The sequence below is a fragment of the Geotrypetes seraphini genome, chromosome 2, assembly GCF_902459505.1.
Source record: "Geotrypetes seraphini chromosome 2, aGeoSer1.1, whole genome shotgun sequence".
Taxonomy (NCBI): domain Eukaryota; kingdom Metazoa; phylum Chordata; class Amphibia; order Gymnophiona; family Dermophiidae; genus Geotrypetes; species Geotrypetes seraphini.
Window position 1 is genome coordinate 323,021,202 of NC_047085.1, and position 72,089 is coordinate 323,093,290.

Here is a 72,089-nt window from a genome sequence, read left to right on the forward strand (position 1 = left end):
TCTCCTTTTCTCCAGGGAGAACAGCCCCAGCATTTTTAACCTGTCAGCGTATGAAAAATTTTCCATACCTTTTATCAGTTTAGTCGCCCTCCTCTGCACTCCCTCTAGTACCGCCATGTCCTTCTTGAGGTACGGCTTCAGTGCTGGGACCTCTACTGTTCAATATATTTATTAACGATCTGGAGACGGGGACAAAATGTGAGGTTATCAAATTTGCTGATGACACCAAACTCTGCAGCAGGGTTAGAAACACGGAAGACTGTGAAGACCTGCAAAGGGACCTAATGAGACTGGAAGACTGGACAAAAAAGTGGCAAATGAGTTTTAACGTAGAGAAATGCAAGGTCATGCATGTAGGGAAAAAGAACCCGATGTTCAGCTACAAAATGGGGGGAACACTGCTAGGGGTGAGTAACCTTGAGAGGGACCTGGGGGTGATGGTTGACACATCACTGAAACCATCGGCGCAGTGTGCAACAGCCTCAAAGAAAGCAAACAGAATGCTGGGCATCATCAAAAAAGGTATCACAACCAGGACGAAAGAAGTCATCATGCCGCTGTATCGCGCAATGGTGCGCCCGCACCTGGAGTACTGTGTTCAATACTGTCAGTCAATGCAGTATACTGGAAAGCTTCGCTGGCCTTCTGCTGCCTCCATTTTTCCTTCCTTGTGATTTAAAGTTGTGAGCTGGAGTGTGCCCGACGTGCAGCTAGGTGGAGAAGTAGAGAGAGAAGAAATAATGAGTATAGAAGAAAGGATAGATTTTAATTATTTTTTTTTTTTAGAATTTAATTAGGAAGATTGAAGGTTGAAAATTGAAGTTGCTGCTGCGCAGCCGGGACTCCTGGCTCCTTCTCTCGGCTCCTTCGCAAAGGCGCCCTCGCTAAGGCAAGCGCCTTTGCCGCTCGCCTTCGCCGCACGCCAAACGGCCGCGCGCCATTGGCTCGCCCCCTTTTAAGGGGGAGCCTGGGCACTGAAGCGACCTCTGACGCGGTGGGGGTGGGCGGAGCTTACTCTCGCCGCTACCTCGATCAGTCTTCCACCCCTCCTGTCCTCTGCCTGCTGCCCTAGTGTCTCTCCTCTCAGCCCTGGCTTCCTGCCTGCCTCCCGATCCTGCTTGCTATCCTGAAAAGAAAGAAACAAGATAAAGAGAAGTCGATTTGAACACCGCCGCGGTCTGCCTCGTGCTCAGGCTTCCTGCCTTTTAAGGGGGAGCCTGGGCACTGAAGCGACCTCTGACGCGGTGGGGGTGGGCGGAGCTTACTCTCGCCACTACCCCGATCAGTCTTCCACCCCTCCTGTCCTCTGCCTGCTGCCCTAGTGTCTCTCCTCTCAGCCCTGGCTTCCTGCCTGCCTCCCGATCCTGCTTGCTATCCTGAAAAGAAAGAAACAAGATAAAGAGAAGCCGATTTGAACGCCGCCGCGGTCTGCCTCGTGCTCAGGCTTCCTGCCTTTTAAGGGGGAGCCTGGGCACTGAAGCGACCTTTTGTAGGACTACACTAACTTTTAATGGGCCTTAGCTTTCTTTGTTACCTCAGCTATATGCTGTGATGGTTTTCATTTCATTTATTTTAATTTCAATAAGTTGTGCTGAGTTTTTCTTATATAATTAGGTTTATCAGATGTCCAGGAAATCCCAGACATGTTTTCTTTTTAGAGGACTATCCAGGTGTCCAGACAAATTTCCAAAACGCAGCAGTTTGGATTTTGGAAGGCCCCAAACATGTGATGTCATCACTTTGCATCCATGCATGCTCAGAAGCTTTCCAGATGTAGCCCCATGCTCAGAGAAGAAGAAATGAGGCTTGGGGGGGGGGGGGGATGGGGCAGGGCTGGGGGTAGAACAGAATGGGGTCACATGTTCTGGGTTTTTTTCATTATGAAATCTGGTAACTCTATAAATAACAGAACATTGAACAAATACATAATCAGCTATAATGAACAGTCACAGTTACATCTTAAGAACAGGATCATGTATGACATATTCCGACACAAAAGTACAGTAAAACCTTGGTTTGCGACTATAATTCGTTCCAGAAGCATGTTTGTAATATAGTAACATAGCAGATGACGGCAGATAAAGACTCGAATGGTCCATCCAGTCTGCCCAACCTGATTCAATTTAAATTTTTTTAAAATTTTTACTTCTTAGCTATTTCTGGGCAATAATCCAAAGCTCTACCCGGTACTGTGCTTGGGTTCCAACTGCCGAAATCTCTGTTAAACTGTCACCGACAGGCTCGGGGCAATGGGTCCAGGACTGCCGGGACAAGGAAATACTCTTGTGGGCCGCGGAGGGCGACACAAGGAAAAAGGAAAGTCAGGTTTAGTGGAAGAAAACACAGACAAACTAGGAAGTTGAAAATCAAAAATCAGGACTGGATTTATTCTTCAAAACAAAATAAACCAGTTGCTTCACTCTTTTGTTCTTAACCCAGTCCTCAAATAAGTCAAACATAAACTTCGTCAGGATACAGCAGCAAACAATAAAGTTCCAAAACATAAGGTTTGGTAAAGCTTAATGGTCCTAAAGCTGCACAAAAAGCTTCAAAGTGGTTTTAAACCCCGGTAGAGTTGGTGAAGACAAGGACTGTGTCTTAATTCAAGAAAGCATGATTCAGGCACATTGGGTCTCTTACGGGAGAGGAAGAGAGAGTAGATACTGCATATGGGCAGACAGGATGGGTGATTTGGCCTTTATCTGCCATCATGTTTCTATGCATAGAAGTAAGTTTAGAATTCTCTGCCTTCCTGAGGGAAGAGACAAATGCGATATACCTAAATTCTTGGAAAATTAATACCTACACTGCTTGATCTTAATTTCAGCAAGGAATTTGAAATTGAGAGGGCACATAGGGTTCCCTAGGCCAATTGTTGTTAAACTTCTTCTATATACATAGGTTGTTGAGATCATGAACAGAGCAATATTTAGGGCTCCAATTAAGTTCGAAGGAAATATGCTTCTCTTTCTGCCAGACCTCAGCACAGATTAGAAAACAACTATTGGCCTACAGACCCCAATAAAAACCTATGAATCCATGCTTTGGGCAATTCTACCTGGCCAGAGTAAGGATTAATCACAACAATCAAACCAAAGATTTCACAGATCCTGAAGCACTGGCAGCATTCATAGAAGATAAAAATCTTAGTCCAATAAATTTGGTATGATTTTTTTTTCACATTGATCATAACATCAGAGGCAATTAATACTTCAATCTCATTGTATTTATTCTTTTATTTATATTTCGCATATCCTACAATTCTATGCGGATTACATATTATTCAGGTACTCAAGCATTTTTCCCTATCTGTCCTAAATCACTTCTAACTTGTTAAACATTAATTATTGTTCTTTGTTTTGAAAATGCTTTCACATTGTGAATTCTGCTTAATATTTGCTATAGTGTTTTAATATCTTTATTAAGCATATCTACAATAACTTATCTCAGGATTGAATTACTATTCGTATACTTATATTGTGTGGGTTGTTGGCCTCCTACTGCTCTTTTATGAGCTCACTCACAATGTTCTCTCATGCGTTATATTGTTCACATGATCTTTTATCATTCGCAGTTACATCTTTAATATATGGCAAACATCACAAAATAAGGAATCTTATTACACTGTTTGCTATTACTTGTATGCTCCAATTGATATGTATGAAGCACATTCATTCAATAATCACAATTATCAATTCCGCTTTGCCTTTAAATATTATATCCCTTAGTGTTAAGGGTTTACATAAACCTATAATAGAAAAAAAATAAATAAATAAAAATCTTCTCCTACCTAGATTCTGCTTCCTCTGACATAATTCTATTACAAGAAACTCAGTTAAATGGCCCTGAATCTTCTAAATTACGAACATTATGGTCACACCCTGAATATTATTCACCTGCAGACAGGAGGAAAAATGGTGTGGCCAATCTTGTAAGAAATAGACAAGACATATGGTAAATAGTAGATGGGTAAAAATTAACATTATCTTCAATCAAAAATCAATAACAATTATTAATATCTATGGACCTAATCAAGACTGCCATGAATTTCATAAAGACTTTATAAAAGACTTGGCTAACATAATTGTTTCTGATAACAACACAGATGACCTTATTATTGGTGGCAATTACAATTTTATCTTGGAACCATCCATAAATAGACAATCTAAGATTACATACAAATCTTGGTACGCTGCACATGTTGTCATTGATCAATTAAAACTAGTAGATATCTGGAGGATACAACATCCTAATAATAAGGAATTCACATACTTCTCTCCTCCTCACCTTTCTTACATAGGGCATGATTTATTTTTCACTAGTAGATCAATTTCTCTTCATGTAACCCATTGAGAAATTAAAGAAATACAGACAATCTCCGGGTTAAGAATGAGTTCCATTTTTTTAAACTGTACCTAAGTTGAATTTGTATGTAACTCGGATCCTGTGCAGTATACAGTCTATAAAAACATTAAAGAACAGTAAACATTAAAGAAACAGTCCTCAAAACAAAGTACTGTAGTTTAAAGAGAAGATAGATTTATATTTACTTTTGTTCTTCATCATATCTACCATCAAACTAATACTTTAGATGGATACAACTAATGCATTGTTCAAAAACAGCTTTTCTTAATATTGGTTGATTCCCCAGACCTACCAACATTAAGTCATAGGCTTGCTAATGGCAAAAGCAATATATCCAAGTCGTATAAATGTATAAAAAAAAAAAAAAAATCTTTGTAAATTTGAATCTCCTAAACTAACTGAATCTAAATGGAACTCTGTAATGGACACTAATGATGATCCTGACATACGGTTGAGTTTTTGGTTACATGTATTCAAATCAATCAGATCAACATCAACCATACAATCCATGTATTTTTACTCCACAGAGCTATATGGACTCCTCAACTATCTGTAAAAATTAACTCTAAAGAATCTAATCAATGCTGGTCATGTAAGCTCAAACAAGATTCAATAGAACACATGATCTTTAATTGTGTTCACCTTGGTAGAAAATTTAGAAGATCATAGGAGATCATGAACATTGCTGAAAATTTACAATTCATAATAATTACAGCTACCAAGTATGGCTTGAACATACCCAAGGATGAGCATAAAGGTAAACTCCTTCAAATACTCATATTCCTAGCAATATAAAACATACTCTGCTTCTGAATTCTCTACTTTCTTAAGTGGATTACAATTTATAAAATCCTATTTCAAAATATGATCACTACTTAAAGACTACTGTGATTCAAACCCTTGACATGAGACCGTTTCTTATAACCCAATATAACATTAGTGTGATTGATGATATTGCTTATACAGTAAAACCTTGGATTGCAAGTAACTTGGTTTGCAAGTGTTTTGCAAGACAAGCAAAACATTTGATTAAATTTTAACTTGATATACAAGCAATGTCTTGCAATACAAATACTTACAGTATACACACATCACAACTGAGCCGATGGTTCTCTTTCTGACACTGCAATAGTGACTGTTCTAAACCAGCGAAGTCTTGCAACACAAGTACATATAGTATTTTGTATTAAAGTTTTTGGGTTGTGGAATGAATCGTTTTGAGTTTCCATTATTTCCTATGAGGAAATACGCTTTGATATACGAGTGCTTTGGATTTGTATAAAGAGAGGTGTAGCTAGTAGAAGGAAGAAGGTGTTGATGCCCCTGTACAGGTCATTGGTAAGGTCCCACTTGGAGTATTGTGTTCAGTTTTGGAGACCGTATCTGGCGAAGGACGTCAGAAGACTTGAAGCGGTCCAGAGGAGGGCGACAAAAATGATAGGCTTGTGCCAGAAGACGTATGAGGAGAGACTGGAAGCCTTGAATATGTATACCCTAGAGGAAAGGAGGGAAAGGGGAGATATGATTCAGACGTTCAGATTCTTGAAGGGTATTAACATAGAACAAAATCTTTTCCAGAGACAGGAAAATGGTATAACCAGAGGACATAATTTGAGGTTGAGGGTGGTAGATTCAAGAGCAATGTTAGGAAATTCTACTTTACGGAGAGGGTGGTGAATGCCTAGAATGCGCTCCCGAGAGAGGTGGTGGAGAGGAAAACGGTGACCAAGTTCAAAGAAGCATGGGTTGAACACAGATGATCTAGAATCAGAAAATAATATTAAATATTGAACTAAGGCCAGTACTTGCCAGAACTAAGGCAAGCTTCTACCTCCCTTTCTGTAAAAAAGCATTTCCTTAGATTACTCCTGATCATATTACCTCTTAACTTCATCCTAATCCCTCTCATTCTGGAGCTTCCTTTCAAATGAAAGACTCGGCCTCATGCACATTTATGCCACATAGGTATTTAAATGTCTCTGTCATATCTTCCCTCTCCCATTTTTACTCCAAAGTATACATATTGAGATCATATGCCTTAAGATGAAGACCACCGACCATTTTAGTTGTGATTGGTTATTGGCCTCCTCAATTTCCTTTTTTAATTGTGCCACACCTCTCATTTGGCAGTTAAAGCCAGTAATATTTTCATCTGCCTTTTAGTTTCGAGATTACATATGCATATTTTAAATTGTGATACTTCATTGGTCAAGGTGGTAAATTCTTTTTTTTATTTCCGCTGTCTTCTTTAATGTCTGACCTGAGCTCTTTGAGGGCCTTAAGTTAGTTATTCCATAATTTCCTGTGATGCTAGGTCTTTGGGCTTGCTTGAGTGAGCTTTGGATGGAGAATTTGGCTCAAGTTAGTGCTGTTTGCCTGATTTGTTTATCCCACTGATGTTCTATTTTTAAGGTGGGTTATAGCATTGTACAACAGGATCGAGTTGATTTCAGCGTGTTGTAGGAGCTTGGTCTCTATGCTGCCATTTCAAGAGCTCAACAGCGCCCCCCGCCCCCTTCCCCACCTCGTATTCATTTATTTTTCTAGCAGGTCATATGTCGCTGCCAACAGGGAAGCTTTCAGAACCACACTGTCTACTCTGGTACATTCTCATGCTATGCCCACTATACAATGTTTGACTTCCCATGTCTACTATGCTAGGTTCTACCTTGTAACACTAGCTTAGCCATACTTGTATACTGTATCTACCATGCTATGTTTCACATGCCATGTTTTGTATATATGTTAACCACGCTTATATGTTTTGTCATACAATGCTCATCATGCTATGTCTCACCATATCATGTTATGTTATATTATGTTGTGTTTTTGCCATGCTTTGTTGACTGTTTTGCCATCCCTGTCAAATAATGTCCTGCCATGCCATATTTGCCAATACCGTGTATAAAAATACTTTAATATGTATGTAAACTTGTAACCCATTCTGAGCTCCCCCTGGGAGTACGACATATAATAACCAAATAAATAAATAACAGCAGCAAATCTCTTTTCTGCATCGTAGCCAGAGTGGAAGGAGAATGACATGGTTGGCTATTACCCAGTAACTTTTTTCCTTTTAAGAAAATCAGCACTCACTAGAAACTGCCTTATCCTTACCAGTTGCACTCCAGTTGTTCCTCCTCCTGCTTTCCCTCCAGCTTGAGCTTTCTAAAATGACCCGATTCTGCACATGGCTGCGACTGGCATTTCAACTGAACACAAAACTCACCAGCAGTAGGAACAGCAGAATGGCCTAGAGCAGACATGGGCAACTCTAATCCTCAAGGGCCAGAATCCAATCGTGGTTTTCATGATTTCCCCAATAAATATGCATTGAAAGCAGTGAAAATAGATCTCATGCATATTGTGACAGGGAAGCTCCTGTCACTGATTTAAAACCTGCTTTAAAACCCTGCCCCCAAACCAAATGTGCCTATTCCTAAACCAAGGAAGCTGCCCATTAAGTCTGTTCCCAGTGCTAGGATCAGGCAGGCAGGCAGGACAGAATGGAGAAGAGGTGGCAGAAAAGAACAGAATACCTGTTCCAAGTCACTATAATCCCTTTTATAAATCATCTGGTAATTCTCTAGCTCAGGGGTGCCCAACACGTCGATCACGATCGACCAGTAGCTCAGGAAGGCAAAGCGAGTCGATCGCGGAGCCCATCCCGGGCTCCGTGATAGACTCGTGTTGCCGTCCTGATCTACCGGGCCGATCAGCCTTCCTCTCCAGTGTTCTCTCTAGGGCCTTTTAGCTGGGCGGTCCACCCAGCTGTCATCTGCTGCTGCCGCCGCTGCTGAACATTAAAAAAAAACCAAAGAAAACCAGCTTGGAGATTTCAGCCCGTAGCGAACTTATGCTCCGTGGCTCTAACGTGTGCGTGCCGGCTTCCCTTCTCTTCTCTCCGAAACCGGAAGTTATGTCCGGGGGGGGGGGGGAGAAGGGAAGCCGGCACGCACATGTTGAGAGCCCTGAAACAAGCGTTCGCTATGGGCTAAAGCGGGAGACAGGTTAGTGAAGCATTTGCTCTTCTTGCTGCTGGGTCCTGCCTACTTTCTGTTTCCGTGAAGGCAGGACCCGGCAGCATTTCCCCCAATAGGTCGATCGCGATCTTGGGCCAATCAGCCTTCCTCTCCCCGATGGCAGAATTGACGTCAGGGGGAGGAATGCTGGTCGGCCGAAGCAGGGAGAGCTTGAGGCGGCGTCGGCTTTTGGGCCTGTTATTGGTGGCGGTTTGGGTCCTGGTCCCCGATGGCAGTGGCTTGGGGGAGGGCAGGGAGAAAGAAAGAAAAAGGGCAGGCAGGGAGACAAGGAAAGAAGAGAAACAGAAAAAAAAGAAAGGGAGGCAGAGAGATAGAAAGGGCAAGGAGAGAGGAAGGAAAAGTTGGGCGAGGGAACGAGGTCTGGAGGAGAGGAAGCATACAGGCTAAAAGAAGGGAAGAAAGATTGGATGCACAGTCAGAAGAAGAAAGTGCAACCAGAGACTCATGAAATCACCAGACAAGGTAGGAAAAATGATTTTATTTTAAATTTAGTGATCAAAATGTGTCTGAATTTATATCTGCTGTCTATATTTTACACTAAGGTCCCCTTTTACTAAACCGCAATAGAGTTTTTTAGCGCAGGGAGCCTATGAGCGTCGAGAGCAGCGCTGGGCATTCAGCGCAGCTCCCTGCGCTCTAAAAACTGCTATCGTGGTTTAGTAAAAAGGGAGGGGGGTATATTTGTCTATTTTTGTATGGTTGTTACTGAGGTGATAGTGCATAGAGTCATCTGCTTTGACCTCTTTGAAAAACCCTGGAATAGGAATGATAATTAACATTTTCTATGCGTGTGTGCGTTGTGTTTTTTTTAAATTTTATTGTTGGTAGATCATTTTGACTTGGTCATTTTAAAAGTAGCTCGCAAGCCCAAAAAGTGTGGGCACCCCTGCTCTAGCTAAACCTCTGGTCAGGAAATCTGATCCAGTAAGGGTTAAGGAAAGGGTTGGAGCTGACAGGCAGAATGTGGCTAGAGCTGGAGTGAAGGTTACCCAGCAGAATAAGTCACAGGAGGCTGGGAACACCTACAAGTAATCGGGAACTTGGAGGGAAGGAGATGACTCACAGAGCAGGGAAGGGAAGGCTAGGAGCTCTGTCTTATTGCCCTCGGCTAAGAAACTCCCTGACCCAAAGCACTTGCAGACTAATAAAACACAGCTTACCAAGCAAAGGCTAAGTGAAAGGGAAAGGCTCCAGGTGCGGAGCTTGCCAAATGCATCTTCAGAGGATAGCCTGTATCCAGCCTCAGAGAGTGAGGAATCTCTTATGGAGGTAGATGGAGATATCTCTAAGAGAACTGGCATGGACTACAGCCCTAGACTATATGTCTGAATGCAGCATGAGTCTGTAAGGTACTGTGTGGGGGAGGGGAATGGAAGTTTGTGCTGTAACAATGGTCTAACATGTTGAAAAGAAACAGTTCTGTCCTTAGGAAGGACTGTATAATGAATGAGAGTTGGAGGTGTGAATGTGAGGATTGGGGTAGTAGCAGAAATTAAACCAGAATCCCTGTATGCAAGCCAAGCATAGTGAGTGGGGGAAGGGTAATGCTAACTAACCTTGAAGGGAGAAGTAAAGCCTGGAGTGGATTCAGTGATCTGACATTGCACAGCCCTGATAGTGGGAACTCTGGGAGGGGAGTCTTAGACCATTAAAACAAAGGGTGGATGGTTCCCAGCCCTTGCCCCGAAATAAAGAGGGTAGTGAGGGCATTTATAATTCAGGAGGTCAGGTGGGGAGAACTGAAACAACCGAAGGCACAAAACAGTAATGGTTCCAAGCCTAAAGAGAGTGCAGCTAAACGCTGATATTTGGGGTCCAGGAAACCCGAAGGCTGCCCAGAACTGTTAGAGCCTGGCAGCATAACCAGGAGAAAGAGAAAGCCTGCTTAAAAATAAATAATTTTGTGGGGTTTTTTTACTTTCTTGAATGAAGCATGGACTTGCTATAAAGGAGAACTTTTGTTTAGGATAAACCTTTTCCAAGCCTTGTCCGCCGGTGTGGCTGCTTTAGAACCAGTGCCTTTGAACTGGGGAATAAAACTTGGAACTGGCAATTATTTGTGGAGTTTTTTTTCTGCTGTGTTTATCCCAGAGTGGCCCTCCAAAGAACGCTAATACTTTCGCCTGGGACGGGTTGCCCGCGCTAAGCTTACCCCTGGCCCGTCACAATATTCATTGTGGAAATCCTGAAAACCCAATTGGATTCCGGCCCTCGAGGGCTGAAGTTGCCAATGTCTGGCCTGGAGTATGCTAACTGGTGAGAGAGGCAGAAAATAAATTGAGAAGGAAGACCAGGGAAGAAAAGGAAGGCTGAGAAAGGGGGAAGGGGAGGAGACAGATACCGGATCTGGGAGGAGGAAAGAAGAAAGGAGACAGATACCAGATCTGAGGGAAGGAAAGAAAAATAGGGAGATGATAAAATCTGCTGAGGGGAGGAAAAAAGGGAGAGATGGAAAGGAAGAAGACAGATGTTACACCATGGTAGGAGGGAGAGATGGAAGGGAGAGGCAGACAGTTTCTGGAAGAGGCATAGAAAGAGAGCAGATGCCATATGGAAGAGGCAGAGAGAGGGCAGATAGTGGATGGAAGAACATGATGAGAAGATGAGGAAAGCAGAAAACAGATATCAAAGGTAGAAAAAAATATATATATATTTTTGCTTCAGGATAAAGTAGTATTGGAGCTGTTCTGATAAATGTTTATAAATAGAAAATGGAAGTAAGGTGATCCTTTTTATTGGACTAATTTTAATATGTTTTTGACTATTTCAGAGACCAAAACCCCCTTCCTCAGGTCAGGACAGGGATACTGTAACAGCAGTATAATTTACTGGCCTGAAGAAAAAGGTTTTGACCTCTGAAAACTAACTTAGAAATGTATTTCCTAAACCCCCCCTTAGATCACTCCAATCCACTACACATCTTCTCAATATCCCGTCTTAAAAAAATATTAACACCATGCGCGTAAATATCTTTTTGGTTACTGCACCTTTCCTCTGGAACTCTATACCTAATTACATAAGAGAGGAAATAAACTTAAATCAGTTCAAATCTAAATTAAAAACTTTTTTGTTTAAAGACGCCTTCGAATAGTAGCCACTCTTTTAAAGACGCTGTTAAATAGCACCTGTCTTTCTAAGGACAATTCCACATCCTTTCTCTTGGATTTCCCCCCACCTCTTGTTATTTCCCTCAGTGTCTCCTTCCTCTATAATTTTGTAGTTTGACCCTCTTTTTCCCTTTTGTTCAAGTTTGTCAGTTTGGTTAATTATTCCCCTATTATGTCTATTTTATTAACTTGATTGTTTTTTTATTGACTTATGTACACCACCTAGAAGCCTGATTAGGCAGTATAATTTTTAAATAAACTTGAAACTTAAGGCTCCTTTTACTAAGGTGTGCTAGCGTTTTTAGCGCACACATAAGATTAGCGCGCTAGCTGAAAAATTACCACCTGCTTAAAAGGAGGCGGTAGCGGCTAACACACCTTTGTAAAAGGAGCCCTTAAACTTGAAATAAACTATTAGTCCAATAAAATGGTGGACACTAAATTTTCTTCCCACCATGCCCCATGCCTCCTATCCAAATGCAAAATATAAATACCTAAGTTGGTGGCCTTCCCAAAGCCCTACTAACTGAAGAACTTTTCCTCTAGTTTGGCGACCAGAACTCTTCAAGCTCTGCAGCTGGTGGCAGCTCAGAGACACTGCTACTAGCTGCTGAGCTTGGAGATTACTGGCTGCCAGACTGGAAGAGGTGGTCTTCAACTGGCAGGGTTTTGGGATCCCCACCAGCCACAGCAAGGAAAATGGCTAATTTGTGGTGGGCCTAGGTCTGGGATCCCTGTGTGTTCAGTACAGAAAGAAGTACATATCTGTTTTTTATTTCTCCAGTGTTATAATACTTGCTGAATTTACTTTCTTGGGGTTCCCAGTTCCATTTGTGATTCTTTGGTAAAGGTCTTTCTGTGTTTTGTGTATAAACAAGTAAATTAAAGTTGTTTTATATGTGGTAGTAATGGGAGGTGGGGATATTGAGGGGGAGTACAGAGAGGAGAGGGGATCAGGGGCCCCCTCTTTAATTTCTGTCATGGCCCCCAGCATGTCTAAAACTGGCCCTGGGTAGCCCTACTGTAGAATGTAAATTTGTACCTGAGGCAATGGAGTTATGTGAATTGTTTAAGATTACAAAGAACTGCAGTAGAATTGAACAGGGCTACCCAATGATCAGTTTGCTTCTCCAATTATTAATCCTACTCCTTTATTAAGAACTAAGGTTGTGCCATTCAAGAAATTATTTCACCATGGAAGAGCTACACTAGCCTATCTAATAAAGGTAACAAATGGATCTACTCCAGTGGTTCTTAAACCTGTCCTAGGGGGACCCTCAGCCAGTTGAGTTTTTAAGATATCCCTAATAAATATGCATGAGTCTAATTTGCATATAACAGGTGGCAAATATGCAAATCTGCCTCATGCATATTTATTAGGGATTTCTTGAAAACCCAACTGGCTAGGGGTTCCCCGGTTCAGGTTTAAGAACCACTGATCTAATCCATAGCAACATTTCTCAACCATACTTCAAAAGAGATTAGAATAAGATGAATTTTGAAAGGATATTTTATTTATATAGTTATATATTTATTTAAAAGACAGTATCAAAATAGTGAATAATTCTTCAAATACAGATTAAAGGATAATTGACTTAAATAATCCACAAGAGGTAAGGACAATTCATTCAGGATAACAAAGGGTGCAATTTGAAGTCCAGTGTCACCAAGCATTTTGTCTTAACTGAATGACTCCATAAATAATGTTTTTAATGTTTGCAAAACTTACTTGTATTGCTTTCATTCTTAATTTGAAATGGGCTTTCAGACTTAGAAGTGCAAGAGAAACACTTTTTATCAAAGTTTAGGTTAAAAAAAAATCAGTTTCAGGCTTTTCTCCAGTCAGGCTAAAATCACTGCATAATCCAAAATAAAGAATTTCCTGTACCAGGGTAGGAAAAAATATATAACCCGCTTATCTTTTCAAAATATTGTTTGTCAAGTGGAAAATTAGATCCAAACAGCATAAAGCTTTCCCCTCACCCCAAGGAGCACTTCTATAGTATAGAGCTCTTTTCTGCTCAATGATACATATTATTTTGTATTCCACACTGGGCAAAACAACTATGATCACTTCTTTATAATCCCTTAAAATTAGTTCCAGAAAAGCCCCCAAATCCTGTGCTCACTTTACAACAGACTTCCTTTTTAAACCTCTTCAACATAGCCTTCCATCAGTACTGCAGCAAGGGTTTAAAAGTTCCCCTCCCTTCTCTGTACTAAGCAGTCTTTCCACCGATATAGACATTTGCTTAACTTCTACCAATGTAACAAGGCCACAACTCTCAAAACTTGTGTCTGCAGCCCACCTGTCTCTAAATCAGACTTTTTCAGTAATCGGTGATGAGAGTGAAACCTTTTCTGGACTGATAATATTGAAAGGTCACAATAGCCCATTTAATAGCCAAACTCTTTATTCACTGATTTGTTGGTTTGTGGTTTATTTGTTGTTGTTGAGGGTTTACAGTTTCCTGTTACAATAGAGGACAGGATGTTCTTTCCCTTGAATGTTTCTGGGAAAGGGACTGTCCTCAGACCCTTACTTGATGTGTCAGTCTGTAATATGAAGGATGTATCAAAACCAGACCCTTTAATACTGGCTCCCTATATAGGCTATTCATAAACCTCCTTCTTCCCCCTTTTCCTGCTTAGGTCACTGCAACCATTAAGCCTATTTTTCCTTAACATATCTGTTAGAACTCTAGACACTTCTGGAAATCTAGGAATAAAACTTCTATAACATCTGGCTAACCCTAAGAAATTACTATGAGTAAGTTGTTTCCTCTAACCACTCTAGGTGACTTGGTATACTACAAACCACTCCTTTCCCGAGGACATGCCAGATTTTCCGTGTTTCCTGGGGTTCTAATACTATCCTGAGACAAGCTGAGGCTCTGATCAGGGACAGCTTTTTATCGGGGAACATATATCTCTGGTTATTACAAATGACGGAACAGAACATTGCATAATATTGGAGCTATACACAAGAGAGCATATTGTTTCATGATATCATATAAAAACCTGTTTGCACATAGTATCATCAAAAGTGTGTCTTAATTGGATCTCAGAGCCCTTGTAGGTACACGGAGGGAGAGAAGGAAGGGGACAGAGAGTAAGGAAAGCAACTAAAAGTGATGAATGTGATGGGGTGAAAGCTGACGAAAACATGCTTGGGTGGCTATACATGGAAGAAGGTAGAGGAAGGAGGACCGATTGCCATTTTCAATAAACAAATATTAAAAAAAAAAAAAATCAGCACCAATATTTTCTTTCTTTCTTCTTTCACTCCTTAGGCACTGAGGACAGAAACTCTTGGCTCCTGAGAACTTGAGGCTGGCACCCTTCCTAGCTGGAAATCAGGGGTACACACTGCCAGACAGGCAACATAGTTGAGGAAAAAAAATATACCATCAGGAGTACTGGCAAGGTAGAGACTAAATCCAAGAGTACACTGTCAAGACCAGGGGTGGGCAACTCTTATCCTTGAGGGCCGGAATCCAGTCGGCTTTTCAGGATTTCCCTAATGAATATGCATGAGATCTATTTGCATGCACTGCTTTCAATGCATATTCATTGGGGAAATCCTGAAAACTCAACTGGATTCTGGCCCTCAAAGACCGGAGTTGCCCATCCCTGGTCAAGACTGAATATTTAACAGTAGGTTTAAGTAGCAGAGCTGCCTGGAGGGACTAACCCAGTGGTCTCAAACTCGCGGCCCGGGGGCCAAATGCGGCCCGCCAGGTACCATTTTGAGGCCCTCAGTATGTTTATAATAATCACAAAAGTAAAATAAAACAGTTTCTTGATCATATGTCTCTTTAGCTATAAATGACAATATGATTATTAAGACTTAGCCAAAAGGAAAGATTTATAAACTATAAAGAATTTTACCTCATGCAAAATTGTCATTTCTTTAATAAGACATTAACTATTTTTTTTCTGAGACTCTCCAAGTATGTACAAATCCAAAATGTGGCCCCGCAAAGGGTTTGGATTTGAGACCACTGGACTAACCTATCTCGATATTCTGAGAAGCTTTTGTTGCCATAGGAAGATAATAGCACCTAGAAATTGGAAAAATTTCTACACGTTCCAAATGCAACACCTTCTCAAAATACTTCCTAAGTAATATTTCTGGGGAAATCAAATATGTCATAGGAAAATTTAAAAATCTTAAATTATTTACTCGTAATCGATTTCAAGCAATTCAGTTCTATGATGCAGACTCATGTTACCCTTGACTGAAGAGGCATTAACTGAGCGATTGAGTCGGGGAGTTTGCATGCAAATGATTTGCACGCAAAAAAGATAGTGAATCAATTGCTGTTTCAAAATCAGCCATAGAATCGGCCAACAGCGATTGAATCACTATCTTTAGTGAATCTGGGCCTTTGTTGAGAGCCTTCATTGAAGATTGACCAAGTGCTAATCTGCAGAGTATTTCTTTCTTGCTAGTTGCTTTTTTGTTTACAAAAGAGCCCAGGAGATTGAAATCCTTTACAACTTCTATTCTATCCCCTTCAAGCCCAAAATCTTCATCATTTTCTATGTTTATGATCTTTGTCTCGTTTATGTTCGGTTCTAATCCCATGTTATGACTTTCGGCTTTGACTTTTCTGAAAAGGTACAGCATATTTTATATGCTGCTGGTGATGATCATTGTATCATCTGCACAGGTTGTTTATATTTCAGCTCTCATCTTCCAAATTTGCTTCGCTGTAAAGGTTGAACATGTAAGGTGGCAAGATGCATCCCTGCTTAACACCACTTTTTATTGGAAACCAATCAGGGTTGCAGTATTCAGTTCTCACTGCAGTTTCATGATTTTAGTAGAGGCTCTTTATCGACTGAGTTATATGTTTGGGTATTCCCTTTTATGTTAGTGTTCTCACTAGTTTATCATGATCCAAACAGTCAAAAACTTTGCTGTAGTTGATGAAGCAAAACTATAAGGGCTTTTAGTATTCTTTGCTCTTCTCCAATATCCATCTAACATTGGCAATAATGTCTCTTGTTCCTCTGAAACCATCCTGAATTTCATGTCCAGTTAAGTGCTGCTAAATAGCAGATAGGCAGGCATAAGCAACTTAACTGTGTAAGAGGCTCTTCTCAACTTTTTCGCAAATCTTTAAAAACTAATTTATTTGGCAAACCCTTTGGAAATCAGTCACATTAATATTTTCTGACCATTACTTTTTTGTATTTCTTTTAGTTACTGTTAACTGAGTCGAGCTCCATTTTGGTTGAAGACCCGGTATACAAGGCTAAGTTTTAGTTTAGTTTAGAGAGGAGCTCAAATCCCAGTAAAACTGGCAATATTATTTTGTTTGAATGCTATTATTTCTTCATATTTCTTGAAGTCACAAAGGTGAAGCCACCATTCATGAAAATTAAGCTTAGAGTTATCCTTCCAGTTACAGATAATATGGTGAATAGCTAGCACAATCATAAAATAACCCATCTTTACAGTAGCCTATGTTGCTAACTTCTCCCCTAGCTTCTAAGTCCTGGGTACAAAAAAATATATCTGAATTTTGATTGCCTTGAGCTGCACCTGCAAAATATATGACCTAAATCTAAAACCCCTTCCCTTACCACCACAAAAATGGTAGGTATGCCTGCATAAAAGAGAGTTAATCGTACATCAGAAAAGTAAACCTCCCCACCCCCAATCCCAAAACATAATTCCTGTATAAGGGACTTTCACAAGTACTACTATGGATTCTAGGACATTTCACAATGATTATCAATGCATTCTAGCAAACATAAGTTTCTAAACTTTGGTGTCTGAAGCTTAATTTTCTGACTCAACATGTGGAGATGCAACATGCAAGGGGAGAAGAGGGAAGGGAAGGGAGGCAATATTTGTTGCACAAGTTAGAGGACAGTGCAATGGAAGTCTTGGAGAGTTATTGCCTTTGTAGCAATGACTCCCAGCAAGTTTTTAACACATTTAGCTGAAATAGATCTATCTTTTTTTATAATCTGTCCTAAAAGGGGCATATTTGAGATAGACCAATAATCTGCTTGCTTGGCAGATGGAGACAGTTATTTTCTCCATTTACACTGCAGCCTGCATAATTTCTGTTTTGCTTATTTCAAGTCTAATGAAAATAAAGAGCTGAAGTAGCTCTCATGGCAAAGACTTGGTCAAGTCAAGTGTACTGATTACTGAGAGCAAAAGGTATATGGAAATTGAGTCTACAGTCACCACTCCCACCACCATCACTTGCAATATGATTGCCAGACTGGGCTTTGCTCAGATTTAGATGATAAACTCTGTGATTTATTTTATATTAGTTCTATATGTATACTAATTATTTTCATTAGTTCAAGATAAAACAGTGTACTGCGGTGCCCATTTAGTTTTGAATAACCAGGAAATTGCTACGTTATGCTTTAATAATAGCACTTTTGTCCCTCTCAGTTTGCTGTAAGTGCTGTTTCACCCTTGTTTTCAGTCTAAGCTAAGTGGCGGAGCTATAGCCAAGAATGAAAACCTATCTCAGGCTTCTCAGCCACTTGACTTCATCATGTTCCCTGCATGCATCAGATTCTGCCTGATTCATCAGTGAGATATACAACAGACTGACTTCTACTCCCTCGCATGTGTTAAAGCATTCTGGATATTCTCCAATGTGTGCTTCCAGGAATAACATACTCTAAGTAAGAGGTACACTAAAACACAGATGGAAACAGCTTTCTGTGCTCCAAGCTGTTGTCAGGATTGAGGGCAGGAGTAACCAGACAGGAAGTGACATCAGCTTGTGCTCATCTCCTGGAAGATGACCTGTCTGTGAACTGAGAATGCTCTACTCTAGGCAGACTGCAGCAGCTGAAACTTTCTTTAGAAAATGTTTGTGCCATAGCATTGTAAAACACTGGGACATCAGGCTAGCTCCTTTTTTATCCTTTTCAAAGCAAATAATTGCTACATTTCTGTCAATGTGCAAACATATTGTATTGATATTAGAGCTAGATAGCTTTGTAGGTAAAAAGTGAACTTGCATACAAATATTACACATTGAACAATAAATTCCTTGGAGGTGAATACTGATCAAGATTCTTCTGGATCAGTTGTGCGGTGGGAAAACTTATGAATGTCTACAAACGTGTAAATTGAAGGTTCTTCATTGTAATATACAAAGCTAACCCCCTCTTCGATTAAACTGCGCTAGCAGTTTTTAGCACAGAGAGCCACGTAGAATGGTCCGCACTGCTCCCGACACTCATAGGAACTCTATGAGCATCGGGAGCAACGCTGGCTATTCAGCGCGACTCCCTGTGCTAGCGCAGTTTAATAGAAGAGGCCCTAAATTTGATACCTTGTACTAAAAATGATGTTATTTCTACAAACACCCATCAAGACAAAATCGCAAGACAAAGCAAGAGTTATAGCTGATTTTTAAATTGTAAAATTTAAAAATTTTTATATGTGCAATCATTTAAAATAGGTGAGTGGGAGAATGCTTCATCTCATTGAAAATGAAAGCAGACTTGAAGACACTACCACATGTTCTCATTGAGAAATATGATTTTTGTTGCAATTAAAAATATTGTAACTATGTCTGATCTCAAACCTCGGAACATGTGGTTCTTTTCTCAAAACTTTAAAAGTGATATATTTTCAGAACATGTGATTTTGCTTTTTGGAATAGAACATCAAACACATATACAGGAACCTAGAGGGTCATGAAACATCATGTAACATCTGTGTATACTTTTCTGGTTGATCAAATAAAGGGTATCACAACCTATACAGAATTTTCAAGATTAGAAGGCCACAACTGCCAGTGAAGAAAAGAATCTTAGAAATATATGTATATAAGATGGATTCTAGTGCTGTCCGATTATTCGCCAGTTCAAATCAATTTATCTAAAGTAGCAGCGGTGAACGCTTTCTTCAATTCAGACAGAGTCTTTGTCTTTATCACCTCTACCAGGAGCCTATTCCATGCATCTACCACCTTTTCTGTAAAAAAGTATTTCCTTAGATTACTCCTGAGCCTATCACCTCTTAATAGAGAATGACACGGTGACAAAATTCATCACCGTCCCCGTGGATAACCGTGGGAAACCATCTTCATGTCATTCTTTAAGGAGAGAGGGAAGAATCAGAGTATGAATGGCCACAACCACTGACCCGCAAGCTTTGCTTTGAAGAATGCTGGTGTAGAAGGACTGAGGTTGAAATAGACACTAAAAAATGACATGGGATTATTTCCCGCGGTTATCCGCGGGGACGGGAACGGTGATAAATTTTGTCACCGTGTCATTCTCTACCTCTTAACTTCATTCCAGAGTTTCAGACTCGCCTCGTGCATTTAGCGCTAATATTTATCACGCGCTAAAAAGCATAGCGCACCTTGGTAAAAGAGGGGGTATGTTTCACTAAGGCGAGGGGCTCCTAAGCTACATTGAATAAGTTGGAAGAAGGGAGCATCCCTGCTTGGTATCTCACCAAAATGGATATTTTTGATTTGCAGTTATTGGTCATTATAAAAGCATGTGGAGAAAAAATCTAATCCCAAAGACAAACTATTTCAGAATTTGGAATACCACTAATAACATCACTAAAAAGGAGTGACAAATAGGCGAAGGATAATACATATATTCCAAATTAGACAATTCTCTAAAGGTGAAGCCATTTTGATCACAATTTATTAAAGAAGATAGAATTTGTAGCTGTTAAGACCTGTCGTTTCTATCTCATCAATATCACCAAAATTCCTCTCTGAGTACACTACTCGGACCCTTGTCCAAGCTCTCGTAACCTCACGCTTAGATTACTGCAGTCTACTTCTAACTGGTATCCCGCAGTATCGCCTCTCTCCCTTGCAATCTGTGCAAAACTCTGCTGCATGCTGCGTGTCTCATCTTCTACCAACCTTGTTACAATCATGTCACCCCTGTCCTTAAGTCACTTCACTGGCTCCCTATCTGCCATCACATACAGCACAAGATATTCTTTCTGCTGCCCCTCATTATCTCTCCTCACTTCTCTCTCCTTATACACCTCCCAGAGAACTCCGTTCCTCAGATAACGTAGTCCTAGGTTGTTAAGAATGTATAAAAGATCAGATTACCAATGTATGGGCAGAACAGACACCAGGTATACAGAAGCCGGCATTCTGTATATGTTCTGTTAACTCAATTGGCTGAAACTTGTCCTGTAAGCTAACTCTTATTGATTCCTAATAAATATATTAATTAAACAGCAAATTGTGTTGTTGTGTGAGGTCATTAATGAAGTCTTAGGCAGCCATCTTCAGTGTGCACTAAATTCTAAGGCATCCATTATATCCTATGAGCATCTTAGCATTTAGCGTGCGCTAAATCAGTTAGCGCACCTTAATAAAGGGAGCCCTTAGAGACTAAAAAAAATTACCCTCACTGCAGTATTCTGCATTTTTTTATCTTTTCAACAGTCCTTTAGCATATCCTAAATAAACAATATTACATAGTCTATCTGGGAAAGAATAAGCAATTTAATCACAAGTGCAAAAACTGACTTATCGAAATATTTTCAAACTACCCATAATTTCCTTTAAAAAAATGATTTTTTTTACTAACTAGATTAACTTGATGCTCCAAGCTCAATAAATTATCTAATTGAATGCCCAAAACTCTAATTTGCATATCAAAAGTGTAATTACTTTGGCCAAAGAGTGATAAGAGATCCAATCTAGCCTGATCCTGTAGGCCTAGCCAAAGAAATGGAGTTTTGTCTCTATTTATCTTCAACGTATGGGTTGTAACCCATGTCTCTACAATATCAATCACTAACTTTAATGCAGACCAATCAGAATCCTTATTATTAAAAGGCAAGAGAATACTGATGTCATTTGCATATACATTAAGGGGCTCATAATCAAAAGAGAAATACGTCCAAAAACCGTCCTAAGTCGGCACTTGGACGAACATTTCTCAAAAATGTCCAAGTGCCGATACTAAAAACGGATTTTGGACGTATTTCCAAATGACCTAGGCCTTCATAATGCCGCTAAACGGGGCATTTTGGGAGGAGTGTCGAGGGCGGGAGTTGGGCAGGACGTGGGCCAGCTTACACTTAGTCGTACAGCATGTATAACCGAAAGTTATATAGCCCACGATCGACGGAACTTGGACGTTGAGACTTAGGGCTCCTTTTATCAATGTGCGCTATGGGGGTTAGCACGTTGGACATTTCATCACGCGCTAACCCCTGCGGCAAGCCAAAATATTAATGCCTCATCAATGGAGGCGTTAGCGACTAGCGCAGCAGGCAGTTTAACGTGTGGTATTCCGCGCATTAAACCCCTACCATGCCTTGATAAAAGGACCCCTTAGATCATATAAAACATGGTCTAAGTCACAAAAACCCACCTAAAGTCACCAGATAAGCACTGCAAACACATAATACAGACCCCCACACACTACCCCAGTGATCACCGACCCCCACCACCCGCATAAAAATATTAATCACACCTTTAAAATTCAGCCAATCACCTGGCCGACTGGCATAGAAAAGCCTAGTCGTCCAGCACAGAGGCAGCTTAAGTCGTCTTGGGAGTGGGTTAGGGACTCAAAGAGAGGAGGACCCATGTCCATAAGCCCCTGTAATCACTGCATTGATACTTAAACATGTGCAATCCCCTATACACCCCCAAAACCCTTTTTTACTGGCATATAAGTGGCTCCTGCAGCCATAAGGGCTATTGGGGTGGTAGATAAGTGGGTCTAGGGGATTCTGGAGGTGGTTTGGGGGGCTCACCATGACCTATAAGGGAGCTGTAGGGAGGAGAAGACATGGCACCCTTTTTGTGAAGGTGCGGCTTCCAGAATTGTACACAATATTCTAAATGAGGTATTATACAGGGGCATCAGTACCTCTGTTTTTCTACTGGCCATAACTCTTTCTATATACCTTAGCATCCTTCTAGCTTTGGCCTTCACCTTTTCAACCTGTTTGGCCACCTTAAGATCATCACATACAATCACACCCAAGCCTTACTCTTCTGTCGTGCACATAAGTTCTTCACCTCCTAAACTGTACCGTTACTTCGGGTTTTTGCAGCCCAAATGTATGACCTTGCATTTCTTAACATTAAATTTTAGCTGCCAAATTTCAGACCATTCTTCACACTATTTACACCATCCTGGGTGTCTACTCTATTGCAAATTTTGGTGTCATCTTCAAAGAGGCAAATCTTACCCAACAACCCTTTAGCAATATCATTTATAAAAATGTTAAAAAGAACAGGCCCAAGAACAGAACCTTGAGGCACACCACTGGTAACATCACTTTCCTCAGAGCGATCTAAATTGATCACTACCCTCTGTCGCCTTCCACTAAACCACTTCCTGACCCAGCCTGTCACTTTGGGACCCATCCTGAGGGCACTCAGTTTATTTATTAGACGTCTGTGTGGAGCACTGTTAAAAGCTTTGCTAAAATCTAAATACACCACATCTATTGCGCATCCTCTATCCAATTCTCTGGTCACCCAGTCAAAGAAATTGATCAGATTTGTCTGACCTACCTCTAGTGCAGGGGTATCAAATCCCTCCTTGAGGGCTGCAATCTAGTCGGGTTTTCAGGATTTCCCCAATGAATATGCATGAGATCTATTAGCATACAATGAAACAGTACATGCAAATATATCTCATGCATATTCAATGGGAAAATCCTGAAAACCCGACTGGATTGCAGCCGTCGAGGAGGGACTTTGACACCTGTGCTCTAGTGCAGTGGTTCCCAACCCTGTCCTGGAGGACCACCAGGCCAATCAGGTTTTCAGGCTAGCCCTAACGAATATGCATGAGAGAGATTTGCATATAATGGACATGACAGGTATGCAAATCTTCTCCATGCATATTCATTAGGGCTTGCCTGAAAACCCGATTGGCCTGGTGGTCCTCCAGGACAGGGTTGGGAACCACTGCTCTAGTGAATCCATGTTGCCTCCGGTCCTGTAATCCACAGGATTCCAGAAACTTCACCATTCTCTGTTTTAAAAGTGTTCCTATTAATTTGCTTACCACAGAAGCCAGACTTAATGGTCTGTAATTCCCTATTTCTTTCTTACTTCCACTTTTGTGGAGAGAGACCACATCCGCCCTTCGCCAGTCCTCTGGTACCACTCCCCAGCCAGTTGGGTTTTCAAAATATTCCTAATGAATATGCATGAGAGAGATTTGTATATAGTGGAAGTGACAGGTATGCAAATCTCTCTCATGCATATTCATTAGGGATATCTTGAAAACCCGACTGGCTGGGGTCCCCCAGGACTAGGTTGGGAACCACTGCTGTAAAGTGCCTTACAGAGACAGCAGCTCCTCCATCATGCTCAGCAACATTATTTCAGATTCTTTGCCAGCAGCCATCTTTGTTACAGATATAATTTATTGTTCTTGTCTCTTTGCAGGGTATAGCCAGTTTCTGATTTAACATTCTTACTAATACTTTTCATATCTGCCTAAAAGTACAGCACCTAGCATTGACTATAATTTGCAGAAAAAGACATTGGGACCACCAGGCTTCTTGTGAGCTTATCAGGAACAGAGCAATCAGGCAGCCATTTTTGCCAGTGCTCTCCAGCAACCCCCATCTACTTTTTGGTTTCTTATTAATACGTTTTGACTATTTTTATAATTTGCCCTTCAAGATAAAAGCATGTGGATAAATTAAACAAATTCCTACTTTAATACATTTGAATTGTATTGTTTAAACAGCAGAATGTGACAAATGACAAAAGGGTGAAGATTTTTTACAAGGCACTATATTAAGTCTTACCATTTCTTCTTAAACTATTTAATTGTGTATTGAAAGCTGGTAAAGTACAAAAACTGCAAATGCCTACAAATTTCTCACCATGCCTAAAGCTTTTTGCCACAGGGGAATACATAGAATTTTTTTTTAAAAAAAAAAAAGCAATTCTGAATTTTTCTAAAATTTAGCAATTATCCATTTAGTACTATTTGTGGTGTATTTGAGTACTGACTACACTTCCCTGCTCACAAAAGCAGAAAAGGCTTCTTGTTCCCATTTAAGACATGTCATAGAATAATACAGACTTTCATTAGCAGTAAGTGTACCTGAAACAGTCAAACTCCTTCCAAAAGAAACATGTGTTATACATTAGTAGGTAATTATTTCTCTTATTGGATGTCTCCAGTGAGCATCACTAAAATAATTTTATGTTGCAGTGTTGCATGAAGGGAAAGACATTCAGAAGCTTCCAGAGAAAAGATACAAATAAAAATGGAAAATAATAGATCATAAATGCTCTCTAAGAGGAGGTTATTGCAGAATCCACCATTCCGGGATTTAAAAGCAAACTAGATGCACATCTCCTTACAAGAGGCATAGAGGGATAGAGGTGACTAAAATTATGCCAGGTGTACACCTGGCTGGGCCTCCGCGTGTGTGGATCGCTGGACTTGATGGATTGGAGGTCTAATCCGGAGATGGCAGTTGTTATGTTTTTATAAGAACATAAGAGTTGCTATACTAGGACAAACCAAAGGTCTATCAATCCCGGTATCCTATTTCCAACAGTGGCCAACTCGGGAAACAATTACTTGTCAAGATCCCAAGAAGAAAAACCATTTTTAATGCTGCTTTTCCTAGGAATAAGCAGTGTATTTCCCCAAACCATCTTAATAATGCCTTTTAGGAAATTATCCAAACCTTTCTTAAACCCTGCTATGATAACTGCTTTTACTGCATTCTCTTGCAATGAATTCCAGAGTTTAATTACTCGTTGAGTGAAGAAATATTTTCTCCTGTTTGTTTTAAATCTACTAAGTAGTTTCATTGCATACTTCCTAGTCCTAGTATTTTTGGAAAGAGTAAACAAACGATTCACATCTACTCGATCTGATCTAAACTAAACTAAACCTTAAATTTATATACCGCATCCTCTCCATAAAGATAGAGCTCGGCATGATTTACAGGAGCTTTAAAATACAGTAAGGAAGGAAAAACACAATAAGAATTAGAGATTATAAAGAGGGTAGCGAGATTTACATTTTTGAGAATAGCTAAGTTTTCAGACACTTTCAGAATAATTGGAAGGAGCCCAGATTCTGCAGCAGGGCAAGAAGGTTATTCCAAAGCTCAGTGATTATGAAGAAAAGAGATTTTCTAATTTTCCAGCATAGATCTACTCAACTCAGTATTTTATAGACTTTTATCATATCTACCCTGAGCTGTCTCTTCTCCAAGCTGAAGAGCCCTAGCCGCTTTAGCCTTTCCTCTTAGGGAAATCGTCTCATCCCTTTTATCATTTTCATTGCCTTTCCCTGTACCTTTATAAGATCACTATGTAGTGCTGATCATATTCTCTTGATTTGTGTTTTCCTATTCTAGCATGTTTTATAATATTGTATACTCCTGTTTAAAAGTCATTATTAAAAGGAAATTTTTCAAAACCATTCTCCAAGGTAAATTGGCCTGTTATGAAAATAGCTCTTGCTTAATCTGTCTAAAACAGGGATTATCGGACCATGTTTGTGCCCATTTGCAGCATAAAGGGTTATGAGACACCCATTTGGACACAATTCAAGGGCATCTGTCAAACGTTCAGAAGAGATAAGAGTGCTAATTGTATCTAGCATCTTAGCAACCACAGTTTAGGGTTAATCAATGAAGTGAGAGGGAGTTGAGGGTCCATTGACACTTTGGTTTTGTGGCCCAAGATAGGGTTACTTTCTGCACAGGAGGATGTAGATCAGTGCTTCTCAATTTGGTCTTGAAGTACCCCTTTGCCAGTCATGTTTTCAGGATATCCACAATGAATATGTATAAACTTGATTTGCATACACTGCCTCCATTAGATGCAAATTTCTTTCATGTATATTCATTGTAGATATCCTGAAAACTTGACCGGCGAGGGGGTACTCCAGGATTGAGTTGAGAAACACTGAAGTAGCTGAGGCTTGGACAATCCCATGTGCTGTGGATATGGTGACTCATTGAGACCTCCATTGGAAACAGCACACAATCAGACAAAGATGAACTACAATAAGGAGTACAGCAGATTCAATAGCCACTCTTTTGACCCATACATCAGGAAAGGAAGAATGAAGCTTTTACTGTGTTAACTGCTAAAAAAAAGGTGTTTTGTTACTGCAGACAGCTGTGGGGTTTTGTCATATGACCTTGGGAGCTAGAGTCAGGAATATAAAGAAATATATATTTTTTTAAAATTCTTTATTCATTTTCAAACTTACAATAAGTGTGATAAAATGTCCAAACAAATTAACAATATCTATGTCACTTAATAATCATCAATGGTAACAGTGATAAATACTTAACTCCCCCCCTTACCTATCAAATAATCAATACTTATACAATACATAACTATAAAATTCCCCCCCCTCCCTCACAATTGAACTTGTAAATTTTGTAAATAATGTTTTATTGTGTTATTTTAATGTGTTTTGTGTTGTTGTTTTTTTGACTTGATATAATCCTCTTATGGTTGTGATTTTGTGGTTTTGAAAAAGTATGTTGTGGTCAATGACAGAAGAAAAAATGTAGCTGCTGTTTGTATCATTTAAGTGGCAAGAGTTTGGGGACAGTATGGCTTGGAGGTGGAATGAGGAAGGAGTAGACCTGGGTTGCCCATATGCTTTTGTTGTGTAGCTATAGTAAGAGTTTTATACTATGTGTAAATTGTGCTACTATGGGCTCCTTTTACAAAGGTGCGCTAGCAGTTTTAGTGCGCACTTAGCGCGTTCTGAAATGCCCTGCGCGCTGGCCGCTACCGCCTCCTTTTAAGCAGGCGGTAGTTTTTTGGCTAGCGCACTAAAACGCTAGCGCACCTCCGTAAAAGGAGCCCTATGTTTTGAAAGTAAGGAAAACAAAGAGCAGAGTGCTGAAGAGGGTCCTTTTTAACCATGCACAACAAAGAAGGAAATTTAATACAGCCTAGGTATTACATTGATTCCCTATTGAAGCTAGGGTTTTATTTAAATTCACATGTTTTTTAGTTAAGGTGTTAGATGGTGCTTGTGCAGAATATTTGTTGTTCCATTAATATTTCTCTTTTTCATTTCTCTTCTGTTAAAGGATGGAAGAGATTTAAGCAGTCTGAAATGGTGTTTGCTTATCAGTCCCTTAAAATCTAGTCATATATTTCTGTGTGCTTTGACTCTCTTTATTCTTACCAGCTTTTTATAAGAAATCTTAAAACTTTGTTCAAGAAATATATTGTAGGTTAGAATTTGATATTTTATGTTGTATTTTTGTTAGTCTCCTTTTGTTATTCCTGGGAGTATGTTCTGGCTCTCTTGGATCTGTGAACTGCTTAGAACAGGGGTGTCCAACCTGCGGCCCTGTGAAGGATTTTGTGTGGCCCCGGTCAAGGGCGATGCAGTGTTTTCCTCTGCTGCCCCTGGGTGTTTACCGTCTTGCCGGCTACCTCCTCTGTCTTGCTGCAGCGTTTGTGCATTTGTGCGGCCCCAGAAACAATTTTTTTGGCCAATGCGACCCAGGGAAGCCAAAAGGTTGGACACCCCTGGCTTAGAACTTTAAGGCTGTAGCAGTATACAAGTACCATTGTAACGTTATGAAATCAAATTTTATAAAGCAGCAATGGTTGCCAAATCTGCCATTTCATGTTCACATAAATGGGGTGTATCTAAATGGCAGCATCAAAATGTATGGTATGCATGTATTCTATAAAAAGCGAGTAGGTGGGCTTTCCCCTTAACAGAATAGGTACATAGGGGCTGACTCTATAAAGAGCACTTAAAGTTATGCACTACTTATGCGCCTCACTTACGCTGGGTTTTACTAAACTGTGGAAGAGCTTCTTACCGTGGGCCAGCAAGATAAATGCTCCGACGCTCATAGGAATAGAATGAGCATCGGAGCATAAACCTTGTTGACCCGCGATAAGAAGCTTTTCTGTGGTTTAGTACAAGGAGCCCTTAATTGGCAAAATGCCCTTAATAGCTTCATAGTTTCATAGTTTATTTAAAATTTGATTGCACGCCTATCAAAATTCTAGGCGAAAGTACAATATTGATAAAAATAGGGGTACAATAGTTTAAAACACAAATATCTTCAAACTAAAGACAAACCATACAGATTGTACATGGAAAGGAGGTAGAAACTAAATAAAGTTAAAAAAAGAAACATAAGGAACAAACAAAAGAGAGGGGAAGACATATTTTGTGCTGCTAAGATTCTGTTAAAAGAAAGAAAAGAAACAGGATATGGCGAGTAGGAGATATGTAAAGGGTACGTGGCATTACTAGATATCTTTAAACAGAAAGAATATCTAGAGTTCAAAGGCATCTTTGAATAAAAAACATTTTAAGGCGCCTTTGGTAATAATGATAACTGGGCGATAGGTGTCTATCTGATTCTATAAAAGATAGTCACCTATCGCATGGCGCTTAATGCCTATGTAGGTGTTTCTTTGGGTGGAGCATGACTAAGCGTGATTATCTAAAAATTTTGGTGCCTGAAATGTAGGCCTTTAAATTCCAGCACATTCTCAGAGCTGAATAAAGTAGGGCACATCCCATTTTACCCAGCCAAACACAAGTCTCCACGTACAGTAACTGTATATATATGATACAGTCTAACAGCACATATAGACCTGTGAAAAGGGAGAACATGGATCCAGGAAGCACTACTCATGTCTGCCACTATGTCCAAGTATCCCTTCAAATAAACAATAAGAAATGCACTACAAGTCCCATATAGAATATTATACAAAATTGTCATCTTACCTCCTCTTTTACAAAGGTGCGCTAAGCATTTTAGTGCGCGCTAAATATTAGCTCATGGTAAACGCTAACATGTGCATGTTATCCTGTGGACGCATTAGCAGCTTGTGTTGATTTTAGCGTGCGCTAAATCCACGCTAAAATGCTTAGCGTGCCTTTATAAAAGAAGGCCTTAGTGTTCAAAACCCATAAAACCCAGGAACTGGTCTATATAGATAAACTTCTCATACCGCATGACCCGCCATGAGCATTAAGATCTGCCACTCAACATCTATTCTTTGTGCCCTCATTAAAGATCATAAGTACCCGTTGTGCTACTGCTTTTTCAGTAACCGCCCCCATGATCTGGAACTCACTGCCAATTAGAGAAGAGCAAAATCTAGATAAATTTAAAGGAGCGTTAAAATGTTTTCTTTGTAAAGTTACCTTCGAACACTGACTTTTCCTTTTCTGCTTTTTTAAGGTATCCTGAGGCAAAGAAGGCTTTCCCACCCGTTCCTGTCGTTTTTCCCTTGAATGTCTCTTTCCTTTGCTTTATTGTAGTTATCATCTTTTCCCTTTTGTTTAACTATGTTGAGTCTGCGTATTTTGTTTGTTCATGTCTGTTATTTAAAATTTGTATCCCACTTTTATCATTGTAAATCGCCTAGAATTTATGATAGGCGTTGAATCAATTTTTAAATAAACTTGTAGTCCAGCACATACAGGAGTGGCAGAGAGGCTAACAAAGTAGGAGTGGGAGAAAGGTCAATAACTTACAGGAAGTATCCTTGAGATAAAGAGGAACATAAGTGAAGGAGAAGCACTTGTAGTCATAGGGACAAAAAAGGGCTAGATTTACTAAGGGCATGGATCGGATTGGATCCGTGAGCGATCTGATCCGTTTCCAGGGGGCTGATTCACAAATCACCCTCATGCAAATGAGGGCAATTGAAATCACGCTCCCAACTGAGCGCCCGGATTGCTCTATAGCGATCCTGACGCATGTGCAGACCATCTGTAGATGGTCTGCGCATGCTTAAAGCAGTATCGACTTTAAAAAAAAAATTTTTTTTTTTACTCTTAACTTTTCTAACTTTTGTGAGCCCATGGTTTTAACCCGCTTTAAATCCGCGGGTTAATACCACAGGCGCACACTGCGGGGAAGGCGATCGGGGCAGAGTGTAGGAGAGTTGAGGTAGACAGAGCTGGAAAGTCAGGGGCTGAGAGCAGGAGATTGGGGTAGAGAAGCTGGGCAGAGAGCAGGGCGGCAGAAGGCAGGGCAGTTGGAAAGGACCTGAGCGACTGGTCCTCAGCAGTCGCTTATTTTTGGATCGGTCAGCCCAGTCGGTGTCCCTCGGTGTCGCTGCCTGCCTATATTTGAATGCCATTCCCCTTCATTTGCATGCATGGATTGGAGGATATTCGGGACAGAGGTTAGTGAATCGGGTCGGAGGGAAATCGGGTCGCAAACCGATCGGTACATGATCGGTTTGCTTAGTGAATCTAGCACAGAGAAAGCTGGGCAGCATCTATTCCATGTAGGGCATGGATGCAACACCTGTCCGCCCTCCCCCCCCCAATCCCCACCTTTAATCTCACAACAACCATCTGGTCCCCTTCTAATATCTGCACTTGGCCCCTCGGCTATAGGATAAGCTGTATTGTAGAAAAGGATTTGCAACATATTGTCTCATTTTAATGCTCTGATCTTTGCTTTATAGGTGTTTCATACGTATTATGCTGACATGGTATTATATTTCTCTTATTTGAATTTCAGTGCTATTAATAAGTTTATTTTTGAAACTGTTTCATGGTAGTCCTATTATTATTTCAATTTGCTGATTTTGAGTTTACCTCATTTATTGTATTTATATTTGGTTTTTTTTACTGCTGTTATACTGTTAACAAAATTTCAAGTTCTGTGTTGAATTATACCTGCTGTGCACTGCCTTGAGGTGAATCTGTTCATAGAGATGGCTAATAAATCTCAATAAATAAGCAAATAAGGGGCATTTTCAAAACATTCTTCTAAGTCCAAATTGGACGTATGGCGCTAGACATCTAAATTCGGCAGTAAGAAAATGTCTATTTTCAAAAGGCAAACCACCATACGTCTAGACATATACCATATTTTCACGCAAATAACGCGCACCCGTATAAAACGCGCACACGGGTATAGCGCGCAGAAATCACGATGATATGTACAAAAACTTTGGTATACCGCGCTCACGGGTATACCGCGCATGCTGCCCGATGCTCCTTTCGCCCGCCCTGACTTTCCGTGCGCTGTCCCGACTCTCCGTTCACCCCCCCTGACTTCCGTGCACTGTCCCCCCTTGAAGGTCTGTCCCCATCCTGAAAGCCTGATGCCCCCCCCACCGACGTCCGATACATCCCTCCCCCCGAAGGACCGCCGACTCCCCAACAATATCGGGCCAGGAGGGAGCCCAAATCCTCCTGGCCACGGCGACCCCCTAACCCCACCCCGCACTACATTACGGGCAGGAGGGATCCCAGGCCCTCCTGCCCTCGGCGCAAACCCCCCTCCCCCCAACGACCGCCCCCCCCCCAAGAACCTCCGACCGCCCCCCCAGCCGACCCGCGACCCCCCTGGCGACCCCCACGACCCCCCCCACCCCCCTTCCCCGTACCTTTGGTAGTTGGGCCAGAAGGGAGCCAAACCCTCCTGGCCACGGCGACCCCCTAACCCCACCCCGCACTACATTACCGGCAGGAGGGATCCCAGGCCCCCCTGCCCTCGACGCAAACCCCCCTCCCCCCCAACGACCGCCCCCCCCAAGAACCTCCGACCGCCCCCCCAGCCGACCCGCGACCCCCCTGGCGACCCCCACGACCCCCCCACCCCCCTTCCCCGTACCTTTGGTAGTTGGCCGGACAGACGGGAGCCAAACCCGCCTGTCCGGCAGGCAGCCAACGAAGGAATGAGGCCGGATTGGCCCATCCATCCTAAAGCTCCGCCTACTGGTGGGGCCTAAGGCGCGTGGGCCAATCAGAATAGGCCCTGGAGCCTTAGGTCCCACCTGGGGGCGCGGCCTGAGGCACATGGGCCCAAACCGACCATGTGCCTCAGGCCGCGCCCCCAGGTGGGACCTAAGGCTCCAGGGCCTATTCTGATTGGCCCACGCACCTTAGGCCCCACCAGTAGGCGGAGCTTTAGGATGGATGGGCCAATCCGGCCTCATTCCTTCGTTGGCTGCCTGCCGGACAGGCGGGTTTGGCTCCCGTCTGTCCGGCCAACTACCAAAGGTACGGGGAAGGGGGGTGGGGGGGTCGTGGGGGTCGCCAGGGGGATCGCGGGTCGGCTGGGGGGCGGTCGGAGGTTCTTGGGGGGGGGCGGTCGTTGGGGGGGAGGGGGGTTTGCGTCGAGGGCAGGAGGGCCTGGGATCCCTCCTGCCCGTAATGTAGTGCGGGGTGGGGTTAGGGGGTCGCCGTGGCCAGGAGGGTTTGGGCTCCCTTCTGGCCCGATATTGTCGGGAAGTCGGCGGTCCTGCCGGGGGGGGGGGGATGTATCGGACGTCGGGGAGTCGACCGGGCAAGAGGGCTTGGGCTCCCTCTTGCTCCGATCGTGGATGCGGGTGCGGGTGGGATCGCGTGCGAGCGGTCGTTCGGGGTGGGGGTGCGAGCGGTCCTGCTGGGGGGGGTGAATCGGGCGTCGGGCGGGGTGGGAACTATGTTTTAAAACTTTTGTATACCGCGCTCACGCATATAACGCGCGAGGGGTATGCGCGGTAGGTAAAAACGCGTATAACGCGCGCGTTATATGCGTGAAAATACGGTATACTCGAATATAAGTTGATCCGAATATGCCGAGACCCCCATTTCCCCCCAAAACAGGAAGAAAAATGGTTGACTCGAATATAAGTTGGGCGACTTAATATTCAAGTGCCCTGCCCTTCCATGCTCTGCACCCAGCCCCATTCCTGCCAGGCTCTGCACCCAGCCCCCTTCCTTCCCTTCCTGTCAGGCTCTGCACCCAGCCTTCTTCCCTCCTTAAGCTCCATCCCTGTCAGGCTCTGCACCCATCCCCCTTACCTCCCTCCCTCCCTGTCAGGCTCTGAACCCAGCCTTCTTCCTTCCCTCCCTCCCTGTCAGGCTCTGCCCCAGTCCTCTTCCCTCCCACCCTGTCAGGCTCTGCATCCAGCCCCCCTCCCTGCCCTGTCCTCGTACCTCCTCTGCCAATCCCTGGTGATCCAGAGGTGCAGCAGGCAGGAGCGAGCTTTCCGTGCTCCTGCCCTGCTGCTAATCCAGTCGGTGGTGGCTGCTGCGAGATCGTGTTTCTTCAGTCGCTGAGCAGCACCAAGCAGGAGCATGCATTGGCGCTGCTGCTTGGCGCTGAGCAGCTCTTTGACTGGCTTCTGCGAATGCTCACAAGAATTCATGGGAGCTAGTCAAGAAGCCACTCAGCTCCTGTTTGGTGCCACTCAGAGGCTGAAGAAGCACGATTTCACAGCAGCCACCACCAATCTGGTTAACAGCGGGACAAGAGCACAGAAAGCTCACTCATGCCCGCTGTACCTCTGGACCACCAGGGATCGGCAAAGGAGGTACGAGGACAGGACAGGGAGGCGCTGAACTAAATATAAACTGGGACTCCCATTTTTGGGCCAATTCCCCAAATCCCGGTTTATATTCTAGTATATACAGTATATATTTTTTTGAAAATCCTCTATCTGGACGTCTAGGCCATTGGGACACTCAGACTACCAGGACGTCTATCTTTATACCACATTTTCAACAAAAATTTCATCCAAGTCCCAAACACCCAGAACAAGACCATATGGACATGGGAAGGGCGGATGTGGTCCCTCTACACAAAAGTATAAGGAAGAAGTAGGGAATTACAGGTCAGTAATTCTGACTTCTGTGGTAAGCAAATTAATGGAAACACTTTTAAAACCGAGAATGGTGAAGTTTCTGGGATCCAGTGGATTACAGGACCAGAGGCAACATGAATTCACAAGAGGTAGGTCTTCTCAGACAAATCTGATCATATCTTTGACTAGTTCAGGGGTAAGCAATTCCGGTCCTCGAGAGCCGGAGCCAGGTCAGGTTTTCAGGATATCCACAATGAATATGTACGAGATGGATTTGCATACACTGCCTCCTTGAGATGCAAATCTATCTCATGCATATTTATTGTGGATATCCTGAAAACCTGAGCTGGCTCCGGCTCTCGAGGACCGGAATTGCCTACCCCTGGACTATGTGATCAAAGAATTGGGTAGAGGGAGTTTCACTAGATGTGGTGTATTTAGATTTTAGAAGCCACGCAAACATCTATAAATAAACTGAGTGCTCTTGGGATGGGCACCAAAGTGATGGGCTGGGTCAGGATCTGGTTACGTGGAAGATGACAGAGGGTAGTGGTAAAATTGAAGTGAAAATTTAATAAAGAGGGTAGTGGTCAATAGAGATCGCTCTGAGGAAAGGGATGTTACCTGTGGTATGCCTCAAGGTTCTGTTCTGTTGGGCTTTTTCTTTTTAACATTTTTATATGCGATTTTGCTGAAGAGCTGTCAGGTAAGATTTGCCTTTTTGCAGATGATATCAAAATCTGCAATAAAGTAGACACCCTGTATGGTGTGACTAACACGAAGAAAGACCTAGTGAAGCTTGAAGAATGATCTGAAATTTAGCAGCTTAAATTTAACGTTAAGAAATGCAAGGGTCATGCATTTGACTGCAAAATCCCAAAGGAACAAAACAGTTTAGGGGGTGAAGAACTTATGTGCATGACAGAAGAGCAGAATTTGGGTTTGATTATATGTGATGATTTTAAGGTGGCCAAACAGGTTGAAAAGGTGATGGTGAAAGCCAGAAGGATGCTAGGGTGCATAGGAAGAGGTATATATGTAGGCGAAAGGATGCATAAGACTCTGGTGAGACCTCATTTAAGCCCCGATACACTAAAGTCAGCGATTGTCGCTAAACCTGACGATTGCTGCTATCCGACTTGATTCACAAAATGGCCCACCACGTGTTTTCCCCCTCGATCGCCCATTTTCTGATCTGGCTATGCAAATTAGTAAAACCCTATGAAAAATAGTCAAGTGATTGATTCATTTACATTGTTTGGCTATTTTCCATTGGGTTTTACGATTCTAAAAACCTGACTGCTGTAGACCTGCTGTAGACCTGTAGATTTTTTTCATTTTTTTTTTATTGGGCAGATATTTTGCGTGTGTAATACACGTAAAATATCAGTACCATTTTATTAAAAAAACTAAAATGGCAGAAGACCTGATAGCTGTGACAGGAGGTTGCTTCTCCTGTCACTACTGTCAGGGCTCTGCGCATGTCTCAATCTCTCACAGAGCAATTGAGTCAATGAGTTTGCATGCAAATGATTTGCACCTCCATGCATGCAAGCTTGATTGTGAATCAATCGCTGTTTGAAAATCGGCCAGAGAATCAGCCATCAGCGATTGAGTTGCTATCTTTAGTGAATCTGGGCCTTAGAATATTGTATACAATTCTGGAGACTACACCTTCAAAAAGATATAAAAAGGATTGATTCGGTCCAAAGGAAGGTTACAAAAATGGTGCATGGTCTTCATCATAAGGCGTATGAGGACAGACTTAAAGAACTCAGTTTGTATACTTTAGAGAAAAGGCGGGAGAGGGAAGATTGACGGAGATGTTTAAATACCTACGTGGTGTAAATGCGTATGAGTCGAGTCTCTTTTAATTGAAAAGAAGCTCTGGAATGAGAAGGCATAGGAAGTAAAGAGGTGATAGGCTCCAGAGTAATCTGAGGAAATATTTTTTTTCAGAAAGGGTGGTACATGCGTGGAACAGTCTCCCGGAGGAGGTGGTGGAGATAGAGACTTTGAATTCAGGAAAGCCAGGGCTAGGCACGTGGGATCTCTCAGAGAGAGGAAGAGATAATGGTTACTGCGGATGGGCAGACTGGATGGGCCATTCGGCCTTTATCCGCTATCATATTTCTATGTTTCTATGTAACATTGGCATCCAATTAGCTGTATGATCTGTTATAAGATCTTACTGCTTGCTCATATGCTTATGATGTCTCCTTGTTTAGCTTCCCTTTTGATTCCTTACCATCCAACCTCATGGTCCCTTCTACCACTAACTGCCAGTTATACTCCTGTCGCTCGAATTCAGTCACCTCTTGTGAGACAGCTTTTTGTTGTCACGCTCCTTCACCCAGGAATAATCTCTCTCTAGATTTTAGATTCATCTCCTCTCAGCTTAATTTTAAAAGAGCACTCAAGACTTGGCTTTTCCGGCAGGCATTTGAATCATTTATTTATTTATTTTTATATTTTGTTTTTATTGTCTTTTTATCCTGTTTACTTTTTTTTTTGCTTTCCTCCATCCTTATGTGTTCAATTATCTATCAACAGCTATGTCATAGGTTTCATTTGTTGTGCTATTCACATCTTTTCTTTATTATATCCGTTTTTGTTGTTGTTTTATAGTTATTGGTTGTATCTGTAGGATGTACCGTATTTTCTCGCATATAACGCGCGCGTTATACATGGTTTTTACATACCGCGCATACCCTTGCGCGTTATATGCGTGAGCGCGTCGTACAAAATTTTTTTTACATAGTTCCCCCCCGAAGCCCGATTCACCCCCCCGCAGGACCGCTCGCACCCCCACAGCCTCCGGACCCCCCCCCCATCATGTAGAAGCTCCTACCGGTGTTCTGCTGCTTCCTTTTGGCGGTCCTGGCCCTTCTGTGAGCCCTGCGCCTGCGCTGCTTCTTCCGGCGGTCCCGCCCTTTCTCTGACGTCAAGCCCTCTTGCCCCGCCGACTCCCCGACTTCCCGACACGATCGGGGCAAGAGGGAGCTCAAGCCCTCTTGCCCCAGCCAACCGCGGCACCCCCGACACGATCGGGGCAAGAGGGAGCTCAAGCCCTCTTGCCCCCCAGACTCCCCGACATGATCGGGGCAAAAGGGAGCCCAAGCCCTCTTGCCCCGCCGACTCCCCAACTCCCCGACAATATTGGGCCAAGAGGGAGCCCAAGCCCTCCTGGCTCTAGCAACCCCCCCCCCGCTAGTTGTTCGGGCCAGGAGGGAGCCCAAACCCTCCTAGCCACGGTGACCCCCTACCCCCACCCTGCACTACATTAAGGGCAGGAGGGATCCCAGGCCCTCCTGCCCTAGACGCAAACCCCCCTCCCCCAACGACCGCCCCGCCCCAAGAACCTCCGACCGCCCCCCAGCCGACCCGCGACCCCCCTGGCCGACCCCCACGACACCCCCACCCCCCTTTCCCGTACCTTTGTGTAGTTGGCCAGACAGACGGGAGCCAAACCCGCCTGTCCTGCAGGCAGCCAACGACGGAATGAGGCCGGATTGGCCCATCCGTCCCAAAGCTCCGCCTACTGGTGGGGCCTAAGGCGCCTGGGCCAATCAGAATAGGTCCAGGAGCCTTAGGTCCCTCCTGGGGGCGGGGCCTTGGACACATGGTCGGGTTGGGCGAGCGGTCCTTCAGGGTGGGGGTGCGGGTGCGTGCGAGCGGTCCTGGGGGGGGTGAATCGGACATCGGGGGGGGGGGGAGCATCAGGCTTTCAGGGTGGGGACAGGACTTCAAGGGGGAGAGGAGAGTCGGGGCGGGCGAAAGGAGAGTCGGGGTGGCCAGAGGAGAGTCGGGGCGGAATGCGCGTTATATAAAAATTTCTGTACATAAATTTGTGTTTTTCGCGCGCTATACCCGTGTGCGCGTTTTACACGTGTGCGCGTTATCTATGTGAAAATACGGTAATATATCCAGTTTGCTCACCCTCTCCCCCCACTCTTTCCACAAGGTGTCCTAATCCACTGTGTGTAAGACCATCCATTCTGTATCTTTTGACGTCTCCACCAGAATGGGAGTAAAGAAATAAAGATAAATAAGCCAAGAAAATTCTAACCCTAGCAAGCAACTCTTTCTCTGTATCCCCAAAGCCTTCTATACCCTTCGTGAACTGTCAATTGCCCTGTATAAACCCATCCTATCTCAATTTAAAGATGAAAACAACAAAGCAAGCCTAAGTATCCAATATTTCAAGGTCTTTGGGATGTGCTATTGCAATGAATCCTTAAACAACAACAAATGGCTGAGCATGGAACAATATCTCTTTGCATGAACGGTGGCGTAATTTTTCATGAATAAGCAGAAAAAAATATATATATTGCAACCAATTTAACCCCGTTCACCCACCCATGCCAGCTTGAAGGACTAATATTTTCTTCAAGGAACTGAAGCAGGCAAGATTCATCTCTCCTGTTTACTTCCAATTCATACATCTCAGTGAGTTCTTGTTCCATAATCTAAAGAATTCTTTAAGGTTTAAGAACTGTCTGACTGCTTTGATATTTTATAATAACTGCAGCTCTGTTGCCTAAATGTGGTAATAGAGAGAACAAGGCTAAAATAAATGGACTGTCAAACAGGCTATTTGTCACAACACTAGTGTCCCTCTCATCCTAGTTATGTTTTCAGCCTGCACAAATTGTACATTGAATAAATACTGTTAGTATTTGTGTTACAATATGCCTGACATATGTATTCCCAAGGAAAGGGAACAAGACACCAACATATTTTCTATTACCCAGAAAGGAGGTATATCTACAATATAGTACTGTAAACAAAGGAGAGAGGCTTGTCTTGTCAGGGTTTATATTTTCTAGTGCAAACAAAAAAAAAAATCTATCAGACTATAATGGTTTTGTAAATGATTACCAGCAGAGAAAAAGAATCAGGTCACGAGGAATACATTTTTAATTTTACCTGCCAAAATTATGAATAAATGTAAGTTTGAGAACCATACCCTTAATTTTTCACCTAGATTGCTGTACATGGAAGCTACCATCCATCCATCCTTACTCATTTGCTCATAGATACTGTATTTTTTGCAACATGTACCATTACAACATCTCATAAATAGCATGCTAAATTAACAGCATGAAATCTCAGATTTGAAACTCATTGAGTCTTTGCATTTCTAAACAGGCAAATTTGATTAACAGTGACATTTTCCAGAAAACAATTTAATGTCAATGAAAGGCAAGGCACATTTGTTCTTATAGCATTACTGGTGGTGCACAGTACCATGAAATGGTGATATGATAAAGCCCCTCTTCAAACGAGCTTACAATTTAAGGTTTCTGTGGAACCAGGAGGTAAAGTGACTTGTCCAAAGTAACTGGGACAAAGAGTTTGAGCCTGTCCTACTCATTCCAATTCATACTGAACCTCAAAAATGTTAACAGATATAAGAAGACTAATTTCATTTATACTACAGCCAGATTACCCATCCCTAAGAGCTAAATTAATTCAAGTTTCCATTTAAAGACTGTTAGATTGTTAATTTAATCTTAATTGAATATGTGCTATTAATGTTGGGATCCTATGCAATTTGTGAAATTTCACTCTAAAAATCCTAATATTGAATTAATGAAAATAATTATATTAAATTGTATATCACTTGTACTTCTTTTCTTATACAAATAATTCTTAATCTTCGGTGTTTTAGGGACTTTTAGCCTATCTTGCTGCTACTGTATATTGGCCTTCATCCGGAGTTTTTGAACCTTCCAGTTACTCAATCAGGCTGCTGTGTTGGTCCTCCTCTAATGTTTTAGAGCTTTCCAATTTAATTTGCTGCTTAGCTGGCCCACTTTGGGTATGTTAGGAACATTCATCCTATGCTGGTGCTGTGTTGGCCCAGTATTCTGGAACCTTCCAGTCAATGTTAGTCTTATTAATCATTTTCACAATTCTATTTACACTTTGCCTCCTCCTGATGCCGAGTCTTCCTAGCAATGTTGAAGCCATTTTACCACTCCCCAAGCGCCTTTGTGTGTTCCTGCCAATGCTGGTACTGTTTTGCCCCTCTTCCAGTATATTTGAGTCTTTGAGTATTGCATTCAATTCTGTTTACTGTATCTCTAGAAAGATAAAGGAAAGGAAGGCCAGAGGAGATATGATTCAGATGTTCAAATACTTGAAAGTATTAACATAGATCAAAATCTTTCCCAGAGAAAGGAAAATGCTAAAACCAGAGAGCATAATTTCAGGTAGAGGGGTAGTAGACTCAAGAGTAATGTTAGGAAATTCTTCTTTACGGAGAGGGTGGTTAATACCTAGAATGTACCCCCAAGGGAGGTGATGAAGAGGAAAACCGTGACAAAATTTAAAAAAGAATGGAATGAACACAAGGATCACTAATCAGAAAATAATGGGTATATAATGAAGAACTAAGGCCAGACTTGCACGGTCTGGCATATATATAGGAATAGGATTACAAGGGAGGAATGATTGAGCTCCACAAATGTTTTGGTTATTTATGTTTCTTGCTTAACTTATATTTCCTTACATTCTTGTTCCTCTTAGAGGATTGTTAAATATTTTAACTACATTACTATTTCTTCAGTGATTGTTTTGAATTCATCTGAGCAGATCTGATGCCTGGTTTTAGGGCATTCCCCATAACCCTCCTTCTCCTGACTTCTTCTGTAGGGCTGTTGCTGGCTTTGGTACAAACTGAAGCAGGCAGAAGAGACCATGGAGAAGGAGGAGGAGTTGAAAAGCTGTGATTGACATCTTAAACAGTATGCTCACAAGCACAGATGGAGTACCCTATGGTTCAGCATATCATTACTATCTACTGGAAAATATATTATCAAGGTAAGAACCTAATCTCTTTATAATAAATGTAACTCTTTAACCGCTTTGCTCTCTTGTTTATCTGTCTTGAATAAACTGTAAAATTTTAACTGTTAAGCAGGGACTATTTTTTTTATGTATTTTGTGTATAGTGAAAATGGAAGTGAGGAAAATAGACTGAGACATAAAAAAGTTTATAAAAGTGTTGCGAGAATCCAGAAGAACAAAGTGATAAATGTGGAAAAAATGGTTAAGAAAAAGGACTTGGAGGGCCAGATAAACATAGGGAAATATTTGGTGTGAAGAAAAATGTGAGAGTACAATGGGGAGAAGAGCATGTGGGACAAGTAAGGGGACAATAACCATAAATGAACTTTAATCTTCCACCACAGGCCACTTCCATACTCAGGGGCGCTATTAATCTTAATTTTTAAATCTCATTTTTTTAGTATAGCCTTTGGGGAGGGTGTGGTGGAGGCAGCTAGTTAGTAATTTGTCTGCAAATTTATTTGAATGATGATCATACTCTAATTTGAATGAGGTAAGGAGTGGCCTAGTGGTAGAACTTGAATAATTTGACATCCAATGTTAATTCCTGCATCTTAAGGATTCAAGATTGGGCTTCGTTGATTCATATGAAATTAAACACCACAAAAACAAATCTTTTATGGTTTGGCCCTAATTTGGAATTGCTGCCCTCCATAGTATCATTTCCTTCATTATAAACTGAGTCACAGAGATGTGTGAGCAATGGAACCTTTACATCTGTCTTGGTGGGGGAGAGTCCAAACAGTTAACATGATGATTTTGCCTGTGATTTGCTACCAAATGGGTATGTTGCCAGTGTTTTTTCAAGGGTTATTTTACAAGAAATTAAATAGTATTCTTACCAAATTTATTTGGCTGGGGAAAAGTTGCGAGAATTGCTTTAGTATCTGTACAAAAACCAATTATGGAGGGAGGGGTAAATTTCCCAAACTTTTATAGGTATCATCAAGCCTATATTATGTGTCAGGGTATGTACTGGATACTCCCCAAGCTCATGGAAAATCTTCCTGATTGGTTATGGTTGTATGGCAGCTCCTTTCTCCACTGAGATTAAGGGCTCCTTTTACAAAGGTGTGTTAGGGCCATAACACGCGGAATAGCGCGCACACGCTAGCTGCTACAGCCTCCTCTTGAGCAGGCGGTAGTTTTTTGGGTAGCGCGCACTAATCCAGTGCGTGCGCTAAAAACGCTAGCGCACCTTTGTAAAAGGAGCCCTAAGTCACATTTTGAGTATCAAGTTTCCAAGGTTATATAAGGACAATAGACTTTTGCTGGATACATGGCAGACATTAAAATATATCGATAATTTAACACCTATTCTGATACATAAATCCAAGTGTCAGTCCCTTTGGCTGAACTCCAAGATTCAAATTGGCAGGATTAAGGTCATCTGGAAGCATTGGATGAAGGCAGGTTTAGGCACTTTAGAAGATGTACGGTAATGTCAGATAGTAAACTGCATGACTTTTCACGATTGCAACACACATGTAGTTGCAGATGGTTGCAATTGAAGCAGGCCATTCAGGAAGGGTTCCCTGATTGGAAAAATCTTAAAAATCCTGTGTTTTCAAGTGGACTTCCTAGGACACCAGGCCGCTCAGTGGTATGAATTAATATCTGGATTTTGGAAAAAAAAACCAAAGACTGATCTTCGTGACATTTGGAGCATTGAGATAAAGCATCAGATTACTGCATCTCAATGGCCACAAATCTGGACTTGGAGGTTGAGATGTACAGTGTCTGAATCTATGAAACAAACATGGTTTTTCTTATTACATAGAGAGTATTAGACCCCAGTTCGGTTACAGAAATTAGATAGTTCAAAGTCTAATAGATGCTGGCACTGTCATCTCGAAACCAGGACATTGGACCATTTCCTGTACTATTGTCCCTTGATACTTAAATTTTGGAGATCCATATGGGATCAGGTGAACAAAATATTGGAAAATCCAGTGGTATCGATGTACGATACCATCCTATTTGGTACGTTAATGAGAGCTAAAATCCAAAACAGTCAAACTTCGGTTTGCAAGTAACATGGTTTGTGAGTGTTTTGCAAGACGAGCAAAACACTTCAGCAAATTGTAATTCGCAAAACGAGCATTGTCTTGCAGTAAAGCACACAAATTTAATCCTAACCTTAATTGGTAATGTGGTTTTCCTACTTGCTATGCTCCAGATCTGCCCTTCAGCTTTCCCCTCATCGGCAGCTGCGGGGCTCTGAGATCGGCGGCATCTCTGCTTATTGGTGGGGCTCTGCTTATTGGTTCGGTGCGGTGTCTTTGCTTATTGGTGGGGCTGTGGTATGCCTTAGGAAGAGTCTGATTGTGCATCAGGGACCTGGGGCAGATGCCGGAGCTGTGATCGTCAGTGGTGGGTTCGCCTCGATGGATCCTCTATGGCCCGCCTTCTCTCCTCAGCCTCCTGCCTTCGGTCGTTCTGCCCCTCCTGCCTTCTGTCTCGCCAGTGGTGGGCTCGCCTTGATTGATCTTCTGTGGCCTACCTTCTCTCTTCGGCCTGCTGCCTTCGGTCGGTCCGCCCCTCCTGTCTTCTGTCTCGGACCGCTTCCTTCAGCTGCTTTGGGACTTTTCCTTCAATTAACTGACGGCGAGCATTCTCCCTTCTGCCCCTGCTGTTTTCAGTTGCTCCTGGAGCTGGTAATGGCGCCTTCCCCTGCTTGCAAAGGTAGTGTCCTGTTGTGGTTACCAAGCTATTTAATGACTGATTTCAACTCACTCCCCATTTGTTTTTCTTTTCATCTTTTTATTTATTTTTTGTTCTTATTTAATATTTATTTCATATCTACAGTTGTTTTAAAGGCCTGCACTAAAATATAATTAATTTGACCAGCTAATGAGATGATTTTACACAAATTATCGGAGTTTCCATTATTTCCTATGGGGAAATGTGCTTTGATATACGAGTGATTTGGATTACAAGCATGCTTCTGGAACGAATTATGCTCGTAAACCAAGGTACCACTGTATTTGGTAAGAATAACAAACTTCTCTTTATAATGATAGGGGTTGCCATATAACTTATATTGAAGAACTGGGATAGGTTAAATTACACTTTCTGGTGGGAATCTCTTTGTTATATTTTTATAATGGAACGTTTGATGGCTATACAGCAGGGAAGTTACAGGAAATTTCTGGATGTTTGGGAGCCATTGGCTAAATTTTGTAAGGGATGATAACTAACTTTATTTTACTGACTTTTAAACATCCACATCCACAGTGGGGGGGGGTTGCATTGGAATTGATTGGGGGATTTTTTTAGAAAAAGAAAAGTTCCTCTGGTTAGGTTCTGGCTGGAATCATTCACCTCCGATTGCTTGTCCTACCCCGGCTTCATCTGCAGCTACTCCCTGGTCTGAGAGTACTGCCACCTCAGTCTCCCATGATGACCCTGCTGTCTCGTGATGAAGTACTTCCCCCATCTCCGGGGTTTCCTCCACCCCTGGAGAACTGGCTAACCGGGGACACGGAGGTGGAGCTCTCGAGTCGGGGCTTAAGGTAGTCTCCAGCCCTAGAGAGACAACCCCGGTCTCGCTCCCTTCTGGTGCTCTCAACGGGCTTGCTCCTGACTCAAAAAGGGCTGCCTCCTTCAACCGCCGCTGCATTTCGTCGATTCTTCCGAAGGAGGGCACCTCGAAGCGCTGTGAGGAGCCAGCTGCGCTCCGGCTCCTTCTCTTCGGCATCCGAAATAAGTAAACTAACTGTTAGCAAGAAAAAGTGAAACGAATAGAGCGGTCAGAAGCGTTGCTCTCAGGGCATCTGCACCGCAGCCATCTTGGATCCCTCTCGTGAACTTCATATAAAAGGTTCAGGTACACATCTCACCATAACCCTCTGATAGTGTATGGTGAGCCCTCCAAAACTCATGCAAAACCTACTGGACCAACTGTACACCACCCTTATGCCTGGAGATGTCACATATATGTAGGTACAGTGGGATTTGCGTGAGTTTTTGTGGGCTCACACTTCCTACCACAAGTGTAGTAGTTAGAGTAGGATATGGGCCTGGGCCCAGGGCAGGATTAACCAATAGGCCAAGTAGGCACATGCCTAGGGCCCGAAATGATCAGGGAGGCCCGATGAAGGAGGGCATCAACATTGTTTTTTCCAAACAGCGATGGGCCCCTATAGCATTGATCAGCAACGCGGGCCCCCTGATCGGCAACGTGGCCCCCCTCCATTGACGGAAAGTAGACAAGCAAGCAACTCGGGTAAGAAAAACAACTGGAACTGTAATTGTGCAAGCGGTGCTGCTTGCCCAAAGCTTCCCTCTGATGCAGCTTCCTGTTTCCGCCTGGGCACATGGTGGGGTGGGGCGGGGCAGGGGGCCCAGTGAACTTGGGTGCCTAGGGGCCCTCGATGAATTAATCCTGCCCTGCCTGGGCCCCCTTCCCTAGAATGCAGTGACCACCAGGCTACTCCTGAGTCCTGCTTGTTGCTCTTATAGGACCAGCCACACCATCTGAAGCTGTCATACAAGCTGGTATGTTCTGTTTCATTCATATCTTTGAGGAGTGGGACTGAGAGAGTGAGGGGATCATGCCTTCCCTCCAGTGGTCATCTGGTCAGCTTAGACATCTTTTTGGCACTTGGGGGCCTTTTACTAAGGCGTGCAAACCGATTTAGCATGCGCTAACTGATTTAGTGTGTGCTAATCGATCAGTGCGTGATAAATCTTTTAGCACGCCTTAGTAAAAGGACCCCTTGGTCATTATTGAAAAAGGTCTAGCACCAAACATCCAAACTGGTTATTTTCTAAAATGTTTGATTATTGCTGAAAAATGTTCAAATCATAAGCCCACACCAGACATACCCTAAACACACCTCCAACATGCCCCTTTAAAATTTAGATGAACTACTGACAAACTGCATAGAAAACTGTCTAGACAATAGGTTTGAAAATACTGAATTGGAAGCTTTGAGGAGAAAAACATCCATCTGCTCCTTTATGCCACTTTTTCTCTTTGAAAATGAGCTTCATGGTAAATTTCTTTAACTCCCCTCCAAATAAAAACATAATCTGTATCAGCTAGATAAAAGACAAAATGCGGAATAAGTAAACTCATGGTTAAAAAGGTGAAGTTTTCTATTATTTGAAAATTATTTGAATTGGTATAAAGAACAAGTGAGAACAGGAAAAATTCAGAGCACATAAGTTTCATAAAAGCAATCACTTAGGTAATACCTACAAGACAAAGTTATGTTGCCTTGATTTAATTTGTAAAACTTGATTGTTATGCTTTGCAGACAGTAGGTTAGAAAGAGTGTTAGGAGAGTAAAGATGATCTCAGTATTGAAAATGGGTATTTTCCCCTTTAGGGTTGCCTTAATCAAGCTCCTCAAGGAAGAAGTGCCAACTGGTATCCCATCATCCCCTTGTGTGTGTTTGTTTCTTTTTTGTTGTTGTTTTAATAGTGTAACTGTCTCAAATGAAGGTTTTATCTGTAATATCTACCAATAGTCCTGATCCTCAAACAAGCAAAACTAAAACTGCAGAAATAAGGCCAGGGCCCATATATTACTACAAAGCAAGCTTTCATTTCATAAAGGTGTACTTGATACTGATGAGAAATGATGACCTTGCTAACACCATCTTGTTTACTGGTGCAATGTACAGATTCCTCTCAGAAAAGTTAATGAACCATGCAGGAAAGAGAAAGAAAGAAAAACATCAGAAGCGTCACTGACCCTTGCTATATAGCAAACAGTGAAGAAGACTTTCAGTATTTTGCTAATGCGTCTTTCATACGTAGCGTCGATCACCAGCAGAAAGAGGCGAAGTTGCAAAGGGAGGAAAAACACAGGTTTGTAACTTAACAGTTGCTGAGTTATGAATCTGATGTCTGGAGCTTTAACATGTAATGCAAACTGCAGAGATCAAACCTTCCTGAATCTTTGTTTTCTTTATAATAGGGCCAGTTTTAGTATAAGTCTACCCCCAGCCAGCCAGGTTTTCAAGATGTATATTTGAAAAAACAACAGAGAAATAGCAATCATCACTTTACAAATTAACAAAGCTGCATTAGGGGAGGGGTTTATGAAGCCACGTTAGGGTTTTTTATTACAGGCTGTGGTGGTAAAATCTCCGACGCTCATATGAATTCTATGAGTATCGGAGCTTTAACCACCGCGGCTGGTGATAAAAATCCTAACGTGGCTTCATAAACCCCATCCCCCCTTTATGAAACCATGTTAGGTTTTTGGTTTTTTTTTTTATCGCCGGCCATGGCAGTAAAAGCTCCGACACTCATAGAATTCCTATTAGCATCAATTACTCTCAGATCAAAAAGTCTTTAAATGGTTTATAAGATTCCTTACATCACGCTCGTATGTGGTAAATTTTGAAGGTAAAACATCAGCTGCATGGACACCAGTTTGTGGTGTCCCACCAGGCTCTCCGTTGTCCCCTATTCTTTTCAAGATTTATATGATCACATTAAAAAATTATAAATTAAGTTCCATTGAGATGATGTTTACTTATGCTGACAATATTTTCATCTTGTTAGAAGTCAATTCCAAAATGAGTAACTTTACATCCAATATTTATTTTTAGTTCAATATTTTTATGAGTAACTTTACATCCAATAATTTTTTTTTAGTTTAATATGTTTATTGATATTTCAAGGTGTTAACAATATAAAATATAAAAAAAATATACAAACATGAATCAGTACATCAACAGCTAGCTAGCAAATATTACATGCCAAGTAGAAATATTAATGAATAGGTACAGTATGCACAGTCAGTGGATATTAAGATAGTATATGTAGATAAATCCAACTATTTTGTCATACCTGGTCTTAATAGGTCACAATAACATAGTATAACCTAACTTGCAGGTTAAATTACTGCAATTCTATTCAACTGTGTATCCAACTGGAAATTATATTTAGTTGGAAGCAGATCACAATGAATAGACAAGGGTTTCCAAATAAGTAAAAACATATGATAAGAATTTGGCTTTTTGGCAATTACTCTTTCATAATGCATAATTGAACAGACCAGGCTCCACCAGGAAGCAAAAGGTGTTTCCAATTAGTAAAAATGGATTTGACAGTGATTCTGATTAAAGAACATAATAACAATGCTTGATGATCTGTTATTTTAGCTTTCATGGCCATGTCACCAAACATAACTAATGAAAGTTTTTCATTTATGTGAAGAATATCACAAATGAAGTGTGACCAGTATTTTTGAATGATAGGACAATGAAAAACTAAACAAAAACTTAGTTTTGTATACCGGGTCTTCAACCAAAATGAAGCTCTACTCGATTAACAGTAACTAAAAGAAATACAAAAAAAGTAACAGAAAATATTAATGTGACTGATTTCTGAAGTGTTTGGCAAATAAAGTAGTTTTTAAAGATTTGCGAAAAAGTTGAAAAAAGCAAGTGATCTAATGTTCCAGCATCATTTTTGCAAGATCAACATTTGTTGTAATTCTCAATAGACAATTTAGAGAGCTTATACGGGGTCCAAAATGCCCGGTGCAATAGGAAATAGCAGGATTGAGTAATGGCTGAAGAATGTAGAACTTTATAAGAATGTAACCAAATGATTCTTGCATTCCTAAATTACAATCTCAGGTTCAAATTAAGCTCAATGCAGCAAAGACAAAATTACTGTGGTTTGGTTTGGAAATTATAAATTTACCATCTCCTGTCACTCTTAATTCAGGTGATACTTTGAAAATTGAATCATCTTCCAAAGTATTGGGGGGTGTTCTAGATTCTTCTCTCTCATTCCAATATCAGGTAAATCATCTTGTAAAAAAAATGTTTCTTTACTCTTCGCATGTTGAGAAAATTTCCCATCTATTTTATCAATATCATTTCGCAGTATTGGTTCAAGCTATCATCCTGACATAGTTGGATTACTGTAATTATGTGGGATTAAGTAAAGGAAATGAGAAACGGCTACAGTTGATTAAAAATACTGCAGCCAGATTGATCTTGGGAAATAAGAAGTTTGCTCATGTGTCACCTTTGCTGAGGAAACTTCATTGGCTTCCCTTTAGACTGAATTTGATTGAAACGTGCCTTTATAGTTTTTAAAATCTCACACAGACTTTTTGTTCCTTTAATCCCTTTATCTCTAAACACCATGAGATCTTCAGGTACAAGAACAACTTGCATGTATAAACTCTCTTTCCCGTCCTTAAAAGGAATAAAGTCCGCCAGCAAAATTTCCCATTCTTTTCCATATCTATTAACAGCGAAATGGAATGAATTACCATCTTTTATAAGATCTTGTTTATCTCTTCAGATTTTCCGCAAAACCTTGAAAACTGTCTTATTCCAGCATTTTTTAGGTAATAGTTCTAATCAGTGATGATAGATCCTTGTTTTGCTATCTAATTATATAAACCAAATCGAGCTCCTGACTCTAGGAGCTGATCTGGTATATAAGTCTAAGATTTAGATTAGATTAATTTTGCCACAGTTGGCAATAAATAGCCTAATGCGGCTTCATAAAAGGGGACCAAAGGGGGAGGGGGGGAAATAAAACAAAAATGGAAAATAAGATAATACCATTTTATTGGGCTAATACATTTTTCAATTAGCTTTCAGAGGCCAAAACCTCTTTTCTCGGGTCAGTAAAGTATCCTGCTGTTAGAGTATCCTCTCCTGATCTGAGGAAGGGGGTTTTGTTCTCTGAATTAGTCAAAAATATATTACAATTAGTCCAATAAAAGTATAACCTTATTTCCATTTTCTATTTATAAATATTTATCAACACAGCTACAATACCACTTTATCCCAAAGCAAAAAAATAAATAGAATTTTTTTCTACCTTTGTCTTCGCTGGTTTCTAGTTTCCTCATCTTCTCGTCACTCTCTTCCTTCCATCCACTGTCTGCCCTCTCTCTGCCCCTTCTGTATGGCTTCTTCTCTCCTCCTATGCCCCTTCCAGAAACTGTCTGCCTCCCCCTTTGATCTCTCCCTCCACTCCCATTGGACTGGCCTCTATCTCCTTTCCTTCCCTTCCTTCCCCTCTCCCACTCCCCCATCGTCTGACATTTCACTCTCTCCTCTGCTTGGAATGCTAAAGTATGGTCCAGAAATTTCTTGCTTTTACAGCCCTGTACTGACGGAAAGGTGAGCAGGGCATGAAACTTTCTACTATTTTTATTTGATGCTAGAGAGAATCTATTTACCATATAAAATGGAGCGATACCATACATAACCTTATAGCAAAAGCAACCCAACTTAAAGAAAACACGAGCCTTCTTTGGCAGCCAATGCAACTCACAATAGAATGGAGTCGCATGATCATAGTTTTTGAGACCGTAGATCATGTATTCTGTATTCTGAATTAATATGAGTCTAACTATGTCTTTCTTGAGGATTGTTAAATATACAATATTACAATAATCCAAAAGACTCAGTAATAAAGATTGTACCAGAAGTTTAAAAGCCCATCAGCACAGCCATCTGAGCAGTTCACAATCTAATCAGGTACTCTAAGTATTTTCCCTATCTATCCTGATGGGCTCAAAATTTAACTATGGTTAGGGTTACCAGACGTCTGGATTTACCCAGACATGTCCTCTTTTTAAAGTATTGTCTGGGCATCTGAATGGCTATTCAAAACCCGGCACTTTGTCCGGCTGCGGAGATTGGGGCCGAGTCTGGAGTGCATCTGCACATGCGATGCCACGACATCACACACGTGCGTGCATGCAATATCATTGTGTTGCATCTGTGCATGCACAAATGCACTCCAGACTCGGCCCGAAGAGAAGAGATTTGTGTGGGGCTGGGGTTGGGCAGAACAGGGCCGCATCGAGGTGGAAGAAGATATCTTCTTTTTCAAGGGTCCCGCGGCAACAAGGTGGCATCCGTGGAAAATCAGGGGCGGGAAACTGCACGGGAACACCAGGAAATTCTTTTTCACTGAAAGGGTGGTTGATCGCTGGAATAGTCTTCCACTTCAGGTTATTGAGGCTAGCAGCGTGCCTGATTTTAAGACCAAATGGGATAGACACGTGGGATCTATTCACAGAGAAAGGTAGGGGAGGGTCATTGGGGTGGGCAGACTAGACGGGCCGTGGACCTTATCTGCCGTCTATTTCTATGTTTCTATGAGCTGGGGTCCGTGTGTCCTTTTTTTCCCGATGGTTATCTGGGGAAAGGGAGAGTTAAGTGACTAGCCAAGGGTCACAAGAAGCAGCACTGGGCTTGAACCTGCAACCTCACTCCTCCACACCCAAAATGCAAAACTGTGGTTCATATTACAGCAAGGTGGGAAATAACTGGGCTAAGAGAAGATGGTGGAACCCAGAGTAGCTCACCAGAAAATAAATCAAGAAGACCTTGCCCTCTAGGACTGCTGCCACGAGCGGACAGAGGTGTGGACACTGATCTCAGTTTGGGAAAAAGGAGAGTGATTGTGTTGCTGCTTATAGCAGAGCCCAGACAGAGGGTTTCAGGTGGAGAAGAATTGGCCCCAGGTTGTAGAACAAGGGTGGGACCCAAAGCGGCTCATGAAGGATAAAGGATTTGTTGTGAATAGGTCACACCATGGAGCGGTACAGGGCCATTATGGAATGCCCACTTTCTCCTGCCATGCCAACCCTGCCCCCCCCTCCCCAGTGCGAAAGAAAACTGGCAGAAGGGAGTGGGCATCTCGCTAGTTTTCTTTCACACGGGGGTCGGGGGGTCGGCATGGCAGGAGAAAGTGGGCATTGGCCCTGTACCGCTCCATGGTGTGACCTCACCTAGAATATTGCATTCAATTCTGCTCTCCTTATCTCAAGAAAGATATAGCGGTACTAGAAAAGGTTCAAATAAGAGCGATCAATTGATAAAGGGGATGGAATAATAATAATAATAATAATTTATTTCTTGTATACCGTCCTGCCAGTAGTTCTAGGCGGTTCACAGCAGAAAAGTTAAAAACATTTCAATTAATAAATACAATCACATACACACTGCTAATGAGCAAATTAATACACCATAGTTAAAATACAATTTCAGACACACAGCTATTAATATAAGGAAAGACTAAAAGGGTTAGGGCTTTTCAGCTTGGAAAAGAGACGACTGAGGGGAGATATTGTTGAAGTCTACAAAATCTTGAGTGGACTAGAATGGGTGCAAGTGGATTGATTTTTTTTTTACTCTGTCAAAAATTGCAAAGACTAGGGGACACTTGAAGTTACAGGGAAATACTTTTAAAACCAATAGGAGGAAATCTTTTTTCACTCAGAGAATAGTTAAGCTCTGGAACGCATTGCCAGAGGTTGTAGTAAGAGCGGATAGCGTAGCTGGTTTTAAGAAGGGTTTAGACAATTTCCTGGAGCAAAAGTCCATAGTTTGTTATTGATAAAGACATGGGGGAAGCCACTGCTTGCCCTGGATCAGTAGCATGGAATGTTGCTACTCTTTGGGTTTTGGCCAGATACTAGTGACCTGGATTGGTCACCATGAGAACGGGCTACTGGGCTTGATGGACCATTGGTCTGACCCCATAAGGCTATTCTTATGTTCTTGATTTAAAAGACTGTACTGGAACTGTGACTGTGAATTGGATTTTGAATGCCTTTTGCAAATAGTTTGGAAGTTTGAAGTCAGATTTTCAAGTAAAGTTATCAATTTCAACAGTCTCAACTTGATTCATTTTATTTGAGTAAAAGACTGAGTAAAGTGACTTAATACCAGGGAAAATTATCCTTTGGGCTACTGGAAAAAGTTCAGTCCTGGCCTGCGCTCATCTCTCCAAAATCAGACTTTGTTTTGTGATCCTGGTCAGGGTAACCTGACTCAAAGAGCTAGCTGATGTCCAAAGATTGTGAGTGAGACCAGGGCTACATATGCTAATGATGCACATCTCCAATTGGTTCTAGTCTATTGTCACTCCTTTCCTCTCTGTCTCTTTCTAGGGACTCTTGTCCATTTGTTATTTCTTTTTATTTATCCTGTCTTCTTACTTTTCTCCCCTATATCCCTCTCTTTTCATTCAGCTTTCTTCTGTTTATTGTTCTATGTCCACTTAGTCTTTGTTTCCTTTTCACCATCCAATCTACAATTTTTATTTTTTCACTGCATCTGTAGCTTTCTATCTCTTTCTCTTACCCCCCAACTCTCTTATTACCTATCTTTGGCCTTAGCCTCTTATTCCCCAGTTTTCCACTAATGCCCCCTCTCTCTACCCCTCCCCCACCTCCTCTGCATTTTCTTCCCTCCTTGTCCATCTGGTCCAGCATCTCAATGCTGTTTTCTTTGTCCATCTCAGTCCACTATCTCCCCTCCAACCTTCCTCTTCCCTTCCACAGCGTTGCATCACCCTTCTAAAATCCCCTCTTCGTTGCACCATCTCCCCTTTATCTCCCTCCCCGCCAAATGCTACATGTCCCCCTACGTTCCCTTCCTACTTGAATGATGCAGTATATCCACTCTCTCTTCCCTTCCTATCTACTGTACATGGCCCTAAGTGATGCAACATGTACACTATCTTTCATCCCCATACTCCCATTATGGGACAGAATCTCCCTTCTAACTCCACCACTACCATCATCACCACCACTTTATTCAGGGCTGCAGCAACAGCAGTAGCACTAAAACCATGCAAAACCATCCTCTCTGGTGCAACTCCATCCTCTCTTTGTTTCCAAGAGGTTGAACACACCAGACCCTAAGCATGTGCATGGTTTCAAAGATCCCGCACTTACTTTTGATCTGTACAGCTGCCATTTCTTCATATATACCAACAAGCTGCTCTTTTTCTAGACTGTTAGCATCATGTTATCCCCAAATTTTTGCTGCCCCAGGCAGTTGTCAAGTCCAACTAGCACTATAACCAGTGTTGATTGCAAGAAGAGTCAAGAACAGCAGTAAAGGAAGAAACGTGCTTGTTATCGACCAATGCTGGCACTGTATCGCTAGTGAAATACAGCGTCATTTATGCAGTGACAGATACAAATGTACAGATGCAGAGAAGAACTGCACAGTTATGACTATACAAATTTTAGTTTTCCGCCCATTATTAAATGCACTTTTTTATTTTTTTTTAAAGCATACATTATTAACCATATTGATAATATTCTGAGGTCCATTTTCTTACCTTTTAAATGCATTTATACATTTTTGCATTCTTTTTTTTTTTCCACTATGTCATTTATACAGTAATCACAGAAGGAAACGTGTCTCTTTCACCTCACTGCTCATTATAGCACCAGGCTCCAATCCAACCTAAAGATTGCTCCAGTCCGTGTAATTAGCAAGAGTCGTTGTACAGCTGCTTGATGTACTGCTTTGACATAACAGGAAGGAGAATTAATTGTATGATATTATTCTGGCAGGATAAATGCATCAAGCAGACAGATGACATTACATGAAGATGTGAACATTGAAATGCAATAGGAAGCTATTACAATAGAAACTGTGGAGAACTGAAATGAAGGGCTTTCAACTTTTTCTTTGGAATGAAAAGGACTACAGAACAGTGGTAAAACCTGGGCTAGAAACTACTCTTAGCTCATGCAAGAACAAATATATTTGAGTCTATAGGCCCCCATGTAAGGTCTGTTTATTTTAGTAGATTAATCTTTCTGGACAGGTGAGTAGAAAGTGCTGCTAGAATATCTGTAATGAAGCCTCCAAGAATTTATTTTCTCAAATGGTAAATGCTACCTTGGCTCCCTCTTGCCCCCCCCCCCCCCCATCCTTTCTATTGATTTCCAAAGTTTGAGTTTATTTTAAGAACATGCATAGCAACATAGTACATGACAGCAGATAAAGACCTGAACGGTCCATCCAGTCTGCCCATAAGTTATATTTATTTAAAAGTACATGATTAGATTCACTTGTCTCTTCTTTGATATTTCTGGGTCATAGACTGTAAAGTCTGGTATTGTCCTAGGTTCCAAATACTGAAGTTGCCATCCAAGCTCACTCCAGTCTATCCAACCATCCTGTTTGCAGGATATATACCATAAGTCTGGCCAGTAACATCCTCATGTTCCAAGTTAGTGGAGTTCCCATTGATGCTCTCTCTAGCCCATTCTACACCAAATCACCACATATGGAGCACAGACCGTACAAGTCTGTCCAGTACCAGCCTTAGTTCTTTAATTTACATCCTTCATTTTCTAATTAGAGATCCTCTATTTTTATCCCACACTTTTTTGAATTCCATCACCGTTTTCCTCTCCACCACTTCCCTTGGGAGGGCATTACAGGCATCTACCACCCCTCTCCATGAACAAGAATTTCCTAACATTGCTCCTATGTCTTCCTCCCTGTAACCTCAAATTATGCCCTCTAGTTTTACCATTTTTTTATTCTCTGGAAAAGATTTGATTCAATATTAATGTCTTTCAAGTATTTAAGTGTCTGTATCATATCTCCCCTGTCCCTCCTCTCCTCCAGAGTATACATATTTAAGTCTTCCATACTGGGACAGACCGAAGGTCCATCAAGCCCAGTATCCTGTTTCCAACAGTGGCTAGCCTAGGTCCCAAGTACCTGGCTAAATCCCAAGTAGTAAAATAGATTTTTGGTTGAACAGAATCTCAAAACAGGAGCAGCTCAAGGCAGCCTGCTACCTGAGGCAAGGAATGAGATTACACCCTCAATTAGGTTTACCAGATTAAAAAAAAAAAAAAGAGGTCACATGGTCCCAATCTATTCCACCCTGGTCTTGCCCATTCCACCCACAGTCCCACATTGCCCCCCATCTCTGGCCTCACACAAGCCTTTTCTCTTCAGGGCTGTGTCCATTCGAAGGATAGCGGGCCTGCCGGGAGGACGGGCTTGGGACCCTTCTGTCCAGCCAACTTCATGTAAGTTCAGGGGGGATGTCGGGGAGTCACGAGGTTAGGGGGCTGGTCAGGGGTTCGGGGGCAATCAGGGGTTCAGGGGGCGGTCGTGGGGGGTGCCATGGGTAGGAGGGCCTGGGATCCCTCCTGCCTGTATTTGAGGGGGGGTGGGGGTTTGCCTCGGCAGGAGGGGTTGGGCTCCCTCCTGCCGGTATTTGAGGTAGTCAGGGGTGGGGGTGGGGTGGATCAGGCATCTCTCCTGCCACAGTTTGCAGAAGTTCAGGGGGAAATCGCGATCGCGGCAGGAGAGATTAGGCATCTTTCTCTCCTGCTTTTTCGTTGCGGGAGGGGGGGGGAGGGATTCTGTAACCGGTGTGGTTTTCGACAGAAGCCGGTTACAGATTCCAGCTTTTAGGCGAAGGACTGGCCCCTCCTTCGCCTAAAAGGTCTTGTTTTGGGTGTTTGGGACGGGCATTTTTCTATGCAGATTTCAACTTATTTATCCTTCCTAAAGAGCTAAGTATAGATTACCAATCAGGTACTCACGCATTTTCCCTACCTGTTCCAGTGGGCTTACAGCAGTGGAGGGTTATGTGACTTACCCAGGGTCATAAGGAACAACATGGGGCTTGAACTCCCAACCTCAGGGTTCTGAGACTGTAGCTCTAACCACTACATCATTTGGCATTCTGCAATTCTGATATACTTGGATGATCCAATTGATATAGGTTAATGGAGGCTTTTTTGTTATTGTTATCTAGAAGAATTAGATGTATTCCTAGCTCAAATGACAACAGAAAAAAAGAAGATGCTTATGTTATGCCAAGAAAGAAAGAAAACTAAACGATGGAAAGAAATTCAAAATGAAACTGAGGACTGAAGATGAACTTGTTCTAGAGAGCAGTTATTAAAGTGGTCAATGGTCTTCATCATAAAGGCAGATAAAGATCTCAATACATACACTTAAGAATGGCAAGGACGGGGAGATAACATAAGAATTGCCGCTGCTGTGTCAGACCAGTGGTCTATCATGCCCAGCAGTCCGCTCACGTGGCAAGACCAGCGCCCTAACTGAGACTAGCCCTACCTGCGTACATTCTGGTTCAGCAGGAACTTGCCTAACTTTGTCTTGAATCCCTGGAGGGTGTTTTCCCCCACGACAGACTCCGGAAGAGCGTTCCAGTTTTCTACCACTCTCTGAGTGAAGAAGAACTTCCTTACATTCGTACGGAATCTATCCCCTTTCAATTTTAGAGAGTGCCCTCTCGTTCTCTCTACCTTGGAGAGGGTGAACAACCCGTTCTTATCTACTAAGTCTATTCCCTTCAGTACCTTGAATGTTTCGATCATGTCCCTCTCAATCTCCTCTTTTTGAGGGAGAAGAGGCCCAGTTTCTCTAATCTTTCACTGTACGGCAACTCCTCCAGCCCCTTAACCATCTTAGTCGCTCTCTGGACCTTTTCAAGCAGTATCGTGTCCTTCTTCATGTACGGCGACCAGTGCTGGACGCAGTACTCTAGGTGAGGGCGCACCATGGCCTGGTACAGCGGCATGATAACCTTCTCTGATCTGTTCGTGATCCCTCTTCTTTATCATTCCTAGCATTCTGTTCGCCCTTTTCACCGCCGCCGCACATTGCGTGGACGGCTTCATCGACTTGTCGATCAGAGCTCCCAAGTCCCTTTCCTGGGAGGTCTCTCCAAGTACCGCATCAGACATCCTGTATGCGTGCATGAGATTTTTGTTACTTACATGCATCACTTTACACTTATCCACGTTGAACCTCATCTGCCATCATGATGTCCATTCCCCGAGCCTGATTATGTCACGTTGCAGAGACATTTAAATACTACTACTACTATTAATTATTTCTTTAGCGCTACCAGACACTTGCAGCGTTGTGCAGAGTCACAAAGAGTAAGAACACAGTCCCTGCTCGAAAGAGCTTACAATCTAAACAGGCAAGACAGACAAACAGGATGTCATGGATACAGTTAAGGGGAACTGTTAATCAGCTGGCTGGGTTGGAGGGCAGAGGAGTAAATACCTCCATGACATAAATTTACAGAACATGAGTCTCTTTTAATTAAAAGAAAGCTCTGGTATAAGGAAGAAAAAAGATGAAGGTAAAAGGGAACAGACTCAGGAACAATCTGAGGAAATATTTCTTTATGGAAAGAGTGATAAATTTGTGGAACGACCTCCTGGTGGAGGTGGTGAAAACAAAGATGGTATTTGAATTCAAGCAAGCTTGGGGCAAGTGCACGGGAGCTCTAAGGGAAAGGAAGAGGTAGTAGATGGTATGGTTGGGCAAACTAAATAGGCCATATGATCTTTATTTGCCTTTATTTTTCTATGAGAAGGCACTGAAAAGTTCTCAGCCCAACCAACCAATTTCCTAAATTCTATGCATTATTTTGCCGCTGTAGCTGAAAAGTGTTATTTCATTAAGTGCCAATTTGCAAAAATGAAGTTGTTTATTGTTTCAGATCGTTCTTTGAACCATTCTCATCTTGGTTGGGCTTTGAACTTTTCAGCACCCCCTCGTATGTTTCTATATAACATAGACTGAACAGAAGTGTGTAAAAATTTGAGCTGTAAATACACTAAGCTGTTTATTATTTAACTTAATTTGCAGGAACACAGCTTGGCTAGGCATGACTCTGTTGCTGATATTTGATTCTAACAAAGAACTGAGGCTATGTCTATCTGACCCAAGATATTTTTTTGCTGGTAAAAATGAGAATTCTTGGAAAAAATGAAGATGGACATATTAATAGTAGATGCTATCCCTGTTCACACTACTGAAGCTATATCATTTTCAGAACCGAATATTACAGTATCTGAGGCAGTTTGGTTTTTACCACATATAGCTCTTCTCACATGAATCTGATCAATTTTTTTGACTGGGTGACCTGAGAACTGGATCAGAGGAGAATGATCGATCAAAGAAGCGCAAGACTGTTTCTTTAAATCTATTTTTATTTTACACATAAGAAACAATTACCGTATTTTCACATAGATAACGCGCACCCGTGTAAAACGCGCACATGGGTATAGCGCGCGAAAAACACAACTTTATGTACAGAAACTTTTATATACCGCGCACACACGTATACCGCGCATGCCGCCCCGACTCCCCCGTCGCCGCCCGACTCTCCTTTCGCCCGCCCCGACTCTCCTCTGGCCATCCCGACTCTCCTTTCGCCCGCCCCGACTCTCCTCTGGCCACCCCGACTCTCCTTTTGCCCGCCCCGACTCTCCTCTGGCCACCCCGACTCTCCTTTCGCCCGCCCCGACTCTCCTCTGGCCACCCCGACTCTCCTTTCGCCCGCCCCGAATCTCCTCTGGTCCCGCCTGCTCGTTTCCAGCCCTGCCCAGAGTCTCCTCTGGTCCCGACTGCTCGTTTCCAGCCCTGCTCCGAGTCTCCTCTGGTCCCGACTGCTCATTTCCAGCCCTGCTCCGAGTCTCCTCTGGTCCCGCCTGCTTGTTTCCAGCCCTGCCCCGAGTCTCCTCTGGTCCCACCTGCTCGTTTCCAGCCCTGCCCCGATTCTCCTCTGGTCCCACCTGCTCGTTTCCAGCCCTGCCCCGATTCTCCTCTGGTCCCACCTGCTCGTTTCCAGCCCTGCCCCGAGTCTCCTCTGGTCCCGACTGCTCGTTTCCAGCCCTGCTCCGAGTCTCCTCTGGTCCCGCCTGCTTGTTTCCAGCCCTGCTCCGAGTCTCCTCTGGTCCCCCTTGCTTGTTTCCAGCCCTGCTCCGAGTCTCCTCTGGTCCCGACTGCTCGTTTCCAGCCCTGCTCCGAGTCTCCTCTGGTCCCGCCTGCTTGTTTCCAGCCCTGCCCCGAGTCTCCTCTGGTCCCACTTGCTCGTTTCCAGCCCTGCCCCGATTCTCCTCTGGTCCCACCTGCTCGTTTCCAGCCCTGCCCTGAGTCTCCTCTGGTCTCGCCTGCTCGTTTCGCCGCCCTGTCCTGCTTGCCGCTCTGTAAGCATGCGCAGACCATCTACAGACAAAGAAGATGGTCTGAGCATGCTTGCTGCTCAGTTTTCTGCGCCGGGTTGTCGGGGCGCGCTTTTGATCTGTCACCAAGGCGGGCCTTTGTCACGGTGTGCTTTTGACCATGTGGCTTTGTCTCCCCTCTATCTGGCTTTGTAATTTGCCCAGTAAATACCATTTTGCCTTTACAACAGCATCTCAGCCTTTGGGTAAGCCTATAAAAGATTAATGCTTCATGTAGAGCCCACATTTCAGTAATTTGATCTCTTCAGATTGGTATTCTGCATTTATCTACCCGGTAGTAGAGTTTATCAATTAAATTTAAATTTACCGCCATAATGGAAGGAATGAGACGAAAGTCATATACAGCGGACTTTAAGCTTAAAGTCGTTGCGAAAGCTGAGGAAATAGGCAACCGGGCCGCAGCGAGAGAGTTCAATGTTGGAGAAACATCGGTGCGTGAATGGAGAAAAGATAAGAAGGAACTGGAGAAATGCAATCCGCAAAAACGGGCACGTCGTGGGGCCAAACCAAAATGGCCTCAGCTGGAGGATGACTTGAAGCAGTGGATTCTGGAGAGAAGGGAGCAAAATGAATCAGTCTCTACTGTTGCGATTCAGATGAAGGCAAAACTACTTGCCAATGGAAGAGGAATACCCGACTTCAAAGCTGGCTTCACATGGATCTCAAAATTTATGAAAAGGAACGGACTATCAGTTAGAATGAGAACAACTGTTGGCCAGCGACTTCCGGATGACTGGCAGCAAAAATTGATTGATTTCCGTGACTTTGTTGCCAAAGAAATATCTGAACTTGGCATCACTGCAAAGGACGTCATCAACATGGATGAAATTCCAATGGCATTCGACATTCCACCGACAAGAACCGTAGCCCCCACAGGTACTAAATCTGTTGCCATCACCACAACTGGGCATGAAAGAACGTGTTTTACAGTAGTTCTTGGTTGCTCAGCTAGCGGGGTTAAGTTAAAGCCCATGCTCATTTTCAAAAGGGTCACTATGCCCCGTGAAAAGCTGCCCACCAGTGTGGTTGTGCACTGCAACAAGAAGGGATGGATGGACTGCGACGTAATGAGATTGTGGATAGATAAATGCTTTAGGGCAAGACAGGGTGGATTCTTTGCAAAAAAATCCTTGTTAATTTTTGATGCCATGGCTGCCCACAAAGAAAAAAATGTTCAGGCCTACATTAATTCTACTCGTGCCCACATCGCTGTGATACCTGGAGGCCTGACATGTAAGCTGCAGCCACTTGACATCGCAGTGAATCATCCATTCAAGACTTTTGTTAGAAAGGAGTGGGAGCAGTGGATGCAGAGCGGCACGCATGAGTACACACCCGCGGGGCGGCTGAAGCGGGCAACTTTCACAGAAATCTGCAAGTGGGTGGCTTCAGCATGGGACAAAATAACCCCAAATACTATTGTAAACGGATTTTAAAAAGCGGGCATTGTTTATAAAACCAATGACACTACGGCTACTACCAGTGCAGCAGAAGGAGGCAACAACACGGATATCAGTGATGATGACGACGACGATGACGATATCACTTCAGAAATAAACGAGGATCGTCTGCAGGCCGTGCTCACTTTATTTAATGATGATGATGATGACAATTCAGATTTTGATGGATTCAAGGATTCAGATGACTGTGATGATGACTGAATAAACCTGTAAACTTTGCTTATTTACCGTACAACTTTACCGTAACTATGGTAACTGTATTTAGATTATTTTGTCCTCGATACTTCATTTGATCTACCGGTTAATGTTATAGTTTATAAGAATGAACATGTGATTTCTGTTCTTGTTGCTGAATTCATACTCACTAACTCTAGATTAAAAGTTATAAGGTTGTTTATAAGAATGAACAGTTTTTTTCTTTTCACGTGTTTGGTTGGAGGGTGTGTGAATGGTGCGTGAGTTCTCCTATGTCTGGTTGAGGTGGATTGAATTACCGGTATTTAGCTGAAGAAATTATGGTAGTTAAACACCCCCCCCCCCCCCCCCATTCCACACACATTACGGTAATTCTCTTCCATTTTTGTTCCCATTATAAAAAACACTGATAAGTTTCCAGAAAAAATACATTAAAATAAGAAGTGAAAACAAAGGCCCCTACAGATGAGAACATAACATAAGAATAGCCTAACTGGGTCAGTCCAATGGTCCATCATGCCCAGTAGCCCATTCTCATGGTAGCCAATCCAGGTCACTAAATACCTGGTCAAAACCCAAAGAATAACAACATTCCATGCTACCGATCCAGGGCAAGCAGACGCTTCCCCCATGTCTTAATAACAGACTATGGACTTTTCCTCCAGGAATTTGTCCAAACCTTTTTAAAACCAGCAATGCTATCTGCCATATGCCTCAGGCCGCGCCCCCAGGTGGGACCTAAGGCTCCAGGGCCTATTCTGATTGGCCCACGCGCCTTAGGCCCCACCAGTAGGCGGAGCTTTGGGACGGATGGGCCAATCCGGCCTCATTCCGTCTTTGGCTGCCTGCCGGACAGGCGGGTTTGGCTCCCGTCTGTCCGGCCAACTACCAAAGGTACGGGGAAGGGGGGTGGGGGTGTCGTGGGGGTCGGCCAGGGAGGTCGCGGGTCAGCTGGGGGGGTGGTCGAAGGTTCTTGGGGGGGGCGGTCGTTGGAGGGAGGGGGGTTTGCATCGAGGGCAGGAGGGCCTGGGATCCCTCCTGCCCATAATGTAGTGCGGGGTGGGGGTAGGGGGTCGCCGTGGCCAGGAGGGTTTGGGCTCCCTCCTGGCCCGATATTGTCGGGGAGTTGGGGAGTCGGCCGGGCAAGAGGGCTTGGGCTCCCTCTTGCTCCGATCGTGGATGCGGGTGCGGGTGGGAGCGCGAGCGAGCGGTTGTTCGGGGTGGGGGTGCGAGCGGTCCTGCTGGGGGGGGTGAATCGGGCGTCGGGCGGGGTGGGAACTATGTAGAAAAACTTTTGTATACCGCGCTCACGCGTATAACGCGCGAGGGGTATGCGCGGTAGGTAAAAACGCGTATAACGCGCGCGTTATATGCGTGAAAATACGGTACATGTTACCTTTCTCTTAAGTGCTTCCAATTGATAATTGATCATTTTGTATAGAATACTTTGAAGACTGACATATTACATTGATTAGGTGTGTTTTCTATGTGCTAGCCAATGAGATCTGCCCCTTTGCTGTCAATCTAGAATAGCACTGACATAGCTGTTGCCTAACTGGAGTTCTTATATGCTAGTGATTTTTTTTTTTTTTTTGAACGGCCTCCTTAATTTTCAGAATGTGTTAATCTTGATGTGTTTGAAATGAGCAAATAGCACTATATAGCTTATATGACAGCAATAGTTAAAGACTTTCTAGTGCCTTTGAAATATTTTGAAGTACACAGTAGGTTCTAATACAGTGATGTCTCTCCTTATTTTTAAGTCAGGAGGAATTTTGTTTTTGGAATAAATAGTCGTGCTATTAAGATGATATACTGATTAAATATACATGGAGAAATGCAAGAGGGGTTACCAGTGAATTTATATGATGTGCCATTTGTGCTTTTTTTGTTAACCATTTTAAGAAGAGAGAGCATAATTTATATCATTTATGTCTGTTTTTAGCTGTTACTTTACTTCTCGGTTTGCATTAATAGGGCTCTTCCCCTATTTAAATACATTAGATGTTGATACCAATATAGTATAGTTTGCTAGATTTGGGGGGGGAGGTATTTTTAAGTTACATTAGCAAAGGGGATGATGCAGAAAGCTATTGCAGCCTGCAGCGCAGGATTATCAAGCAGTCTACAAGCTCATTATGGACTGTACCATGTAGAAAGGGCCTCAGCGCTCAGATTAACTCATGCTGTAGAGATCGGTGCACAGAATATTAAAATTTATTTAATTCATTTTTCCCAAAGAGCTCAGAACGGCTTACAGGTTAAACATACATATTATATAATTGACAGGTTACAATTTGACTTAATTATAGGTCAAGTTTACAATACAACGCTGTATCTTAACTTGATACAGGCTAGGGATCTAGTACAAACAAATAAGAGTTTCCAGGTTACAATTTGCCATAGTCCTGATTTTTTCAATACAAGTTTTTATCCTAATGTGACACCATTGGGGTCTAGTACCAATATATATATCTCTGGAATCCATTGGTCAAGGGCAGGTAATGGCTGTTACTCCTCATTTTTAGTGTGTTTAGGAGCCTGCTAAAATATGATAGCCTAAGGGACATATACCTAATGTAACTATCATTGTCTTTAAGCCAGGTTTTAGTCATCGGGAATATGAATTAGCAAGACTTACAATAATACAGAATACAGCGGTCAGAATGATTTATGGCCTGAAGAAATTTGATCATGTTACACCCTTTTATCGCGAATTGCATTGGCTGCCAATGGAGGCACGGGTATTGTTTAAACTAGGCTGTTTCTGTTACAAGGCTGTTTATGGTACAGCTCCTTCTTACTTAGTCATTAGATTTTCTTTAGCATCATACAGACATAGTAGAAGAACTCATCCTTTGTTTAATTTTCCATCTGTCCAGAGTTGCAGGAGTAAAATTTCTAAATCATACTTTGGCATCTCATGACAACAAATTCCGAATAATGTTGATTACTACCCATTCCTATGGCCATTTTAGAAAACAATTGAAGACCTATCTTTTTTCTAAATATTTGACTGTTTAACGAATCATCTTATTTCATGTAACCTGTTTACTTTTATAACTTTTTGTGAACCGCGTTGAACTTCTGGTTATGCGGTCAATAAGCTAACTAAACTAAACTAAACCTTAAGTTTATATACCGCATCCCCTCCACGGAAGTGGAGCTCGGCACGGTTTACAAGAACTTAAAATATAAGAAGAGAAAGGAAAAGGTTTACATGAGCTTATATATAGAATGGAAGAGTAAGGGGGAAAATAGAATTACATGTTAGAGAAGAGCCAAGTTTTCAGTTGCTTGCGGAATAGTTGGAGAGAGCCCAGGTTCCGCAACGGGATAGTAAGGTCGTTCCAGAGACCTGTGATTTTGAAGAGAAGAGATTTTCCCAGTTTACCTGCATAGAGAATACCGCGTAGAGAGGGGAAGGATAGTTTATATCTTTGGGCAGGTCTGGTGAGGAGTTAAAGGATAGTGGGATTAGGGGAGAAAGGATGCCGTGTATGATCTTAAAAGCCAGGCAGGAGCATTTGAAATGGATTCTGGAAATAAGCACTATGTTATGTTATGTATGTCCCAGTTTTTATCTGTGAGGTCTTTTAGTATGATGTCTTTGTTACTTACTGATCTGGCATTTTTGAGGGTGATAGATACATTTTTGTTCTGGGGCTGTATGAGAAAAAGGAGATTCCTCTCAGGTTGTGGGGGCTGTGCTGAGAGGGTTAAACAGGCTGTCAACAAATCCGTAGCAATGCAGAGAAACCTCAGACCTGCCTGCTGATGTCTACAGTGCAAGACATCTACCGTCAGATCTGAGACGGAATAGAAATGTTAGTGAGAGTCCCCTGACCCAAACCTCCTGCCCCCAATAGATTTCTGTATCAGCCCCAATTTTTTCCCAGTAGTCAGATAGTTCCATAACCTCACGCTACTGCCTCTAAATTAAAAAAAGAAAAATCTCCTGTAGTCTAATGGCTCCCTCCCTCCATCCCCCTGATCCAATACAGGTACCCCTAAATTTAAAAAATGGTAGTCTAGTGGCCCTTCCCCTGACCCCACACACCCCTTTCACTTGCACTTTTACCCACAGCCATGTGGCATTGCTCCACCTTGGCACAGTCTTTATACTTGCTCGGGTTATTGAGAGGCCCGTTCCCTGGTGTACTCACATCACTCCACTATTTACATTCCTCCTTCCACACTGAACTGACATCGTAGACTTTAGGCGAGAATGTCTTCCTCGTCGGCCTCAGTCCTGCCAAGCCTCGCCACCTTTATTCCAGTGACAAGAACCATCGCCATCTTAGATGCAACCTCCGTGCCCCCTGTCCCTCACATTGTCTCAGTTTGTACTCACAGATCATTGTGCACCACGATGCTTACTCTGGCCCATTGATCATCCCTCTCTTGGGCTAACACTCTGGTTCACTGTCCATCCATGCTTCAAAAGGGGTAGAATATTTCTTTGTAATCCATATTACAATCCCAGTGAAAGTTCAATACAAGTCCATGCTAATACAAATTATCCTGTCAGGTGAGAAATACCCATTTTGCCCAATGTTGGGTACCTTTTATGTAACCCTGGCCATAGTATATCTGGACCTTTCCAACAACTTGGGCTCTCCAACTTATCTTATTTGCTTCACCCTACCTAAACAACAAATCATGTGCTACTCTCCTTTGCGTTCTAGTGGCCACCAAACTGGATTATTCTAATGTTATCTATGTAGGTCTACCAACATCTTCACTAAAAAGACACCAGTCTATCCAAAATGCTGCTATACCGATTCTCTTTCACACCCATAAATTTGATCATATCACTCCTCTCCTTAAACACCACCATTGTTTACCTATCATCTTCTGCATTCAACATAAAATATTTTCTTTAGCCATGGCCTGATAGTCACCTGGAGCCTGCATAACTCTTAAGCATCTCCCGCTGAATATCAGAGGGGCCTGCATAAGCTTTGGGCAGCCAATTATGCCCCAATATTCAGTGCTGGTGCCCAGACATGGATCTGAGCAAGAGAGGAACATTACAGGACAGAGCCTGAGAGGAGCTAGCAGTTATATGAGTGCCTGCAATATTCAGTCAGTGCCCGTATAGTGAAATAGGCAGGTAGGACCACACAAAAAGCAATCCTAACTATGCAAATTTGGCTATGTGGATGCTATAACTGAATATCAGCCAGTATTTGCTTAACATCTGGGTTACCAATTTGATTCCTTCCCCATTTCCATGATACCCATTCCCTTCACACTCATCAGCAAACCCTCCATTTCGATTCCCTTATTTTCTTAGCATCCTCTGTACAATCTTCAAATTCTTCCCCTCATATCCTAACCCCTGATCCTTCTCCATAGTGAAAGCCCTGCCCACAATCCAAAAATCACCCCTCCCCAAACCTCTTTATAACTCTTCTTCACTCCCAGGATTTACCTGGGGAATATCCCTGATGTCTAGTAGAAATGAGCTAGAGAGGCTGCTGTCTGCTCTTGTCCTCTTGGCTATGGCTCCTAAAATGGTGGCACTCCTTAGTCTAGTGGTTCTGCTCTGGCCATCACCAGCTGAATATTAAGTCAAAAATATCATATGGCTCATCTAGTCTAACCAGATTTATTTCCATTGCATTGTCAGAGGCCTCAGTCGATCCCTATCTTTCCTTCACTTTATCTCATGCCTCCTTGAATTCTGTTATTTGTGTTTCCCACATGATGATAGATAAAAGTCAAATAGCCAATCCAGTCTTCCCATCCGTAGCATCCACTATCTTTTCCTCTCCCTAAGACATCCCACATACCTGTCACACATTTTCTTGAATTCAGGCACAGTCTACGGTATGCCTCCACCACCTCTATTGGGAGACTGTTCCACACATCTACCAATCTTTCTGTAAAAAAGTATTTCTTTAGATTACCCCTGAGCCTATCACCTCTTAACTTCATTCTATGCCCTCTCATTTCAGAGCTTCCTTTCAAAGGAAAGAGACTCGCCTCATGCACATTTATATCACGTAAGTATTTAAACGTCTCTATCATATCTCCCCTCTCCTGCCTTTCTTCCAAAGTATACATATTGAGATCTTTAAGTCTGTCCCCCATTCGCCTTATGACAAAAACCACTGATCATTTTAGTAGCCTTCCTCTGGATTGACTCCATCCTGTTTATATCTTTTTGATTGTCTCCAGAATTGTACACAATATTCTAAATGAGGTCTCACCAGAGTCTTCTATAAGGGCATCAATATCTCCTTTTTTCTATGGCCATACCTCTCCCTAGATCAGGGATCTCAAAGTCCCTCCTTGAGGGCTGCAATCCAGTCGGGTTTTCAGGATTTCCCCAATAATATTCATTGAAAGCAGTGCATGCACATAGATCTCATGCATGTTCATTGGGGAAATCCTGAAAACCCCACTGGATTGCGGCCCTCAAGGAGGGTCTTTGAGACTCCTGCCCTAGATGCACCCTAGCATCCTTTTAGTTTTTGCCATTGCCTTTCCAACTTGTTTGGCCACCTTAAGATAATCACATACTATCATATCCAAGTGTCGCTCCTCTGTAGTGCATAAAAGTTCTAAACTGTGCCATTCCCTCAGGTTTTTGCAGCCCAAATGCATGATTTGCATTTCCTAGTTTTAAATCTTAGCTAACAAATTCCAGACCATTCTTCAAGCGCCAATCCAAGAATCTCCTTGCCATTGAAATAGGTTTGCTTCTTGTAAATTATTTATAACTTTAGGGTATTTCAAATATCTTTATTGTTTCCCCTCCCCCATCTCTTCTTTCCTTTAGGGAGTCTCATAACACTTTTGTTGCAACCCTTGTACTATTCAGTAGCTCTTCTCTGAACTGCCTCCACCTTCTTCACTGTATCTTACTGGAGCGATCTGTCAAGTGTCATTATATGCAGTATGTGTATGTTAGACAACTATGAGATTTCATCTTTCTGTTTTGAAAACTGACAGAAATCCCCGTAAGTAAAGCCACCAAATTGAAAATATTACCTGAAACAGATATCACAAAATCCTCATGAACATGAGAAACATCAAAACTAAACCACTTTTGCTTTGTTTGGGAGGGAAAAGTCATATCCTTATTCATTAGCATATTAACCATCATAAATTCAAATATTCACCATTCAAATATTAACCATCATAAATTCTGTCACAGCCCCTCAAATCTGGAATTCCCTCCCAGCTAATATAAGGGATGAAAAACTACTTGGTAAATTTAAAAACCTATTAAAAAGTTGGCTTTTTAAGGAAGCTTTTAACTAAGCTTTATGCATTTTAAACTCCCCCAAGACTTTCTTTTCTTTAGAAAGAGCTATAAGTAAAATTGAGCAGGTAATCTTTTACCCATCCTTTTGTTTCAAAATCCTACCTTGTTTGATTTACTTTATAAATTGTATTTAATCCATTTTATTTTTTCCTTGTGTTTGGTTGGTATATAGTTGTGTAAATTATTGTCTAAGTAAAATGTTATTCCTTTTTATGTCACCCTAATTTGTAACCTTCTTTGTAAATCGCATTGAAGTAAGATTTTGCGATCAAATCAAAATTTTATTAAACTTGAAACTTGAAATTCTCCAGCAAAGGATGGGGCATAGTTATACAGCTTTTATGAGACCTACTGGCAATTGCTCATTGCATATCGAACATAGCACCAATGTACAAGTGATTGACATTCAGTGTTGCAGTCATATTTTCAGCTCATCTCTAATACAAGTGACTGCAAACATGTCTTAAGAAATTAACCCCTCCCCTCTTTTTATGAAGCTGCATTAGGCTTTATTATCATTAATCGTGGCAGTACAAACTCCAACACTCATAGGAATTCTATGAGCGTTGGAGCTTTTACCGCCATGGCTAGCGATAAAAAAGCCTAACGCAGTTTCATAAAAGTGTGTGGGGGGGAGGCTAGTAATGCATAATAAACCATTTTTTCAATGTGATATTGCAGCACTATTATAAAAAGTATGGATTGGAAAAGGGACATTATCCAGAGGGATGAAGGAACAGCTGACAAGATGCTAATACCTAAATATGAAGGCAGAGGGCATTGCTTCACCCTGCAAATCACATTTTGACAGAGCGAATCAATAATTTTCTATTGTGCTATGACAGATTTCAGACTTTATCTGTTCCACTGAGTCATGAATGAACTGAACAAAAATGATTTAATCTCTGAATGTTATCTAAGCTTTCTCCACTGACTATACAGCAGGCAGGTTCAATAGGACAAGAATGAAAGGCTATACCCTGACAACTAGAGATCTGCTTTAAATTTTTACCAATATGTGCTAGTAATATGCCTTTCAAATGTACAATTGAACCAGGGAACAATAATTTTTATTTTTATGCATCTGAAACATTCCATCACATTCATTCCTGATTGGTTGAAAATAATGATGTGCTGAATTAGAATGCTTTCATTTTTCACCTTTTCAAAGATCAACTACTAAAGCTTTGAGACATCTTAGCCAGTTAGGTTATAGCATGCAAATTATACTAATGCCAACTATTGAAAAGTTCATAATAATTTCATCCCTGCTATATTTAGTTCTTGAATGTTTTGATTTGTTAATGAGAGATCAACCTACTACAGATTTTGCCTCCTACATTCCAAAATGTTAACTTGCACAGATGACAAAAGATTCCCGACATCCATCTTTTTAACACAAATGTTCTTTCTTGTTCTGAAAGGCATAATAAAGATCTATTTTTTGAGTTTGCCCCAGACCTACCCAGAACATATTCAGCCCACTCCCCATTTTCAGTTCTAGACATCCATATGCCAGCTTTCTTAAAATCAGAACATAGATGTCTATGCATGATAGACATCTAAGGGCTGATTTATGAATATCCATAATGTGAATGATACTTCTAAAATAAGCACTATAGGCTCCTACGTTTGGATGAAAATATGCCCCAAATTTAGGCGCATAAATTTTAGAGCTCATGTTTGAGTTTTGGGCTCTGCATATCTATCTATCAATCATAGCTCTTATTATAGAAGCATCTCCACAATGTAAATGGCAGCTTTTAAATGTATAGATTAGCAGCCATTTTAAAAGAAGCCTATGTTCTTGTGGTGATGTTTACTATGTTTACATTGCCATGAGGAATAGTAGGGCAGAGAGAGGGAATGTTTTAGGTAGCATTAATGGTTATGATGCAGATCCAACATACTGTAGATAAAAGGAAATCTTGATGTCAGCATTTACATAAGTGTCTGCCTAAGGGAGCAGGTATCAATGCTGAGGTCAAACTCCCTCTGACCCCCCTCCCCACACACACACACACACATATATATACAGACATAGTCTCCCCTCTACTCATCCCAACTGGCCTTCCAATTATCCCACACCCAATTTCTTAGCCATCTCCTTCTTAGACTCTCCCAGTAATCATGAACCTGCCAACACAATTGATCCCCCACCCCCATAGTATTCAATTCCTCTCTAGCACTACCCTCCTGGAAATAACCCCCCCCCCCCCCGATGCCCCCAGCAATAGCAAACCTTCCCAAAGAGGGCCCTTCAGCAAATTTCCAAACCCTTATCTTGAGTTCCTATCCTGGCCTTACCAAGGTTGCTGGTGTCTAGTGAGAGAATGCACAATCCCTGTTCTCTCTTGCTTTTACAGACTAAATTTAAAAATGACCACTGTGACCTCCTAGCAATAATCTTATGATATTATTGCTAGGGATCAGGCAGCCAATTAAGACCAAAATGTCCATGTTTGACTGCCTCACTCCTATTAGTAATACTGAAATAACTGCTAGGGGTCATAGTGGCTATTTGTGAACTTGGAGCTATAACAGCAGGAGTGAGTGAAGACTGTTACTACTCCTGCTAGACACCAGGAGCTCTGGCAAGGCTGGGGATGAAGATCAAGGTATGGAGGGTAGGGGGGGGGTCTGATAAGGGGTTTTAGAGATTCATTGTTACAAGGAGGTAGGATAGAGGGTCTTCTTTCTAAAAGCATGGCACCTGGGGGAGATCAGATCCCTTGGAGGAAATGTGTGTGGGAGGGGGGAGGGGGATGGACAGCAAAGGATTGGCAAGGGTAATTGGGTGATCTATGCCTGGGAGTGGTGATGGAAGATGAGATTGGACCTGCAGGACAAAGGCACATAGTAAGCAAGAACAGTGACCTTAACAAACAGCTCCCATGTACGTATTTGTTTGTGTGCTTGCGTATGTTGGTGGTGGTGGTGGTGGTAGGGTTGGAGGGAGGTAGACGTTTGTGCTCCCCACAGGCAGCTTTTTGAAAATCACTGCTCCTTCTGGATGTGGGGAACCATTAACATACAGTCTTGCATCTATTATATAAAAGACTCTATATTTGGCTGAACGTTTTGTAAAATCGTACTATAGGAATTCTCCACATCCCTACTCGAATGCATGAATTCCTTTCTCCATGGCTTTAGGTATAATCTAGTAAAGCAATACAATAAAGTCAATTATTAATTGCAGACCTGTCCTAGGGATTGTATGGAAGCAAAACATGTTGGGATCACCACCACCTTAAGTCAACATTGAACCAGTGTATAACTTAGGGCAGGGGTGTCAAAGTCCATCCTCGAGGGCCGCAATCCAGTCGGGTTTTCAGGATTTCTCCAATGAATAAGCATGAGATCTATTAGCATACAATGAAAGCAGTGTCTGCAGAGTTCACATGGGACTATTTGCCACACCCTAAGCCTGGAAGCCCAGTAGGA

At 42.2% G+C, this 72,089-nt stretch overlaps 1 long non-coding RNA gene across 1 annotated transcript; it reads left to right on the forward strand.

Moving 5' to 3' along the window:
• Window positions 1-40,743: 40,743 nt before the first annotated feature.
• On the forward strand, window positions 40,744-54,584 carry LOC117355499. Its single transcript, XR_004538388.1, has 3 exons — window positions 40,744-40,887; window positions 46,549-46,735; window positions 54,237-54,584. It is a non-coding gene; the product is annotated as an uncharacterized LOC117355499 (long non-coding RNA).
• The last annotated feature ends 17,505 nt before the right edge of the window (window positions 54,585-72,089 follow it).